Below are 72,089 nucleotides of genomic sequence, written 5' to 3' on the forward strand. Positions count from 1 at the left end.
GAAGCTAGGAACACACTACGCGGACGTCCGTCGTGAATCGACCGCGGACGGGAATCTGGACAATGACATTACACATAACCGTGCAAACTATCGGTCGACGGACGCGGACGTGGCCTTGAGCGCACGGACGTCCGATCGAAATCTGGCTCTCTGGATGTTTTGTTCCGTGCACACTGATAGGTCGCGGTCGCGGTCGTTTTACGACGGACGTCCGCGTAGTGTGTTCCTAGCTTGACATTACACATAACCGTGCAAACTATCGGTCGACGGACGCGGACGTGGCCTTGAGCGCACGGACGTCCGATCGAAATCTGGCTCTCTGGATGTTTTGTTCCGTGCACACTGATAGGTCGCGGTCGCGGTCGTTTTACGACGGACGTCCGCGTAGTATGTTCCTAGCTTTAAGCTAGGAACATACTACGCGGACGTCCGTCGTGAATCGACCGCGGACGGGAATCTGGACAATGACATTACACATAACCGTGCAAACTATCGGTCGACGGACGTGGACGTGGCCTTGAGCGCATGGACGTCCGATCGAAATCTGGCTCGCTGGATGTTTTGTTCCGTGCACACTGATCGGTCGCGGTCGCGGTCGATTTAAGCTAGGAACACACTACGCGGACGTCCGTCGTGAATCGACCGCGGACGGGAATCTGGACAATGGAAATACACATAACCGTGCAAACTATCGGTCGACGGACGTGGATGTGGGCGGCAATCCTTGATGATTGTTTATTTGCATGTTTTTAAATAATTCTAATAAATAATTAAATTAAGTAAAATAACTTTAGTATCATAGTCGACTGTTTAATTACAATTTATATGTATTTGTATTGTTATTTTTAGATAGTCTTAGAATTGTATTGATAAACCGCTTTATTGGGAATTGTATTGACAAACCAATAGCCAGGTGCTGTGGCGTGACGTGATTGACATCACCTGACCTGACCTGACGATCACCCAGGTGGCGCGATATCAGGTAGCTAACTGAAGGGGTAGGCCTGGAAAGGTTATTTAAGTGGTTGCACGCCTTTGTTTGATTCATTCTTATGCCAAGCCTGTACTGTGTAGGAGCTGTCATTATTTGTGAATAAAAGTGAGTTTTTAAAGTGAATCTTCTGTTTACTTCTACCGTGTCTCACCTCTTATCATAATGGATGGTGGTGAGGACGTGTTAACATCCGATGACCATGCGAATGGACATTCGCCGACATGGACGTGGCCTTGAGCGCATGGACGTCCGATCGAAATCTGGCTCGCTGGATGTTTTGTTCCGTGCACACTGATCGGTCGCGGTCGCGGTCGATTTACGATGTGAATAAAAGTGAGTTTTTAAAGTGAATCTTCTGTTTACTTCTACCGTGTCTCACCTCTTATCATAATGGATGGTGGTGAGGACGTGTTAACATCCGATGACCATGCGAATCGTGGACATTCGCCGACATGGACGTGGCCTTGAGCGCATGGACGTCCGATCGAAATCTGGCTCGCTGGATGTTTTGTTCCGTGCACACTGATCGGTCGCGGTCGCGGTCGATTTACGACGGACGTCCGCGTAGTATGTTCCTAGCTTTAGACGGGGTGCGAACTCGCATGCGATTTTAGATACATTTCTGAATGTTAAGGTCAAAACGTAGTGATTCAATGCTCTTTGGTTAAGGTTACAAACAACAAACAACCTCAGCGCACCAATCAAAATATGCGCAATGTAATGAAACTCGTATACGAGTTCTCGTACCGTCTAAATGGGCCCTTAGGGTGCGCCCCCACGGGCGACAAAGTTGCTCGGCGACTTACGTATTTGTATGAAAAGTTGCGTCGCTTAGGCTTCCCACAGACAGTCTTAAAAATTCATAATCTTAAAAAAAAATGTATGCAATCTGACAGTTCAAACTGACACTGACAAGACACTGACAGATCTGTCAGTGTCAATTTGCATACAAATTTTTTTAAGATTATGAATTTTTAAGACTGTCTGTGGGAAGCCTTAGTGAGCGCACTTTCATACTAGCCCATGGTCGCGACAAAAAAGTCGCTTCGAAAAGTCGCCCGTGGGAGCACCGTCTTAGGCACTCCACAGACAGTCTGAAAAATTCATAATCTGAATTTGGATTTGGTTGGTGGGTGGGCGCACCCTCTTAGCCATGTCTTAGGCTTCCCACAGACAGTCTTAAAAATTCATAATCTTAAAAAAAACTTGTATGCAATCTGACAGTTCAAATCTGTCAGTGTCTTGTCAGTGTCAGTTTGAACTGTCAGATTGCATACAAGTTTTTTTTTAAGATTATGAATTTTTAAGACTGTCTGTGGGAAGCCTTAGCTACGTTAGGCACGCCACAGACAGTCTGAAAAATTCATAATCTTAACCCATTAACGGCTGATTTTTTTTCATGTCGCCGATTTTGATAATTTTTAAATATATTACTATATTTCTTTCCAGGATCAGAGACCGAAAGTTAAAATTTAAATCGGACCAATAGTTTTGGAGAAAAATACTGATGCCGTATGGCACCTCTAGCCTTGTACCGTGTCAACAATTACAAGTTGTTATTTTTTAAATATTTATGTAACTTGTAAGTTTTACGTACATTAAGGATAAAGGCCTAAATCGTACTGGCAACTACGTTATCTGGATTGTTTTTTACACTATTATAAGACCCATCTAGGAGGTACACCCTCAGCGCACGGTACCAGAAAATGACTGATTGTTTAGGTAGATTCCAGACATAGCCAACTGCTTTATATTGATCTCACTAATTTTGTTGTAAACCGTTTGTGAAACAGTCTGAATATATCTGTATATTATTAGTAACCACTAAGTGACCAAAATCTTCATCACAATGTAGCATTGACACCCTAATTGTTCTATAATGGCTAAAAACGAGGTATATGAAGCTCCGGTGTAAGGTTATACTATATGAAGCTTTTAATTAAATTGATACCGGTATTGAGATTTCTTAGCTGTAAAAAGCATCATCCTACCACGCCATCATCCTATCTTAATCTCAACCAGTGTTGTTAGAAATTAATTTATAACCAAGTGGGTTGAACCTTGATATACTGTATGGGCAAGAGGACCAACATAGATGTTATAACTCAAAACCTTACTTTTCTTGAAGCAATTTCACTAGATATGTTGAAATAGGACAATAATAGTCTAAAACTGTAATCAAAACGCTAAAACATAAGAGGAATTAAAACATAGTACACGTAATATTATATCATTTGAAAAGACAACATACTCGGCTACTGATGCCGTACGGCATCGGCAAATTTTGCCGTGCTATATACGGAAAGTGAAATTAAAATTTAATAGTTTTTGAGTACCATCGGATCAATAATATATACCAAAATAGAATAAAATGCATTCAATTTATACTTTACTAGAAATAAAACCATTTTTGACCATTTTCCTCAGACCGAACATGAAGAATTTGCCCATTTTTAGATACTATATTTTTGGGTACTCGAAATTAGTAGATATAATCCAAATTGCTACAATATATGTGGTTATAGTGATAACTGGTACCCTTAGGTATCTAATTCATCAAAAATCTGTTTAGTTTTTCAATAATTGTAACCTTAGACAGCGAAATACTAAGCACAGGAAAAGCGATGCCGTATGGCACCGCTAGCCGTTAATGGGTTAAAAAAGTTTACATACAAATCTGTTTTCAGATTATGAATTTTTCAAACTGTCTGTGGCGTGCCTAAGTGTAAGGCCGGCAACAGACAGTCTTAATTTTCATAATCTTAAAAAATCATAATCTTATAAAATAAGATTGACTGCCTTGCCACACACATTCTTAAAATTCAAATTATTCGCAATCTGTCAGATCAATCTGAAAAAAATCATAATCTTAAAAAATAAGGCCGGCAACAGAAAGTCTTAAAAATTCATAATCTTAAAAAAAAGTGTATGCAAACTGACAGTTCAAACTGACACTGACAGATCTGTCAGTGTCAGTTTGCATACAATTTTTTTTTAAGATTATGAATTTTTAAGACTGTCTGTTGCCGGCCTGACTGTGTGTGGACAGTTGCGAAATTGTATGGGAATCCGTGCACTCGATCTGATTTCATAAGATTATGATTTTTTAAGATTATGAAATTTAAGACTGTCTGTTGCCGGCCTAACGCAGGGAGAATAGAGGTAGAACGCAGGTGTAATCTCCATAAAAGTAACTGTAAGGACGTACAAACCAAAGAATATCTCACTAGGAGGTATTGGGTTGGCACAAAAGTAATGAGACACTTGGTTTACGTTTTATATTGTATTTTTTATTATTATTACAATACAAAAAGATTAGTCGATGATGTAATCACCATTAGCATCTATGACTTCTTGCCAACGATCCGGCAAAGTTTGGATGCCTTTCGCCCAGAACTCTGATGGCTGTGCCTCGAAAAAGTTGTTCAACTCCACCTGTACATCATGGAAATCATTGAATTGTTTACCCCGCAAATGTCGTTTCAGGGCTCTAAACAAATGAAAGTCTGATGGTGCAAGGTCTGGAGAATAAGGTGGGTGGGGTATCGTCTCCCAGCCCAAGTTCTGCAGCTGTTGGCGAACGGTAGATGCGACATGAGGTCGAGCGTTATCATGTAGTAAAATTACAGTGGCTCGTCTTCGTCGTTTTTTCTTGATAGCAGAAGATAGTTCGGTGAGCTGTGTTGAATATTTGTTAGCGTTTACAGTTTCATTGTGTAATAGTTCATGAAACAGCATGCCTTGCGAGTCCCAGAAACAACAAAGCAAAACTTTTAAGCGGTTCTTTTGACTCAGCTTCGGTTGAGTTGGTGGCGTTTCTTCTCGAGGCAGCCAAAAAGCAGGACGTGTATCGTTCTCATAATAAATCCATGATTCATCTCCCGTAACCAGATCAGTCAAAAACTCTTTACGTCGGGGTCGCAGCAAAAGTGAATGACAGATGGCGACACGGACTGCACGACTGGCGTCGGTAAGGATGTGCGGTACCCATCGAGCCAAAACTTTTCGATACCCAAGCTCATGCAGATGGTATTCCACAGCGTGGTGACTGCAGTTAAGTGCTTCCGCTAATTCACGAGTAGTAGCATCAGGATTCGACTGTAGTTCGCGGCGTAAATCGTCATCATTGAATGCAGGTGGTCGCCCTGAGCGTGACTGACTTTCAAGGCTCCTGTCTCCTGATTTAAAACGGTCAAACCATCTGGACACCGTGGCATGGCTTGTACTTCCAGCGCCCAATGCAGTGTTGTGTCAGCCGCAGCCCGCGCACTGTGGCCTAACAAGTACTCGTATAAGTAAAGTGTTCGAACTTGTCGCTCGTCCATTTTATTTCAACCTAACTAAACCAATCACGAAGGCGGCTTTATATACCCTCACATTAGAAGTACCTAGAATGTTCTACAACATACTAGAATATTATCGAAAACAATTAACTTAAGAAAGGAAATGTATAGAGTTTTGTAGAGTGTGTCATTACTTTTGTGCCAACCCAATACATACGTAGTATCTTCTTAGGCCGGCAACAGACAGTCTGAAAAATTCATAATCTGAATTTGGATTTGTATGCAACCTGTCAGTTCAAACACTTCAAACTGACACATGTTACTACTTAGGCTTGCCACAGACAGTCTTAAAAATTAATAATCTTAAAAAAAAATTGGTTGTCTGTAAAGTCGGTTTACGGACGGTAGTTTATCGTGATAACGTCAAACATTACAGTAGTATAGACAGGGGCGGTCAGAGTATAGAGTGTGGCTAATGAAATATTGCCCCAACTTTTGGCGGGAAATTCAAAAAATACTAGGGCTGGTCACACTTGGTATAGTAGGAGCCCTAGATTTTTTGAATTTCCCGCCAAAAGTTGGGGCAATATTTCATTAGCCACACTTAGGGGCCCGATTCTGGGACTTTTTCACGTTTTTTTGTTTATTTATTTATTTATTAAAAATACACAAAAGTTAACAGTATTTCACCAAAGCACTTATGTGGTAATATAATTATGTACATGTTAAATTGACATAAATAAAAGCAAACACACTTAAAAGTTAAACTATGGTTATTACATTACTCACCTAAGGAGTGTAGAGTCTATGAACCTTAAGACCGTTTTCACATTATCCGATCCGATATCGGATGTCGGAAGGATTTCAATACAAAAAATCCAAGATGGCGCCTGTAATGTATGGGATATCGGTCCGACATCCGATATCGGATCGGATAATGTGAAAACGCACTAAGAGTTTTCTGTAAAACACACCAACACTATCAGCATATATGTCAATATCGTCTGTCTCCAACATGATGCGGTTAAGAGCAGCTCGGGCTCGAGCGTTGCGCCGGCCGCCGCGAACAGGCGCCGCCGCCGCCGCGCCGGCACCGCGCCCGGCATGCCAACCACCACATTCGCTCTTGGCACTTGCAGCCCCATTCTCTCAAGCACGGATGCGTCATCTACTCTATGGTGAAACAGTTGGCGGTAATGCATAATATGCAGCAGTTTCTGTCTGGTTTCTAGAGTTTGAAGACCAACCATTCCTGTTACGAATAGAGATGGATACATATATGGGTAATTGGGTAATATCCGTACAGTCGTTTGTAAATGTGCCTACAGAACTTCCTCTGCACTCTTTCTAGCATAGTGTTTTGTTCTTATTTGAAAGAATGCATTAAAATAAGCATCTTTTATAAATTAAAGTTTTTTTTAAAACCTACTAATTTAGGAGTTAGAGTGGTGCAAAGTTGCAAAATTTTCCCGTAGCATTACTAAGGCGCCAGAGACAGAAAGCGATATCGACGGAGCCCCGCTTATTACAGAAACTGCACAGAATAGGAGCCTTCGGCCGTTTGAAGATACCTAACGAACCTAACCTATACCTATATAAAAGTCGTCATTTTGTATCCTAGACCGTTTGCGAGACACGCGTTAATTTTATTAAAGTGCTAGTGCCATTTACTAATCTTAGAACCCTAATATCTCAGTAAATATTAATGGAAAAGAAAAAGTTTATATAACAAAACATCCTTATTTAAACGTGTTCTATATGATTTATCAATATTAACATAGGTTAGATTGGTAAAAAAATCATCGTAAATTTATTAAGTCTCTGGCGCCTTAGTAAATACTATGGGAAAATTCGCAACTTCGTACTGCTCTAACTCCTAAATAAGTAGGTTTTTCAAACAACTTCATTCTATAAAAGATGCTTATTTTAATGCAATCTTTCATGTTTTTAAATTACAAACACTCAAAAATAATAAATAAAAATTTTTGTTAAAAAATTTCTAAGTCCTAAAATGGTCCACTCACGTACACGTCAAAGAGCATTGAATCACTACGTTTAACCTTCACCTTTAGTGCGTTTTCACATTATCCGATCCGATAGCGATCTGTGCGGATGTCGGACCGATATCCCATACATTACAGGCGCCATCTTGGATTTTTTCTATTGAAATCCTTCCGACATCCGATATCGGATCGGATAATGTGAAAACGGTCTAACCTTAACCTTCTTAGGGCCACTTGCACCAACGAAAATGGTGGGTTAACCCTCCATTTTATATGAAATTTGACAGATGACAGCCCACTAACCCTGAGTTAAGTGGTTTGTGCAAGTGGGCCTTAATAACGTATTTTATTTAAAATGTAAAAGATTTTTTTTTTCAAACATTCCAGAAAAAGCTTAACATTGCCAGCCTTAAATAACAGTGCCTTGTAGGGTAAATACAATTAATATTTACGGAACATTATTTGAATGTACGAAATAAGCGGTCAACCAAAATCTAGTCACTATAAAATACAAACACAAACTATATCAATAGGGTCCCAAATCGTTTTCATACATAATAAATGAATTAATTAGTGTGAGAGACCCTTAAGAATAATATTCAAGTTAGTGTCAAGTGATTGACGGCACATGTCAAAACTCAAAACAAATAACACTGGGAAGTGGTAAATGCTGTCACACACGTGTTCAGTAATTATTTTTATTTTTTTAATAACTCGATAACCGTAAGAATTAAGACGCTAGTTTCTTAGAGAAATTAATTGTATTTAGTCTAAAGAACCATCCCTTAAAGTTAACGGAATTCAATAAAAACAGGGTTTATGTATCCAGTGGCTATTAATTTTAACGATATCATTGACTGTTATTATATTAATTAGATGGTGAAGTAAAATCCATGAGATCTCATGTATTGAATTCTATTCATGTTAATAATTAATATTTTTTAACTCCTGATTACCGACTAAATTTTACCGTGTAAACTAATGAAGTAGGTACTTAATCTATCGTTCGATGATTTGGTCAGTGTTTTATACAGTTCATTGGAATTTATTAGTAATAAAAATTATATAATTAGTACTAAAGTTACTATGTCAGAATCCAATATCAATCCATTGATTCTTATTTGTGGCTCATGGAATGTTAAGCATACTTGCACATATTAACGGCTACGTAAATATTCAAAATTAAGTTGATTATTATAATATTAACATTGATCAAGTAAACTGTTTTTACTTAAATTCCAAAGTTCCATGAAATTATTTTTTTTATTGCAATCATGTACAACATAATTATGTAATACAATTACAATTTATGTGAATCATGAACCCTGACAGGGTGTAGAAAATAATGAACATTTTAACATACATATCTATTATTGAACCCTTACATACTAAAATTATAAATTTTTAATACTTTGTTGCATATTTGTTCGCTAAGTGGTAAATTTAATTGTAAGCTGACAACCCTGCACGCATTACCCTTTTTGCTTGAGATACCGGAATGACGAAGACCTTTACCGCATCTTTGCTCCATGCGCTTTCTTTCGTCTATGTCTAATCGCGGTTTTTAAATATAAATAACTCGGTGTTTGGTCGTGGAAATGTATAGAACTAAAAAGGATATTGATGTCCACGTGGAGAATTTAATATCAAAATTACCATTGAAAGAGGTAAGCGCGATCTCATCAACCGACGGGATTAAGATGTTTCAAGTGAAGTGACGTGTATTTTACTAGGATTTTCTTATTTCAGTTCACTTCTCGGGGTTATTCGATTGGGCGGCTGTATTTTGAAGTGGGAGATTATGCTAACTGCTGCAGATATGTGGAACAATACCTACATGTACACAGCTCGAACGCAGCAGCACATGCCCTCTTGGGGCAAGCATTGCAGAAGTTAGGAAAGATGAAAAAGGCATTGGAGGAATTTAAAACATCATATGAACTATGTCCCACGCAGAACAGTTTAGTCTTGAACAGTAAGTACTGTAATTTGTGTTTGCTAATGTAAATTTTTTTTTCATTGCGCTCAAGAATGCCTGAATATTTATGGTACCTTAGGAGTTATACGTTTTGCATTACTTTTGTTCATTTATTATGTCATTTATAATCGGTATCAAGACTCACTTGATGAGCTGAGTCAAAACACATTGTATTCTCCATATATCATAACATTATACCATTGATACCATAAACCATCAAGTTGTACCTTAAACTTTTAAGCTACTTCTTATCTGAAGTATTTAGTAAGATATTATGTTTAACATGTTCACCACAGTAATATGTTGAAAGATCTTATAATTACTGTGGTTAATTTGAAGTTAAGAACATGTAAACAGGAAATTATTGATTTAATGACCAGCTTTTGTCATACCAGGTGCTGGGATTATGTTAAGTAATTTAATTTATAATAAGACAATTAATCCCGAAGTTTGTTAAAACTCACAACCAAAACCAACCAGCAAGTTAGTGGTGCTTACAATATGTTGTAGGTACCTTTGTTAGGTTTAATGAAACCCAATGGGATTGTTACATCAATGCATTATTCTGCAAACTTGATGATTACTAGATGTTAAATATTTGTTATAGAACCTGACCCTCTAGCACAACTTGCCTTGTCATGCGCGAGTCCATACTTGAAGTTGCACTTGATGTATGGACTTGCGCTACAAGGCAAGTATTGCTAAAGGGTCAGATATGTATTATATCAGATTATGAGGCAACCAACTCACCATTAGGTTAGTTTCCTAGTCAAATCAGCTTCTTTTTAAGACCGTCAAAACAATTTGCTAATATGGAGGTGCTAAAGGTGAGGAGTGACATTAGGGTTGCCAACCGTACTATATAATATAGTACTGTACTATATTTTGGCCCAGCGTACTATATTCTATATGAAGCATATATAGTACGCAAAAGTACTATATTTTTGGGGTCCATGCCAGTGGCGAATTTACACTAGGGTCAAACCACCAGGAGCGGCGTTTTGACAATGAAAAGAATTTCGCGCTCGCTCCGCTCGCGCTTTTATTCATGTTTAACCTTCTCTGTACATTTTATTACTTCGTTCTGACCTGCAAATATTGCAGTTACGTATAAAGCCACCGTTGTTTGAAAACATTTGTATTTTTTCCATGATATATTTAATAACGACATTTCTTAAGGGGATTCTCTACTCCGATGAGCTTCAATTTGAATCCATTGGTATTATGAATATTACGATAGTTTCTAAAGCATATCATATTAACAGTATCGTCTTTAAACAAACTAGCATCCCATAATTAGGTACCTACTTCACAGCTCATTGATTCTGTGATATTTAGCATCAAAGTTGAACTATTTTAGGACCGAAACTGGTTCTTTGGTCAAAATTTTTGCCTTAATTAGTTTAAAATTAAAATCGCTTTGCATTTTTATAAATGTCTAGATTTCATTGAAGTAAAAATGTTTTTAAAACAATGTCTAATTTCATAAAAAATATAAGTACTTATAATATGGGTATATTTTCTTTAAATATGGGTCTTGTAAAAAAAGTAAGTAGGTAACTATTGAAATTAAAAGAATATTAATAGGTACGTAAGTAAAAATTGCATACCTGTCAATAAATGTAGAAAGTGATAGAAGACTCAATATTGCATATTTTTCTAAATACGCCATATATATTGTTGGTGTTCAATAAAGCATTTGGTACAACTAGTTATATATTACGCTAAGTAAAACATTCGACAACATGAAAGTTTGCTTTTTAAAAAAGGCCAAATGTTAAGTTGGTAAATGTGAGCTTGGCAAATAAAATAATAAGTTGGGAAATGAACATTCGGCGGAATAAAATTGCGCGAAACGTGAGTTGGGAAGTGATATTCGGCCATACAACTTTCGACGATACTTAAATAAGAGAACCAATGCAACACAAAACTTGTCAAAAATCGATGAAAACCGAATGGAGCCCCTTAGAGTGGACAGAAAGAACGATCTCTACGACTTGGTTATCGATTATGTGTACCGTACTATATTTTATTTCGGTGTACTATATTTTTTAGATGGAATTTTCTAAAATACTATATTTCCCTAAAAAAAAGTTGGCAACCCTAAGTGACATCACTGTCAACTCATTTACTTTATATGTTCTTTGACTTATTAAATAGAAATTATGCTTAAAAATAACTACTGTCCATATTTTTCTTCTAATGATTTGATTTTTTATTTCATGCTCTGCATAAAATATTTTAAGTATAGGAAAGAAGCCTTTTCCAAGCTCTGCTTATAAACAGAAAAAAAAAAACAAGTTCGAATGTCTTGAGATTAACATTGAAAAATCACCAAGATCACATTAAGTAGGTTTGTTGCAGTTAGACTTGCAATATGCATAAAAAAAATAGGTTGGTCAGTGTTAATCTTGTATATTCCATTATTATTTTGTGATTTGAAATAATTATAAAATAATTTAGAATATTTTATTGGCTGTATTTTTATTATGTAGTTTGAAATCTACAAATTATTTGAAAAACCTGCTGCTTGAAAATACTTGTTTTATCAAAAAATTTACCATGTTATGTATGACCACTAACCCTTCAATCACATCAATTTGTCACTCCGTTTTGCAGTGAACTAGACAAACAAACAGACACACACACAATTAGTATGAATAGAGTTATCATCAGTTGAATATAATCAAACATACATGTCAATTCTTGAGATTTATTCGTGTAATAATATCCTCTTTGTTACTTAATAATATAAATGTTGAAGTTTGTTAGTGAGTTACTTCTTCCAACTTGTAACCACTGAACCAATGCAGATAAGTTTGGCATAGAAATAGTTTAGGCCTTGTAAAGGACTAAGGGAAATGTTTAAACACAATCATCATTGTATTTAGAGACAAAGTTGGGTGCTATTCATTCATAAAACTCTGAATGCCTATGCTATGCGAATGCAAATTGTAATGTTATGCTTATTAGTTATTTTGTGTTTGAGAACTTTCAAGGCTGATTAGGACTCTGATACTAGGTGAAATCCGGAGAAGTTTAACTTTAGTCTTCAAATATGTTATCAGGAATCTGTGTATTATACAGTTTCCTCATGAGCATATACATGTATACAGTAGCGGAAAGTAATCTAACCTTTTTTTCGGACACATTTGCATACTTATTTAAAAAAAAACTTAACTTAAATTTACAATACAGGTGCATATGCAAAAGACTATTAGGTCAACTTAATTTCATTTTTAAAACAATTTGTATGCCCAAGTTATGCTGGGCAGCCCTGTGGGCCTTAAATAGTAAAATAATGATGTGGTATATTTTCATAACCAGTGACTTCTGATATTTATAAATCCATCTATCTATCTATATTATATTGTTAGTAGGATTCGCTATTTTCTGTTTTTATAATTAGTCTTTACTTGATACAAAAGTCAATGTTAAGAATTTTTGACTTATTGTTTTCGATATTTAATCAGTATGATAGATTTTTTCCGCTACTGTATATACAACGTGTTTTTATTGATTTCCGTTAACTTTGAGGGAAGGTTCTTTAGGTCAATTACAATTAGAGAACCTGTGACATTTGTTTACGTCTTTAACCTCTAATTTGATCACCAATCTTAGGAGAAGTAACATGCAATAATAGCTGCAAGGATAACTTTTTGGGGATTGTTAACAAATATTAATGTGATCATTTGCCTGCATATATTCGCAATTATAATGCTTTTTTTTTGTAATAAGTTCAATGATTCAATTTGAGGAATAGTTTTTAGGCCAAGTCTAAGAACACAAATCATCCACCTTAGATGTACTTTATGGGGGCCTTCCGAAAGTTGTTTGCTGCTTATATAGGCTCTACGCATGCGATTTGAACACAGACCAACCCCTATAGACATGAATTATAAGACGACTCGCGGTTGCCAGCCTTCCTAGTATTTGCACTGATATAAGCGCGGGCGCTCGCCGTGCCCGTTCAGTTGCGACCAAGTAGCAGATCCGCAAAGAGCGCGTGTTTTTCGCAAAAAAAAAATTGAAAAAGGGCATTTGATGCTTAAAAATGTCCACCTGTAGTGTGAAATGGTGTGGAAAAACCACAAGAAAGTCAAATTTAAAAACAGACGGAATTACATTTCACAGGTAAGTCATATTTATAATTTATTCCGAGCCAGCATAGGTCAACTTACACTGGCCACTAGAAGTAGTTGACGCGACAGTCATACTCTGTCCCTTTTCATCAAATTAAAAATGCAATGTGCTATTCCTTTCTTACGAAGCACGTGTATCGTAGTGATGTGACAATGTTGATTTTGTTTATTACCGTGACCTCGTGTTTTGTTTTAACAACGTTTTACCGGATTTGTTTACGCAATAAGTAGAGATGAAAATAATAATTTCTACCAATATAATATTTTCCGATGTTTGTTAGAGTAGTCAGTACGTACTAAGTAGTAAGTAGTAATTTGTAGAATGTGTAGTTTTTTTTATTTAGGTAGTTGGTTTGTAGTTTATGGTTGGTTGGTTAGTAGGTAAACAAGTAGTTTAATTCTTAGTTTTTATTATAGTTTATTTCGTAAGTAGGTAGTAGTTTTGCTAAAGCTGAAACAATCAAGACTTGGAACCGGTTAAAAACGGTTTATTTCGATTTTACTCCGATCTTTCTAAAGAAGGCGAACGTTATGAGAACTTTATATTAACCGAAATAAACCGGTTTATTCGACGAGCGGCGAGACGCACCGGCACCGCGTAAATACTTACGTTCACACAGCGACTTTTTTGTTTGGTTTGAACAGTAATTACCTATCATGCTGTGGAATAAACCGGTTTATTTTGTTCTAAACCGGTTAATCGAACGATACCTTTATGAAAGCGTTCCCCTAAAACCGGTTTAAAAATAGCGGTTTTTCGAGCGGAAACGAAATTTTAACTAACGAAATTAGTTTTGCCGCAAGTACATGATAACGGTTTGAAAATTTTACCGGTATCCGAGCCCTGGAAACAATCATCAAAACATGGACAGTGTTTTTAAATGCAGGTTTTTTGACTCAGTGACGCCCATGCGAGTCCACTGGTGGGCCCGATGATGAACTCCAAGGCAGTATGAGAATCGATAAATGTTATGTTGGCTTTTTAGGATCATCTTAGTGAGCAGTTAGGTTCAATCTCATAAGATAGGCCTGATGATGAACTTGGAGGAAGTGCGAGGGAACTCGGAGTTGGCTTGAGGTAATGATATGATGTGTTGGCTTTATAGAATCCTCTTGGTGAGCAGTTGGGTGGAGAATCATAAGATAGGCCTGATGATGAAGTTCGAGGAAGTGCGAGGGAACTCAGAGTTGGCTTGACATAATGATATGTTGTGTTGGCTTTTTAGGATCCTCTTGGTGAGCAGTTGTGTTCAGTACTACAACATGGGCCTCATGATGAACTTGGAGGAAGTGCGAGGGAACTCGGAGTTGGCTTGAGATAAAGATATTTCGTGTTGGCTTTTTAGGATCCTTTTAGTGAGCAGTAGGGTTGAGTGTCATAAGATAGGCCTGATGATAAACTTTGAGGAAGTGCGAGGGAACTAAGAGTTGGTTTGACATAATGATATGTTGTGTTGGCTTTTTAGGATTCTCTTGGTGAGCAGTTGGATCCAGTACCACAAGATGGGCCTCATGATGAACTTGGAAGAAGTGCTAGGGAACTTGGTGTTGGCTTGACATAATTATATGATGTGTTGGCTTTTTAGGATCCTCTTGGCGAGCAGTTGGGTCCAGTACCACGAGATGGGCCTCATGATGAACTCGGAAGAAGTGCTAGGGAACTCGGTGTTGGCTTGACATAATGATATGTTGTGTTGGCTTTTTAGGATCCTCTTGGTGAGTAGTTGGGTCCAGTACCACAAGATGGGGGTCATGATGAACTCGTAAGAAGTGCTAGGGAACTCGGTGTTGGCTTGACACAATGAAACAGGGTGTCTGTATATATACTAGTGGATTTAATAGTACATTACGATACTAGTGCGTAAAAAAGGATGTTACGAACATGATGTCTGATTTCAGTATTAAAGCTCTCATTACTTTTATCTTTAAAAGATTTCATATGAAATACCAAGTAAAATGTATGTACCTTTTTATAGTATGCATTGTTATTAATAATAACTAACAATAATTTCTGGTAAAATAATTCAACCAAAACCGGTCAACATAAATTACGGTAACAAGCATGTCCCATCCTTATGCAACAGTGCTCCCGCCCACCGTCCTTGAAACGACCAATCGCAGCGCGCTAACATATCACCCCGCCCGAGCCTCGCGCTTCAAGTTTTGGCGATTTGTACCGGGAACAAAATTAGCCATACTGGCACTCTATAGGAGGTTCTCTGTGGATTTGAATGAAATGTTATTCTATTCTGTTCTGTGGGATATTTCAATACTCATCATATTCAAAACAAATTACGACGCTAATGCGAATAATTATTAATCTATTATATTTTTTTTTTCAAAACGCTGTTTGGTATGGAGTTACTGATTTGTTAGGCGTGAAATACACACAAAGCGACGTAAGGCATAAGGCGAGTAACGGATACGGTGCGGACGCGTGTGCGTGTGGATTGAGTGAGCACCTTCCGAAAATAAAAAAAAATATGCTAATCATTTAGTAAAAGTTCTAAAACAATTGTAAAACGAATCTCTAAATTTGTAAAAAGATAAATCAAAAGATACAGTCATTAACATGTGCTCACTCAGTTCTCACAAACTACCAACGAAAACAGTGAATGTATTCAATTAACATATAATATTTATATACTAACATTTAGTAAAAAATATGCCAACTTACCTCTATAAATTTTAGATCACCAAGTGACGTATTAAATTTTTTACAAATAGTTTCTTATGCTCACTCAATCCTCACACTTTTGAAAAGCCGAATTTTGATGAAAAACATAAGATTTAGACCGCTATTATATGTGTATAGTTTAGTAAAAGTGAAATGGGAATTTGTAAAATACAAAACGAACCACTAACGTGTCAGGTTTTTTTTTATAATAAATTGTTGTAAGTGCTCACTTAGTCCACACGTTTTGAGAAAGTTAAAAATGTAAATATCTTAAGATTTGTAGCACCACAGACACTCGAAAGTACTTCAACATTTAGTAAAAATTTTTACTAAATATCCACCATCTAATATTTTATATTCGTTGTCTGGTTTTAAAGATATTCAGACATAACTTTTCTCATACAAATGTATCATGTAGGGTGACCACACTATGTCGGCTCCTGATTTTCCCCGCCTTCCCATTGTCATATTGAGATTGGGGAGTTTCGTTCGTTCAATTTTGATAATATTAAACTAATACATATTAATTAATAATTATCCATCTGCAAACTGTTTTTAGGTTATGTTCTTGGCCTAGTGATGATGTATGTATTGTGTAATTTTTATCGACGTCAGGATAATAACCATATCGACATGCATGCATTAAAAAGGACATGAATGATAATTGGTAAGAAACAAAGAATATAATACTTCACTAGTAAGAAACCAGAACCTGGTAATCTAATCGCGCTAACAGATGAGCGTACCGGATTTGTAAGTGGGAGCGAGAAATAGTTATTCTTTTCTCGCTCCCACTTACAAATCCGGTAAACTATTATCAAAATTGAACGAAACTCCCCAATCTCAATATGACAATGGGAAGGTGGGGAAAATCAGGAGCCGACATAGTGTGGTCACCCTACTTGATACATTTGTATGAGAAAAGTTATGTCGGAATATCTTTAAAACCAGACAACGAATATAAAATATTAGATGGTGGATATTTAGTAAAAATTTTTACTAAATGTTGAAGTACTTTCGAGTGTCTTAGGTGCGACAAATCGTAAGATATTTACATTTTTAACTTTCTCAAAACGTTGGACTGAGTGAGCACTTACAAAAATTTATTATAAAAAAACCTGACACGTTAGTGGTTCGTTTTGTATTTTACAAATTCCCATTTCACTTTTACTAAACTATACACATATAATAGCGGTCTAAATCTTATGTTTTTCATCAAAATTCGGCTTTTCAAAAAGTGTGTGGATTGAGTGAGCATAAGAAACTATTTGCAAGGGAAAAAATTTAATACGTCACTAGGTGATCTAATATTTATAGAGGTAGGTTGGCCTATTTTTTACTAAATGTTAGTATATAAATATTATATGTTAAATGAATATATTCACTGTTTTCGTTGGTAGTTTGTGAGAACTGAGTGAGCACATGTTAATGGCTGTATCTTTTGATTTATCTTTTTACAAATTCAGAGATTTGTTTTACAATTGTTTTAGAACTTTTACTAAATGATCAGCATATTTTTTTTTATTTTCGGAAGGTGCTCACTCAATCCACACACACACAAGCGACACTGGTAATTTTGCGAATACCTAAACCACCAAACCGAATAGGAAGGGATGCTTGAGACCAGGAGGCCTCACTCAAATGAATATTTAGGATTGTCTCTAAACTAATTTTGATTAAATCATCTATGGGTGACAGACTGACAGTAAATTTTGATGTTTCCAGAAAGGACAGCAACGGAGCACATATGTAAATTTAGGGACAAAAAGACAGAATTTAAGAATTACGAGAGCATAATGAGGGCTAATTTCGAGTAACCGATCAGTGTGACTTTTGAATTTAGATATGGAATTAGAAACGTAACTGGGAAAAGATTCTTCAAATACGGGAGAACCCAGGAGGCTAAGGGAATACTTGTCTACTATTTTGATATTGGGGGCTAGAACGTCAAATTTTGGTTTAAAATCAGTGAACGTATAAGAAGGCTTTTGAATAAAAAGTTCACATTTGCTGAAATTCAGCTCTAGACCAATAAGTCCGAAACTGCTTTTTATGTAAGACAAATCAGAAAGTACAGTATTCACGTCGCCTCCTAGGGTACCGTCATCTAAATACCAAACATTGAATTTTGATTTTTTAAGTTTTTAATTATTGGATTTATCGCCAAACTGAAAATAGCTGGGCCGAGAGGGTCACCTTGCTGACAGCCAACTTCAGATGAAATTTCGTGTGTCTTATACATTAATTTGGATGACTCTGAATAGCAATAGATGGTGGATAGCAATAGCAATATAAAATATTAGATGGTGGATATTTAGTAAAAATTTTTACTAAATGTTGAAGTACTTTCGAGTGTCTGTGGTGCTACAAATCTTAAGATATTTACATTTTTAACTTTCTCAAAACGTGTGGACTGAGTGAGCACTTACAAAAATTTATTATAAAAAACCTGACACGTTAGTGGTTCGTTTTGTATTTTACAAATTCCCATTTCACTTTTACTAAACTATACACATATAATAGGGGTCTAAATCTTATGTTTTTCATCAAAATTCGGCTTTTCAAAAGTGTGAGGATTGAGTGAGCATAAGAAACTATTTGTAAAAAATTAAATACGTCACTAGGTGATCTAAAATTTATAGAGGTAAGTTGGCATATTTTTTACTAAATGTTAGTATATAAATATTATATGTTAAATGAATACATTCACTGTTTTCGTTGGTAGTTTGTGAGAACTGGGTGAGCACATGTTAATAACTGTATCTTTTGATTTATCTTTTTACAAATTCAGAGATTCGTTTTACAATTGTTTTAGAACTTTTACTAAATGATCAGCATATTTATTTTTATTTTCGGAAGGTGCTCACTCAATCCACACGCACACGCGGACGCGATCTAAATCTAGATTACATAGAAGAGGCGAAGAGACGGCACGATGCAACATTATATAGGCTGAGTTCGTTGCGATAACATGTCCTTCTCTTCAGATGACGAAGATGCACTTGGTGTGGTGCAACACATTAATCAACCAAGTGTGGAAATTATCAGAAGAGCATAGATATTTTAATATAATGGAAAAATTACATGAATATCCTAATTTATTATGTACATACATACATACATATAATCACGCCTGTATCCCATAAAGGGGTAGGCAGAGCACATGAACTACTAAGTTTCAGTGCCACTTTTGCCAAAAAGGGGTTAAAAGAAATCCAAATAGTGACAATGCAGTGACAGGTTGCCAGCCTCTCGCCTACGCCACAATTTAACCCATATCCAACAGTCGACTTCTACGACACCCACGGGAAGAAAGGGGGTGGTGAAATTCTTCACCCGCCGCCACACGGGACGGGGGGATTTATTTTGTACATTTATATTAATATTTTTCGGCATGCTAAAGTAAAGAGCGGGGTATTGTTCCATTCCATAATTATATTTAATACCATATCATCACACATTTTTTGTTGCTGATAAATAATATCGTATATGGCAAGCAACGTGCCGCCTGCGCGATGCTAGAGTTGTCTCTGCAAGCGGCGCATCGCCAGCGGGCCAGCCTGCTAGGGCCGCGCCAGGCCACTTGAGTGTAATCTAAGATACGTCTCCTTAGTACATTTTGTATAGAAACGTTTTGAAACGGCATCGTGCCTTACGTCGCTTGTGCGTATTTCAGGCCTTAGATTTTTTTTTCATACAATTTGGTATATACACAGAACACCCCACTAGAAGCCTAATGCAAGCGATATTGTTCGAGACGCAAATCACCAATCCTTGCGGGGTGAGGGGGGAGCGCACGGTGCTGCCATTGGTCGTTTCAAATAATGGCGCGCCTTTACGATTATCCGTAGGGATGGGAATGGGACATGTCTATTATAGACAATGGTACCGGTACCAGTACTGTAGTGAATTTGTTATGCAACAAATTATAATATTATAGCAGTTTTTCTAACTTATTTATATTTCTTTAGTTATAAAGTATTATTTCTACAAGTAATGGTAAGAAATGCGCAAGTTAGGCGTTTTTGCAAGCTTTTATTTAACTTGCAATGTTAGTATATTCGGGTGAAATCATGCTACTTTTAAAGCAGATATTTTTAACCGATTGAGCTGAAATTTTGCACACATAATGGTATCATGGAGCTGATCTGCTGATGGACCAGAAACGTGGCCATAGATTAAATTTCATATCTGATTATGATGTTGAGTTGTTGACCTCAATTCCAATAAGGCCTAGTTACCCTTCGGGTTGGAAGGTCAGATGGCAGTCGCTTTCATAAAACTAGTGCCAACTCTTGGGATTAGTTTCCAAAGCGGACCCCAGGCTCCCATGAGCCATGGCGAATGCCGATGCCGGGATAACGCAAGGAGGATGATGATTGTGATAGCACCTCAATAAAAATCATTCTAGTAACTAATAACTAAACTGTGCATTTTTACTTACGTTTACTAAGTTAAATTACCAACTAAATATTCTAAACTAATCAATCAACTAAATAACACTACAGACTCTACAGATTCTAGATAATTATACTCAATTACAAATCTGCTTTCTTTTATATTTCATAAAATGGTAGCACATGGTACGAACGGTAGTAAGAAGTTCCCGCAACAGATAAACTAACATGGCCCCATCCCTAGTCGTTTACGTGAAAGGGATAGCATATCGCATTGTTAACTAGGCAAAAAGGGATGGACGCGCCTCGGTGCCGCTCAGTACAACCATATTGACCAGTATAAATGAACTCCGCGGATAATAAACAATATTCAACAAAATAATTATTTTGACTTAACTGTGGAATGTTATTCCATCTTTTTTATATGTGGAAGTGTTAGAAGACTTGCCACACCACTTTGTGCTGCAAGAGACCATTGTTTGCAACCAAAGAGCGTAGCCGTGTTTGCATAGAAAATCGGCCCTTTCGCCAAATGTTCACTGTAATTTTTTTTAAAGAGCTCTCGTGACAAATATTATTTACTGTAAGTTTGAGGTTTCTATCTTTTTTATTTTCTGAGATATGATTTTTTTATTAATTTACATAATATCCATTTTTTTCAACATTGGCTAATGCGATTCACTTGAACTTTTGGGACAATAATATACATGTAATGACTCACATGTTCTAGCAATAATATTTAATAGTGCCGAAAAAAATCTTGGCTTAAAGTAAGAAACAAATCTTCAGTATTTTTTTTCTCGCTTTTTAGAAAAGCGACACCTATAGTTCTTTGTCAAGTAATTGCTTATATAAAGGCCCGCAATATATATTTTTTTCAAAATAATCCAGGAGGTACTTCATACTAGAAAATGGAATAATAAAGGATACTACCCATACCGCAAACGAGCTACACAGTAAATAGGTGAATTTTAGTCGCAAACCTCTTTATTATTAACAATATTGGTACTGGAAGATTGCATTCATAAAGGTATTACGACTAAAATTCACCTATTTACTGTGTAGCTCGTTTGCGGTATGGGTAGTATCCTTTATTATTCCATTTTCTAGTATGAAGTACCTACTGGATTATTTTGAAAAAAAATATATGTTGCAGGCCTTTATATAAGCAATTACTTGACAAAGAACTGTAGGTGTCGCTTTTCTAAAAAGCGAGAAAAAAAAATACTGAAGTTTTGTTTCCTACTTTAAGCAAAGTTTTTTTTCGGCACTATTAAATATTATTGCTAGAACATGTGAGTCATTACATGTATATTATTGTCCCAAAAGTTCAAGTGAATCGCATTAGCCAATGTTGAAAAAAATGGATATTATGTAAATTAATAAAAAAATCATATCTCAGAAAATAAAAAAGATAGAAACCTCAAACTTACAGTAAATAATATTTGTCATGAGAGCTCTTTAAAAAAAAATTACAGTGAACATTTGGCGAAAGGGCCGATTTTCTATGCAAACACGGCTACGCTCTTTAATTATTTAAGATTTTTTACCGAGCGGACACGAACACTGTTAGCGGGTCGTATACTTGGGCGCTACTGATCGGTGTCGAACGCGTTCAAACTTTTATACACCTGATTTGTCGTATGCTTGGTGACCGCGAGTCGCCCTGTAAGGGCCGTCTTGTTGTATTGGTCTGTGGGTATATAACATCCTTGAGTCCCCTTCCCTTGGGATTGATCAATTATTTCCTTCTGCTATTTCCATGCATGAGTTAATAGATGTAAGGTCAGTGCGGGCAAGACCGGCATACTTTAATGGAAATAAAGTTTGAGTGGATAAAACTCTATAAATAATGTAGTCTGGCGTAATGCGCATGGTCCCATGGGATAGCAAATATTATATTTTACAAAGCATTTATAATATTTTGGTGAAATAAGGTACTTTTAAGTGATAAAAATCAAATTTTTTAAGGCTCGGCGGGTTGACCGTCCTCCCGCGATGAGTACGGAAAGACCGTCTAGTGCCTGTTGTCGCGTAATTTCATATGAGACTAGGTTCCAAAATCATGATCATTGTTATTTTACGTAATAACAGGGCATGATGTGCTAGATAATTAATAAAATAACATTGAAATTTTGAACATATAAGCATTTTTCTATTTATAAGGCAAGACCGGCGGCATATGCCCCGTAGATGGGGTTCATAACCTTTTCTTTTCAGGTTCAGATATTGCATAATACTGTTTTTCCTACGAACAACTGCGAATCCAATTTAGTCACGATATTTCAGGCTCATATAAATCCAACTACTTATCTGTTTTTGAAACTTTGTTATTAAGAAAAGGTAACAGGATATTGAGATACGTGAATTATTTTGGTAACATTTCTTAGCAATGCTTGGTTTTGCTATAGTCACTAGTGTCACTACCAGAGTTGGACAAAAAGTAATCGACTAACGAGTAACGATTAAAATAAGACGATTAATCATGGGTCATGGGTGTCGTCAAATAAGTTTTCGGGGGTGCTGATTTCAAAATTAATAAACAATCTGGAATCTGACATTGCTGACTGTCACTTTGACGCAAAAGTCGTAATATGTGTCGTCAGTAGGTTTTCGGGGGTGCTGATTCCAAAATTAATGACTAATTGAAATCTGACATTGCTGACTGTCACTTTGACACAAAAGTCGTCTGGTGTGTCGTCGAATAAGTTTTCGGGGGGGGGGGGGGGGGGGGGGGGGGGCTGATTTAAAAATTAAACACCGCTTTGGAATCTGACATTGCTGACTGTCACTTTGACACAAAGTCGTCATGGGTGTCGGCAAATAGGTTTTCAGGGGTGCTGATTTCAAAATTAATGACCAAATGGAAACCAACCACTTTGACTTACAAGTTGTCATAGGTGGCATCAAACAGTTTTTTGGCTGTATTGGTTATTGAAATCAGCACCCCCGAGAACCTATTTGACCACACCCATGGCCACTTTTTTGTCAAAGTGACAGTCAGCAATGTCAGATTCCAAAGTAGTATTTAATTTTTAAATCAGCACCCCCGAAAACATATTGATGACACCCATGGCGAATTTTGTGTCAAAGTAACAGTCAGCCAAGTCAAATTCCAAATTGGTCATTAGTTTTGGTATCAGCACCCCCGAGAATCTATTTGACGACACCCATGATGACCGTTGTGTGAAAGTGACAGTCAGCAACATCAGATTCCAAATTGGTCATTAATTATGAAATCAGCATCACTGAAAACATATTTGACGATACCCATGACGACTTTAGTGTCAAAGTGACAGTCAGCAATGTCAATTAACGGTCGGGTATCCGTAAAATAGTCGGTCAAAACCGTTTTAAAGGGTACCCCTAAGGTCCGTGTTGGGTAATGCTGATCATAAAAATAATGACCAACATGAAACCCTACTCTCTTTTGAAATATTTATCGCCGCATGTTGCACAATCTACATATACTTAAACGGAAATAATAAAAAACGGGTAAAACTTACGATAATTCAACCAACTTAAATATGATGATGAACAAGAATAATGCAGTGTACGCTTACTTCTGTTCACCTCTTATCATTCTTCACAACCATGTCACATATATTTTATTTTTACTTAATACTTTCGAATGATTTTAGTAACACCATACGAACCATTTTCAAAACTGTATTTCGAAGTTAAAATCAAAAACGGTACAACTATCATAAGCCAAAAACGTACCTATATATTGATATTGTTTACACTCAACTTATTTCCAATAAAGCCTAAAAAAGGTTGGCAACTCCTAGTGTATCATATGCCGGTCTTGCCTTTCTCTTTTATGCCGGACTTTCTGAGTAGGCACAATTTCTAAGTTACATATTTCAGAACATAAAACTCGAAATTGAGCGCGTTTTGAGATTAATAGTACTAGTCAGAAAGAACGGTTATTAAATGACTACGTTACATACACAATATACAAATATTCCGACTGCTTCTATTTTATTTTAATTTTTTGCGGAACCATGTTGAACTCGATGTTCGAGTTCGAAACACGAATCAAGTTTATTGTTAACTAGTGTTCGTCCTAGGGATATACATTGAAGACCAATGGATTAAGGATGAAAAACTGCTATACCTCCGGAGGTGTGAGAGGCGTAGATATATAAACACAAAAGTTATAGTCAATAGACGGTCTTTTCGGGTAGACGGTCTTCCCCACACTGACCTTAGGGTGTTATTTGATGTAATTATTTATAAACACCAGGCGGTCTAGCACAACTAGCACTCTCGCCCGCGAGTCCATACTTGAAGTCGCGCTTGATGTATGGACTCGCGCTCGACAACGCAATTTGTGCTAAACCGCCTGATATTCATGGTTTTAGTTTAGGACATGTCACTATTTTATTTATGTAATCAAGGGCACTTATATACGTAAATAAACAGTAAAGATTCTCAATTAGCACCACCTATAAATACATTAACTCGCAATGAAAAAATCACGTTAATTCACAGTCACAGGTAACTTGGAATATGGTATGGCTAACTTGGAATAATCTATATTAGTTTTAGGGAGCGGCCAATTAGTTGTTTATAACAACTTAAAAGACAAAGAAATCATTAAAAAATACATACGTTTAGATCCACAGCGCAGGCTTCGTCATATAACAGAGTGTTTTCAGAGTGTCAAAGACAAAGTGTTTTGCCCTAAAAAGCAAGTGAGTTGAGTGGGGCAAGTTAGTCAAAATAGGTCAAAACGATACAGCTGTGTCAAGGACCTGGCTAGTTTGTTCTGCCCAGTCTACTCATTCTCTTTTTAATTTCCCGTTTGTGGTCTGAATCAAACTACTAAAGCAAATCATTTGTAGCCTTCTCTGGACATACAGTGAGGCTATGGAACCCTACACATGAAATGGGTGTTTATTCTTACTTTTTAACTGTTGCATTCTTATTGTTTTAGTTTGTGAAATTTTGGCTGATGATGAAGAAAGCACTGATCCAGGTCGCGCTAAGTACTGGTGTGACAAGGCGGAGAAAATGTTTCCAAAGCATCCAGTTACCTTTCAACTACGTGAAAAGTTGTTGTCTATGGCTATTCCAGACCCACAAGCACTCGTTGGTCTATTGTTAGAAGAATTGGCTGTGAGGCCTAAGGATGTTCTGCTACACATTAGATTACTGAAATTTTATTTGAAGAATAATAACATTGAAGAAGCATTTACCCATAGTTGCAATGTCGAGTTTGGGGAGAACAACTTTCTTAATAATTATGATTGGTATGAGACAGTTGCACAAATTCTTAAATGTAATCCCCGAAACAACAACGACTGGCTTTTTCAGCTGCTTTGGTTGACAGTTGCAGAGCGAATGTGCGTTTTGAGTATTACCCAAACTTTAGGTCACAAAGATAGGAGCATTTTTGATTCAACAGAGCTTCTTCACATTTACGATCAAGCTATAGAGAGAGTTGCTAAAGCTGGAATCAATTCCGGTCATGGCGAATTTCATACTGGTCTTCTAAAACACCATCGTAGCCAATTTTCCTTCATTGCTGCAACATTATTGCTCAAGCGTGGAGCCACACACAGCTGGCGAGATGCGGCTAGAGATGCTGAACCTTTGATGTTAATGGCATGGCATTCATCAGTTCCAGATGTCTCAGCTAGCTGGGTTATTTCTGCTCCAGATATGCAACAGAAAGCGGTGCGGCGCTGGTATTCTGAGGGGTCATACAGGTGTTCACAAACTGGACATTATTTGCTGTCTAATTTTAACGATAAAAGGCAATCTTCCCTGGATCGCGTTTCACAAAATTGCTCTGGCACACATTGGAGAGACAAATTATATGGAAAGATTTTCTCGAGCAGATATCATTTAGAAAAAATCAATACATCACATTTGGTTTCAACTTCCTTTGACGCGCCTGTCCTGATTTTACCTAAAAGGAGTGAAGTCGAAATCCATGATGAAGAAGCTCAAAGATCATATGGGAACTCACTTCATCATTTTGTGTGGCTTTTGTCTAAATACAAAGAATTTTCACAGTTTAAATTAACAGTTTTTGATATGCTTCCACTGGCAGTACAAAATGATGCAAATTGTGGCCCAGAAAGTTTATGTCAGTTGGATGTGTATGCGTTTCTTTACTGTGCTACTTTGACGTCACGCCAACAGCGAGATTCTGGTGTTCCAGCAGATAAGCCAAAAACGCTACCGGCTAATATTACAGATTTACTATGTAATTTGTCCCATATGAAGTGGTGGGACTGTGCGTACAAGTTCAGTCAAAATGAATTAGGAGCAGAAATGACAGATATTCGCGCAACACTTAGTCGTGGCATAGAAATAGTGCGATGTGTGGACAATCACGGCATGGAGCCAGAACTTTTATGTGATCTAGGTCGCACATTCAGTACCCGGGCTAAACTTTTTACAGACATTGATGACAAAAAAAATTGGGAGTTGAGAGCGGTCCTATACTATACATCAGCAATAAATCTATTGGAGAAAAAGAGCACTGATGCAGTTAGTAAATCCGAAAAACGTATGTTTGAAAAGTTGAGTCTGGTGCCAAAAGATACTAACTCTTTACTTGAAGAATCTAAATTGTATGTGGCACTCTACGAGTTAAATAACGACGACTATGAAAAGGCAATCGAGCTATTGTCAACATTGAAAAGCGCACGAGGTCTGTATCATCTCAGTGTTGCTTACAAAAAAATGGCATTGAATGAAGACAATTATTCACAAACTAATTCTAATGATGAATCTAATGCAAAGTATCAGTCATTATTATCAAAGGCCCAAAAATACGCTTACGAAGCCCATTATAAACTAAAAGATCCTGAAAATAAAGCAGACCACATGCTACTCATCGAAACTGAAGAGTTAATAAATGAATTAGACCTGAATTTAAATGAATGTGCACCTGGAGCAACTGATAGACAGGTTAAGAATTCTTCTGATGAGTATTTTTCTTTCCGTGGGAATGAGGATGCCCCTCTTATAAATCAATCACTATATTCGCGGAATTTTAGCTCGACTCCAAAACGATTACCACACTTGAGCATGGGCCCTACATCAATTCCTAACGCTAACTGTGATCAACCGTTTTTAGAACCCAATGATAAAATGAAATCCAGTTTGCTAAAACGGGACACTGCAGCAATCAATGATTTCATTGACCTTGCAAAAAGTGTTTTTGAAGAAAATCGAATCTTGGGAAATCAAATTATAAGCACTATCAATTCAAATATGCAAAACACCACCGATCAATTTGCTTTGCTGAAAATTTCTGTAGATCAAGTCAAAGAACAAGTTAATGAGTGCAGAAAAGAGTGTAAAGAGGTCACAGAGTTGAAAAAACAAATAGCCGAGCTAAAGAAGGACATAAACAAAATTAAGAAAGCTTCTGAGCAGACGGTCAATGAAAACGAATTGTTTAACCTTGATGAGGGATATGCTGCAAATGAAGCCGCGTCTACTTTTGCAGCTCAATTGCCCTTCACTGCTCAACAAGTTATGCCTCCATTTAACCAGCGTTTAATACCGCCATTCACTGTACCACCAAATCCCTTCCAGCTTTATGGTCAGAATTTATTCAATTTATATTCTCAATTTTCTCAACCATCATCAGTTCCTGGAGCGCCTCCAATATTTGATCCCGCCAGACCGCAAGTTAATTATCCAGGCGTTTTCACTAACCCTGATCAAATGTATTTAGATGTAGCGCATCTTGCTCAACAGACAGCTGTACCAGTGATTCCTGTACCGGCTTCAGTTACAACCACAGCTACAGCCTCAACTTTGCCAGTACCTCATTCGACGGTCCCAGTCACGGCACCGATTATGACGCAAAATGCCAAGGATAGTCCACGTGCATTACCAGCAAATGTTGTAATAACATCTTCAGATCCATTACCACCGTCTTCAACCCCAGCGCCAGTACTTAGTGTAACAGTACCACCAAAGCACATCAAAGGTATTCCTCATAATTATCAAATACAAATGCCTGCTACGGAACCTACTCCAGCTTTTGGTTTTCCATCACTTGGAAATAAAACAAGTTCCATCACGGAATCTTCCAACTGGACTCAAAACACGGTATTCAAAGATGCCACCCCAACCACCAACTCTCCTTCTGCGGCAGCTTTATCTTTTTCGCCTAAAATAGGCAATACTAGCTTGAATGAAGAAGTTTCTATAGGTGCAGCTAATGAAAGTTATAACAAATCTAGAACATTGTCTGAAAAAAGTAACACGTCGGTTGACAATTACGATCCATGTCCAGATTTCAAGCCTATCATACCTCTACCAGCAGAAGTAAAAGTTACAACTGGAGAAGAAGACGAATCTGTTATTTTTTCAGCCAGGGCGAAACTTTATCGGTTCGTCGATAATCAGTGGAAAGAAAGAGGACTTGGCGACATGAAATTGCTTAAACATAAAACCACTGGAAAAGTTCGAGTGCTCATGAGACGAGAACAAATTCACAAAATTTGCGCTAATCATGCTATAACATCCTACATGGAAATAAAACCCATGAAGAATGAAACAAAAGCTTACTTTTGGGTAGCAAACGACTATGCGGATGAAACCCTTGTGCTAGAAAAGTTCTGTGTCAGATTCAAAACAGCTGACATAGCGCGTCAATTTTACGAAACATTCGAAAAAGCAAGATCAGAGGCTACTATGTCCGAGTCATCTAGTGCAGGGCCAGAAGCCCCGGTAAACCTGACTTCAAGCAAGTTTGATAAAACAGGTGTAAAAACGGATGTTGCTAAAACAATAGATATGAAATCAAATCTAACCAACAATTCACAACCTGCTAAGTCAGTATTTGGTGGGTTCACTTTTAGTAGTACACCAGCGTTTAAAACAATTGAAGACACAAAGCCCTCTGGAAAAAATTTTGAAGTTACACCAACAAATAAAGTTAATGTGTTTAGTGGCTTGAATTTCAAAACAGGACCTGCTTCATCACCTTTTAGCAATTTATTCAATACTTCGAGTTCGCAAACGAACACTTCTAATACATCAGTTCAAAATGTTGAGGTAACTAATAAATTAAGTGCTTCAGATACGGTAGAAGAATACGAGCCAACAGGTGAGTTCACACCCGTTGTGCCCTTGCCAGCATTAGTAGACACAAAGACTGGCGAAGAAGATGAAATTGTTTTATTTGAACACAGAGCCAAGTTGTTACGCTTCGTTGCTAAGGAATGGAAGGAACGTGGCCTCGGTAATATAAAAATCCTCGTAAACAAAGAAAATCCGCAAAAATTGCGCATTTTGATGAGAAGAGAGCAGGTAATGAAAGTTTGCTGCAACCATGCTGTTACAAAAGCAATGACATTCCAGAAAATGCCTAATGTTGACAAAGCGGTCACTTGGTGTGCTCAAGACTTTTCCGAGGGTGAACTCACACCTGAAACGTTCTGTCTCCGTTTTAAAACAGTACAAGCTTGCAATGAATTTATAGAAGTAGTAAAAACTGCCCAATCTAAATTGAGAGATGATACCAAGGCAGCGAAAGAAGAACTTAATGCGGCGAAACAAAATTCACAAACTGGAATTACTATTGCAAGCAAACCGGCAAATTCTAATTGGGGCGATAAATTCAAACCAAAGCAAGGTTCGTGGGAATGTAAAGAATGTTTAGTTCGGAATGAAGCCAATGTCGAAATTTGTCCCGCGTGTAATAGCCCAAAGAAACCTGTCAGTGCTACAGCAAACATAAAGACAACAGAGATTAAAAAACCTAACAATGAAGCTAAATTTAAATTTGGTATTCCCCAACAATCTAATCCTGTGGTCGCAGAACAAAAAGTACCCAGTGCGCCAGTTAAATCTTCATGGGGAGACATGTTCAAACCTGCAGCTGGAACATGGGAATGCAAACAATGTTTGATTAGGAATGAAGGTGCTGTTGATACATGCTGTGCGTGCAATAGCCCAAAAGATCCAAATGCGAGTAAGCCCATTACTGCCAGCACTCCATTTTCAACTCCCAAATTTAACTTCGGAATTCCACACACAAGCAATAGCAATGAACAAAAGGCTAATACTACTTCTATTTTCGATGGTACTGGTGCTCATAAATTCAATTTTGGCATTCCTTCAAATCTTCAAGTAAAATCTGACAATTTACCCAAGAATGATACCAGCCCTATAAGTAATGTATTAACACTGGAGTCCGGAAAAACTGGTGATGCTGAACAGACCCCAACGCCTAAAGAAAAACCAGCTTTATTGCCAACTCCCCAAAAACCGAATGAAACAGCAACTTTCGACTTTGTGTTTAAGCCAAAGACTCTAATTAAAGCTAAGAGCCCCATTAAGTCTCCTAAAAAAGATAACGGAGAAGAGAGTGACGGCAACGAGTATGCCTCTGAAGATGAAGGACACCACATACAAATAACTCCAATTATTCCTTTGCCTGATAAAGTAAGTCGTAATTTATTTATTACTTAGTTTTGTAAATTATATTTAACTAACTATTACATACTTAGTTTTGTAAATTATATGTAACTTACTTATTATTTTTTTGATATCATGGATTGGTTCATTTGATTGTCCACATTATCATCCCGATGTCGGAGAATATTTAATAAACTATAAATGCAAACTGCAAAGAAATCGAGAACAAGGAGTACATAAAATAATTTTGTCTTTAATACTTAGCTGCTTGTTCACACATAATAATATAAAAAATAATACACCTTGATCAGTGTTTAGGAAGAGTTATTTATTTATTGTTTTTTTTTGTACAGGTAAAAGTTGTAACAGGTGAAGAAGATGAAGATGAGCTTTTTGCACACAGAGCAAAATTGTTGATATTTGTTTCTGGTGAATGGAAAGAAAGAGGTCTAGGTGTAGTAAGAATCTTAAAGCACAAGCATACATCTAAATTGAGGTAATATTATGTTTTATGTATAATAGGCTACTAGACTCATATCGAATTTGTCACAATAAATGAGTGTCTTCTGTAGTATTTGACATAAAAGATCAATATTTATAGATTTTGGGTATTAAAAGTGTATGCTGACTACGTATTTTCGTTTAAAAATGTGTAATTTTTTATTTATTTTGGCCACTGAAAACGTTGTCAGCGATTTAGTGACGTCATCGAATTCGATCCTTACTGCATGTCAAAAAAATCATTCATATTGAACTTTATGTCTGCATACTTAAAAAGTCAGAAAATGTTGTTTTCGACTAGAATGACCTGATGGACAGATAATCTATAGATTAACATGACTGTGTTGTTTTCGCCTGCGTACGTAAAAGTATACTTTAAAAATATTTATCATATTAAAATATGGTAATATTTTACTTCGGTTAATTGGACAGTACTTAATCATATAAGACAGACTTTAAAAAAGGGTCAAGTAGCCTATATTCATCAATAATTAATGTTCTGTCAGTAATCACTAGAAAATGAATCATATAATAACAAAAAGCGTTTTTCAGAGTCGTTATGAGGCGTGAGCAAGTCTTCAAAATATGTTTAAACCATGCACTGACTCCAGATATAACTTACAACCTTAAAGACGAAAAAAATTGGATATTCGCTGCTAATGATTTCAGCGAAGGAGAATTAACTGTACAACGTTTTTGCTTGAAGTTTAAAACGAAAGAAATTGCCATGCAGTTTAAGGACGCTGTGGACAAAGCGAGGGACGGGAAGAGTAATGAAATAAAACAAAATCAAAATATTCCTGTTAAAACTGATAATGAGACTGATGATGTAGAATTTATTAATGAAACACAGTCTAACTCTGAGGAAAAGAAAAAAGCATTGGAACTAATGCTACCAGAAAATTTCTTCTTATATAAAAATAAGGAACCTTGCCGTGGTTGCCGTGGTTGCGAAGATAGCAAAGGTTCTACCCAAGTCCCAAAGAGCAATACGCTAAGTGCCTTCACTGCCCCGGCGACATTTTCTAGCCCGCTTAAGGTGCCTACGGAAAAGAATTCTGTCTTTGCTCATGCAGATAAAGCTAATACAGTGAAAACTGGAAACACCGAACAGTCTGGCTTTATGCAATCAACCAACTCTACTAATGAAATTATTCAGAAACCGAAATTCGTTTCTGCAGACAACTCCAGTTCAATATTCAGGGCTCCAATGCTCAACTCATCTATTTTCCCTGGGTCACAAACGAGCATTACTAGTGGAACGCAATCAGACCCGAAATCAATATTTGCTACTGCTAATTCTAACTTTTCATCAAACAGTTCAACATTGTTTGGCTTTAAACCCAACAATAACGGCAATACTGAGTCGAAGTCCGTATTCGGAGCAGCCCTTAACAGCACCCCGAATGACGGCCAAAAGTCAGATGGAAAATCCATTTTTGGCTTTTCGAGCGCTTTGACGAATCAGAAACCATTTAATCTGTTTAATCAAAATGATGGCAAAATATTTGGTAAGGCAAACGATGCGGTTAAATCTGATCAAACATCAGCATTCGCTTATGTAGAGGCGCCTAATTCTTTTGGAAACGGCAAGAGTACTTGGAGTTTAGATCCTAAAACCGATTCTAAAGCGCCAGGAGAAAGTAAGAGCGAGCTTGTCAAACTATTGAACACACCAAAAGAGGAAAAAAATACGACTAATCCTACCACGAAAGTATTAGGCTCAGATAGTTTATTGTCTTTTGGTGCTTTTAAAAGCCAACCTGAATTAAAGTTCCAACGTAAGTATCAACTGTTAAAATATAAGTAATTTGCAATTCGTATCACCTGTTTGATTCTTGTTCTTTACTGACATACATAGAACCTTTTATTTTATATTTATTTATACCTATATCAATTAGTATGTCTGTCAAAGTCAACAAATCAAATATTATTTAAAACTAAGTATAATGAAAGATAAGCTCAATCGCTTTTTTCAAACAACACAGATTTTACGTTCGTATTCGCTTTCCGTAGAGAGCAACTAGAAGTTTTTAGTCTCATTCAGAAATTGTTATGTCTCCATTCATTATACGACGATATCGTTTTAGAAAACCCTGACTTCAAATGGGAAGGTGCCGGTCAGCAGTTGTTCGCACAGGCGCCAAAATCAAAGACTACCAGCGACAACGAGTACAAAGACAACGAGGTCGATACCGGAAACGGAGCGGAGGAAGAGTACGATCCGCATTACGAACCCATCGTCCCGCTGCCCGACAAAATAACTGTGACCACGGGCGAGGAGGACGAGGTATGCATTAAAACATGCCCTTTTGTACCCTTACGAAAAGTACAAGTTATATATTCATCCTATATATTCGAGGCATTTAATAGATCCGAGCATAATAAGCGTGGCCCGCAGTTGTGTCAGTTTTTAATGATTGTATGACAGATTTTTATCTTTAAGGTACAGCGGGTCAAATCTCGACTGGGGGGCAATTGTAACTAATCCATTTTTTTTATTATTACACTATGATGTTGAGTTCTACATGTATCCACTGAACACGCCTACCATATATAACCGGGTAATTTCATGGCAGAGAGCGAAAAAAATCAATTTTTTGAGGTCAGAATTTTTAAAATCTAGTTATGGGGTAATGTTCTTTGGCTCTAGACCTTACTTGAACCGATTTTTTTTTTAATAAACTGAGTTTAACTAAATATGCCAATTTTTTAAAAGTTTAAAATGCGTGCTTTTTAAGATACGTGCGTAAACTGAACTAATTAAGACTCAAATTATATTCAAGGGATTATTCTAATTATAAAAAGTAGCTGACATTTTTAGAAAAATACTAAAATAACATAATATTCAAAAAATCCAAAAAAATATTAAAAACTGAATATCTTTTTTGGGGGAAATAATATAACCTTCCCTCATATCCCTAAAAATCAAGGAATCCTGTATTTTTTTACTTCTGTAACTTTTACTTCATATTTCGATCACTAACTATAAAAAAATACGTTTCATTCGGACGTAACAAAAGTTACTGATTTCTTGAAACGCAAGTTACCAATGTTTTGCATGGTTATTTTCATAATTGAAAAATATTAAGATTCCTTTTTGCTACATAAACATACCTGTACTCTTGACAGACACGATTTAAGTTACAAGAAAATTCGTAAACCAATATGGAAATAAAAAAAATCGTATTTAAATGATGCTTTAAAAACCCATGTCCAATTTCTGTAACGAAAGTTACCACCTCATTTTAGTGTACTGAGGCCAGAAAATGGTTATGTTTCAAATAATTTCCACTTTAGTTTAATGAGATTTAACTGTATTAAATGGTGCACCAGCAAAAAAAGATATTTAAGTATGAATCAAGCCACAAATAACCTTTGTTTGACAACTTTGCGTTCTAAATGTAACGCAAGTTATTATGGAATTACCCAACCGGTGGACACTATAAATATAATAATAATTAAATAATTATGCAAACATTGTAAAACATGGAAAAAACAGAACAGTTACGTTTGTCCCCCAGTCGGGATTTGCCCCGCTGTACCTTATTTTCTTTAGATTTTAATAATTTCGTTATTTACAATAAATTACTTAAATTTAAATTTTACAACCATGAGAAGTAAAAAGTAATGTATATAATATCTATACTTTTTTTTACAAGATACATACCTATTATTATATTTTTCTACTCAGCAAATGCGATGACCTGTATAATTACTGTACTGTTTGTCATTAAATATTTCTTTTTACGACTGGTCTGGCGTAGTTAGTAGTGACCCTGCCTGCTAAGCCGCGGTCCTGGGTTCGAATCCCGGTAAGGACTATTTGTGTGATGACTTGATGAGCACAGATATTTGTTCCTGAGTCATGGATGTTTTCTATGTATATAAGTATGTATTTATCTATTTAAGTATGTATATCATTGCTTCGCACCCATTGTAGCATAGTATCTAGCTTTGCTTAGTTTGGGGCTAAGTTGATCTGTGTAAGGTGTCCCCAATATTTATTTATTAATATGATTCATTGCCTTAGTTATAACAATTATAATCTACTTATATCTATGTATTTTGTTCAACCAGGAAAAGTTGTTTGGAAGGCGGTGTAAGTTGTTTAGATACAACGACGCTACCCGCGAATGGAAGGAACGAGGGGTTGGAGAGCTAAAAATATTGTATCACCCTGAGAAGAAAACTTACCGACTACTGTTTAGACGGGAACAGGTATGAGTACCAAAACAATGAGATGTCCTTATTTTCGTTTCTATGCCAATATTTTATACTAGCTGTACTGTATATTACATGTACAATCTTACTTATTATATGTACAATCTAAATTTAATTATACATACAAAATTATATGTATATTTTGGTGGACAGGTACATAAGGCTGTTCTGAACATGCTTATATTCATGGACTTGGAGTTGCTGCCGATGAGCAAAAGCGACCGCGCATGGACGTGGGCCGGCCGCAACTACGCGGAGAACCCCGTCGGGGACCAGGAGACGCTTGCAGTACGATTCAAGACTCTGCAGTTGGCCACTGAATTTTTCGATAAAGTCAAGGAATGCGTACGGGTACGGAGATTTATTTTTCTAATTCAGTTTTGATAATATTGATGGCTTTGGAAATGTGTACTTTATGTGTGGCGTTGTTTTTTTAGAAATTACAAGCTGCGGCAGCTCAGGCGGTAAGAGAGGACAAGGCGGAGGAAGAGAAGCCGAAAGGCATGGCCCTATTGAGGTTACCTAAACATCTACAAGACAGCGCACGTGCCGATATTGCTATGGCTATGAAAACCGACAGACAAACTGTTGAGGCCACCGAACAGACTAAAACGGAGTCCGTCGAACGGGAAGTTACGAAACGTGTTCTCTTCCACGATGTCGAGCAATCACAAGAGGCTAACGATGAAGAAGCGGAAGACTATGAGCACGAGCATTACCAAGGCGACGACTACGATGATGCGTATTATAATGAGGTAACTGTATTTAATGAAAGAAGGCACATATTATTTGTTATCGTAGTTTGTGTTTAATGTTCGAAATGCTGTATTTGAATAGGGAACTTGACTGTAAAAATAAAATATTTTATACCATGCACGAAATAAAGCATCAGATAATTATAAGAAAAACATGGACAGAAGTTATTTTTAAATCCAATTTGTATTTAATAAGTAGAAATATATAAAGTAACTGAGTTGACCGTGGAGCAGAGCTGTAGCCTATTTGTTTTTATTATTGTGATAATTTCGTGTACTTATAGGCTACTTTCCTCCTGGTCAAATCAGCTTCTTTTTAAGAACTGTCAAAACGATTTTGAACGACTTCCTAATATGGAATTAATATAAAGTCAAATTGAGTGACGTCACGGTCAACTGATTTCCTTTTTATATATTTCTATCTGATTTATAAAATATAAAGAGTTAAAAATAACATCTGTCCCTGTTTTTCTTATAGTTATCTGATGCTTTATTTCGTGCACGGTATAAAATATTTTATTTTAAGTACAGTCAAGTTGGCTATTGTTGACGTAGTATTGTGGGGTTAAAAAGAGGCTTGTGTGACAGGATGAGGAATCCGGCACGTACTTCTCATGCGACTGCGAGGCGGAGGTGGCGCAGGGCAGCGCGGTGACGTCGTGCGCGCAGGCGCACGTGCAGGTGCTGCTGGACCGCGTCATGTACGCGCCCAAGATACAACTCATCAACATGGCCACGGGCGAGCTGCTGGCCGACATGCTCATACACGACGAGACTGAATTTCAGGTACCTACACTACTCATAGTCGAATAGAAATCATACAGTTCAACATCAACAATTGCCCTTTAGTACAGGTCGATTCACGAAAGCTGGCACGAATGAAATGAACGAAACTTTGATTGTGTGAGTGACACCTGTATTGGTATACAGTCGTAACTGTCAAGAACCACCATTTTATTGGTTAATCTGTCACACACATGCATATTTTCATTCAAACATTCGTTCCATTCGTGCCAGCTCTTGTGAATTGACCTGTACCGTTTGGTAGCCAACATTTCGTAACCGGCTACAAACCGGGAATCTTGAGTTAACAAAAATTAACTCGATATCCGTTTTGTGACGACAATTAAGAATATAATTTGTATAAAACTTTTTTCACGTTCTAATTATGTAGATTATTGCTTATAGTTTATGTAATTAACACAAAAGAAAAATATTTATTGAAATTTCTTGCTTAATTGTCGTCACAAAACTGACATCGAGTTATTTTTTAACAACTTTCACTAACTTTGGGTCCCAATTTTTGAAAATGCCCATATTCTGCTTTGTGGATCATGTGGTAGTTGAGGTTCGCACCGTACAATTTTTTTTCGCAGTGGTATTGTCTTGTATGCAATTTGTGAATTTTCTAGTAGCGTTTGTCCGAAATCGTAATTGGTACTCGGGAGGATTATTGTCCCAGATTTGTAAGAACCTCTTTTTGACACATGACAGCGTCCACAATACTCGCGCAACCTAATGAAATTTTAAATAAAATCCTGTAATAACATTTAAAAAAATCAAGTACTTAAAAACAATATTTCGCTTATGTTAAACATAATCTAGCACATGTTACATTTTTGCGGATCTTCGTTAGTGAGTATTTTACGATATTAATTTATCACGCAGGATTTACTAATTATGTCATTTATCATTCATGTTTATTTTTAAACTAGTGCTGTGGCAGTCGGTCATTTCGATTCAAATGACATTTCAGTAAGTTGATAGAAATCGTATATATGTTTAAGCGCCTCCTTGTACATAGGGCCTAATCGATTCAACCAATTCGAAATTAATCGTTAGATTTGGCAAACGATACATCTTAGCCACATCGCAACATACTTCAAAACAAATGTGTCAGAAATGTGAACTTACAAATCCGGGACAGTAAGTCAACCATATCCTTTACGCAGAGTTTCTAGGACAAAATGCGTACATGACTTATTAAGCCCATGCGTACTTATGGGACTTATTAAGCCCATGTCTTGTTATAAGAAAAAAAAATATAATAGCAAATAAATACGGCTACTCAAAGTTGTCTTCATACTTAACGATACAGTCTTAACTAAGTTTTGTGACTGGCTACAAACAGAACGGGAATACAAAATCCCCTGATTGTTGCTGGTTACGTATTGGGCCCGAGTTACTGATTGGAGTTTCTGCCAAATCGAAACTAGGACGGTGTACATACGGACAGACCGACAAAGCGAAACTATAAGGCTTCCTAGTCAACCTAGCTGCCTACGGAACCCTAAAAAATTACTCAATGTCAGCATTATTCGAATAAATTCATATTTAATCATGTATTCCTGACGGCAAAAAAAACATTTTGTAACCACCAAACGGTACTAAAGGAAATGAAAGGGAAACTGCAACTGTAAATGTCAAGTGGGTTTATCGTTAGAAAGGAGTTTGAAAGAGCTCCAAATGTACCCATCAAATCAATTTTTTATATTTTTTTGTTGCGGAAAAAAATTTTTTTTGAAGGAAAATGTGAAAAAAAATACCGCTCCCGTCTCTCCCCCTTATCTCCGAAGTTTACCAACGAAAATTCATGATTTTTTTATTAACCGCCGCCTCAAATCTCTCAAAGGAAGGTGGTTCTCTATTCGTCTGTATTTTTTTTAATGTTTGTTCCTCGATATCTCCGTCGTTACTGGACCGATTTTGATTTTTTTTTATTGAATGTATATGCATGTCGCAGTAAGATAGATAAAGCCGTTATATAGTTATAACCCTAGGGATATAATTATATGTCGTAACATAGTTAAACGAAAGCGATTAGTTGCTATCTTACTAGGAATATAACTATAATACGTTACTAGTTTAGTCAAATAATTATATGACTGGATTCAGTTTAGTGAAATGATTGTAGACAGGAGTGTGGCGGTGCGGCGGAGGTATAGTTATAACCCTAGTGATATAATTATATGCGTTAAACAAACAAACCACAGTGAAGAATTGTTTAGGGCAAGAATTTGTTAACTATTTCCAATTCAATGTGCTTATTCTCTCTAAACACACAGACGGATGGACAGAGTCGCGACATAAGGGTTCCTTTTGATTTTTTTGGTATAGAACTATAAAGAACCGGGACTTCCGGTTCCAGTCCCACTTAGACACGTATTATAATTATATCCCTAGATTAAGTTTAATCCAGTGATATAATTATATAACTAAACTAGTACCTACCGTATTATAATTATATTCCTAGTAAGATGGTTATGAATCGCTTTTGTTTAGCTATGTTACGGCATATAATTATATCCCTAGGGTTATAACTATACCTCTGCCGCACCGTCGCACTCCTACCTACAATCATTTCACTAGACTGAATCCAGTCATATGACTATATGACTAAACTAGTAACGTATTATAGTTATATTCCTAGTAAGATAGCAATTAATCGCTTTCGTTTAACTATGTTACGACGTATAATTATATTCCTAGGGTTATAACTATATAACGGTTTTATCTATCTTACTGCGACATGCATACAGATTGGTCCCATTTTTCTCAGAACCCAGTTCTGATGATGGGATCCTGGAGAAATCGAGGGAACTCCTCAAATCTGAAAGGCATACATATGGTGATTTTTGTGTTTTTAAAGGAACAGCATGCATTTACGTACGGAACAGTGACATTTGGTGCAGTGGAATTGCTGATGATGGTCAGAACGGAACTCCTCAAATCTGAACGGCACGCTTATAGTGACTTTGCTATTTTTATAAGAACAGCATGCCCTTACGTCCAGAACAGTGACATTTGGTGGAGTGGAACTGCTGATGATGGTCAGAACGGAACTCCTCAAATCTGAACGGCACGCTTATAGTGACTTTGCTATTTTTATAAGAACAGCATGCCGTTACGTCCAGAACAGTGACATTTGGTGCAGTGGAACTCCTGATGGTGGTCAGAACGGAACTCCTCAAATCTGAACGGCACGCTTATAGTGACTATGGTACTTTTATAAGAACAGCATGCACTTACGTCCAGAACAGTGACATTTATTTAGTTATGTTTTTTAAGAATATTGAGTTTTCAAGTCAAATTTTGTCAAGCTTCGATTTCTTATAATCGGATTCATGAGGGATTGAGGAAACTCCTCAAACCTTAACGGTATGCGTATATTTATTTGTGTCTAATAATTAAAGCATTAAAAGCAGTTTAAAAAAAATACCTACACATTTCTACATAATCCAATATTCGCAAGTAGCTTTCACCAGAACATTAAAAATTATTTTTTATCAAACATGGCTATTACATATAAAAAATATTACAAGAAAAATTAAATCGTACACGTATCTTCAAAACTTTTTTTTTTGGAAAACCTTTCCTTCAGATTTACATTTTCAATTTAACCACCCTTGCGGGTGTTTATTCTAAAAGCCTGACAAGTTTTTAGTGTCGCTACAAATCGTTTTCATATGGTAATAATGTGCAGCGTCATGTATAATGGGGACAGCGTGTACTAGTTTCGCGTTAATATTTGTAGAAAATTAAAACATGGGTTTAGAGAATCAAAATTTAATAAGCTGGGTTTTAAGACTTGCTACTTCTTTCCGCACAGCCTAAAATCCATGAATCTTGTACCTTTATCGATGTCGTCGATGTTTGTTTTCTTTTTACGTGGGACCTTGTTTTGTACTGGTGGCAATGATGGAACGGCCTCCTTATTTCTTTAAATATTTTTCACGGCAGAGCTACAGACACCATCAATAAGAACAAAAAATATATTAAGCTAAATCGAAACCAACTAATCAATGCAGGATAACCGCACTATAAACCGTCTGAACCGGACATATCAACAACCGCATTGCACCGCAACAACAACAACATTGTTATCGAAATGCTGTGAAATCCTTATTCCTTTTTTCTACTCCCGTACTGTTATTCGTGAGTTACAAGGTCGTGCATAGAACTTTAAAACCCTACATAAAAGATGTCAGGACAAGTCTATCTAGTCTATACCCTGAAAACATTTAGTAGCAGTCGCACGATATAGCTGTTTTACAGTTCAGTAAATACATTGCTACCAACTTAACAAACCAATTCGCAGAGTCGAGACTCCTTCGTTTTCTGCTGCGTTCATTGGCGACGCGTCGAATCGCATTCAAATGTATAGAACTCGATTCAACTCGGCTCGATTCGTCTTAGTGGCCAGGCTTCAAAGAACCATACCATAGACAGTTTTATTTTCATGTTTGCACTCAAACTGCATATTCAAAATGGTAGGCGGTCCACCTAGATAACTAAGATGACTGAAAGTAGGTATTTGTTGAATTTATAATTTTCTTTCAAAATAAGTGCTTGGTCGTAGAAAAAGTATTGTATGCAACGGTGTTTAACTGAGTCAAAAAATGCTCGTGGCGTCTTTATTAACAATTTTCGGCTTCGCCTCAAATTGTTACCCACGCCACTCACCTTTTTTGACCTCTTTTAACCACCAGTTGCATAAAATACTATTTTGTTGTACGTAATTTATCACGTTCCGTATAATTATTTTCACTTTTTTAAATATTATTTTGGCCATATTTGCGATGAAACCGTTAGAAATTTTAAAATATTTACTTCTATATTCTGTCAAATAAGTCTGTTAGTAAATAAGAACTAAGAAAACTATAGGTATCTTTTTCTCTAGCACCGTAAAGAAAAGGATGCATATAGTTTTCTTTGTTCTTATTTACTGACAAACTTGGTTGACAGAGTATAGTTTACATCACTGACATTCGATGACTTTCGATGACGGGTGTCAAAAAATCCTTGCCAGTAAAAGAAATTAGTTCAGCTGAAAATCCGCAACGCGGCGAGGGTCAAATAAAAACTTGTCAGGCTATACCTGTAATATCTACAGAATAATAATGAAAATACGCGATTTTCACGAAATAATAATAGGCTAGAGTCTGGCTAATGAAAGTTGAACCCAGTATTTTTTTAAAACAGCAACTCTGGATGTCATATCATCGATTGTCATCTGTCAGTGTGACTGTCACTTTAACGAATTTCGGTAAAAGTTAACAGCGAAATCTATAAATAATAATGAATAACACCATAAAAATTAGTAAAGTAAGTGCTTAAAACCGAAATAATTTACACATATGAAAGAAAAAGTGACCAAGGCCTCCAGTGCCTGAGGCTGATTTTCGACCTCAGCAGCTGTGACCTGGGTGGCCGAGCGGAAATAGGCATCTGCCGCGATTGCAGGGTACGCTGGTTCGTTTCCAGCCTCAGGCACTGGAGGCCTTGGTCACTTTTTCTTTCATATGTGTAATTTATTTCGGTTTTAATTTATATATATAGTGGTGTGACTACTTTAAGATAGCACAAGTTGAAATATTTTCAATAGAATATAATTTGGCTTGCGTTAATTAGAATGGAAAGTAAGTGCTGTAAATAAATTAGAAATAATAAAAAAGAAACCATGTTATCAATGGGTTGCCAGCTCCAATTTTTTTGAAAATGCCACGTTTTTTCGGGATCAACTTTCATTAGCCACTCTAGTTTCCTACTAGTCAAATCAGCTTTTTTTTTAAGAACTGTCAAAACGATTTGCTAATACGGAATTACTATGAAATTTGAGGAGTGACGTCATGGTCAATTCATTTACTTTATATCTTTCTCTTTGACTTATTAAATAGAAATTATGTTTAAACATAACAACTGACCATATTTTTCTTCTAATTATGTGGTGCTCTATTTTGTGCAGTGCATAAAATATTTTATTTTAAGTATAGGAAACGCTAGTTATAGCTATAATAGGCTACTATTATCCCATAAAAATCATCTTCCATGCTTTAAGCTCACGCACATTAGTTTACTTAAGCTGTCGATAGATGTCGCTATACGATGAACGCTCCTTTCCTACATCGCGTTTTTAAGATTTATAAGGTCGGGTCATGTCATTAACTATTGAAGTGGAATTGTCTTAATTTTCTTTGGACGTTGTCTAATAAACTGTAATAATAAAATTGTATATTAAATAGTAATTGTATAGTCAATCTGTGTCAGAATGTCCTATAATATTTATTTAATATTAATATTTACTTGTCATGAGGAAAATTGAGTTTTGAGGGATCTAGTCAAGTCTGTAGAGTTATATTGACGATTCAACTGATGAACGTTTGTACGGAACTCTCGGTGGGCGAATCCGACACGCACTTGGCAGTTTTTTTTATTAAACTAAACTTAACCCTACTTATTTTATCAGATGCAAACCTCAATTAAACTACTTAACGATTTCTTTTTCTGCCAACCAAAAATATTGCTGATCAAATAATTATTTTGCAGCTCATCGATTTATTATTACGCAGATAACTTAACAGAATTGCACATCAATATTGGTTATTCACATTGACCGTTTATGAATTATTTGCTGAACATGAGTCGTAGCTCGATTTTTGTTTAGATGACTACATTTTTAGGGTTCCGTACCTCAAAAAGGAAAACCGGAACCCTTATAGGATCGATCACTCGTGCATCTGTCTGTCCGTCTGTCACAGCCAATTTTCTCCAAAACTACTAAACCGATAAACTTGAAATTTGGCACACATATGTTAAATAAACTGTGACCCAAAGACGGACATGAAATTTAAATTAAAAAAAAAAAATTTATAGGGGCCACGGCCACTTTAGGGGGTAAAAGTGAAAATTAAAAATCAAAGTTTTTCGAACTATATTATGTTACATATCAAATGAAATGAAAGATCTTTTTATAAGTATTTCAAAAATATATTTATAAATAAGTTTTAGTCAAATAATTTAAGAAAATAGGAAAAACTTACCTCCCCTCTTTCTCCGAAACTACTAAGCGTGGGCGACGGTCGCGCGACCGTCGCCCACGCAAAACACGGCGTTAGTAACGAAATGCGTGTATGTCGGCAGCTGTCCGACGCCACGTGCAGCTGGACCGGCATCGACTACACCAGCAATGACCCGCTCGACGTCACCGTCACGCTCGCCTTCCCCGACAGTGAAACCGCCATGCAGTTCTACGACAGTTGCGAGGTGAGCTATTTACTTACACATGTTATTTTAAGTGCAGCTTGGTAAACCAAATCAAAATGAAGGTATGATATTGAGCTGTATAAAGCACGAATAGGTATACCTTTGACGTATTAAAAAATAAATAGAAGTATAAACTCCTCGGAGCTACTGTTTTCCCTTCTTCCCCTCACTTTCCCTATTTTTAATATCATTATGGATGTCAGTTCTTTACGTCATTTAGAAAAACTTTAGTATGAACTTAATTTGATTCTCTTTGTATTATTTTTCAGTCAAGCAAAGAACACAATTCCGCTGAAGATGCAGACACAGAAGCGTAAAGTAGTATCTTGATAATTCTCAATTTCTCACGTAAGACACATAGTATTATTGTATAGGCAATTTGTGTCTACATTGATTTGCCAATAGAGTTCCTTTTCGGAGCAGAGTTTCTTAGTTTTATAAAGTAATTAGATTATAAGCGTTTTTCAATCATTGTATTTCAATTAGATTTTCGATGAAAGTGATAGTCACATTAAATCTTTGTTGTTCACTATCCTACATTTCCTGCGATATACAATAGGCTACTAGACTCATATCAAATATGGCACAATAAATGATTGTTTTGTATAGAATTTGACTTAAGAAACCAATATTTATAGGTTTGAGGTATTATAAGATGACTACGTATTTTAGACTAAAAATTATTGTTTTTTTTTTTGACACCGATAACGGCGATAACGCTGTCGGCGATGTAGTGACGTCATAGGACTCATAGGCTTCCAACCTATGTCGAATCATAAGTGACATTTGTGCCAAATATTTAAATGTCAAAAAATGTTGTTTTCCAGTAGAAGACGACAAGCACAGATAATCTGGCAAATGTTTTTGCCAGATTAAATAAAAGTATAACTAAAAATATTTTTTGCGGTTTTCAAATCATAATAAAATTAGTATTTTTTTTTTCAGTTCATTGAACAGTTATTAATAATATAAGAGAGACTTTAAAGAAGGGTCAAGTAGCCTATAATATGTGCATTAACTAACTGATGTGTGTTAAATTTTATTTGTGTGTAGGAACTAGTATATTGAAACCTAATGTTAATACGAAAAAACTTGTATATTCTTCTGTCATAGAACATAGAATTACTTTGATGTTAATTTGTTTTTATACATACATCTTCTTAGTTGAATACGATGTGATCTATAATGTGTTTTAAAAATGATAATCAAGAAATTTAATAGCAATCGTAAAATTGTTAAAAGAGGAGACATATTCCAAACATCGTTTCTTTCTTGCTAGTTTAACAAACGTGTTTATAATTGGTCAGAAATTATCGACTTTAATTTATTTTTTTAATGTTTATCAAAATTGCAAGTTACTGTTACAATTTTTATTTAATAGGAAATCATTTTTCAACTAATATAATAACTCATCTTTCTAATTATGTTTCCTGTTAGCTTCAGTAAAATAACAGAAAGTGATTTGCCATAACTAACATATCCTTGACATGGAGTTAGCCACCAAGATTGCAGGAACGACTGTACCGATTCTCTAAATGCGGCAAGGTAAGGTTTTTTTGCACATCCACATCATTCCATACATTTTCCAAAATTCCTAGATTTCAAAACGCAGTGCTGTCAGGATGCCTATTCTGACTAGTTACCGTATTTCCACTATACTTGGTGCCATACTACCCAAGTCTTAAAATACCTGAATTATTTTGATATTATCGTGTTTATTTGTTTGGAAATTCGGCATTTCATGAAATTCATGAAAAATTCCTTTTTGACATTTAGATATTTGGATAATGGGACGATATTATGAATAAAAGTCAATATGATACTGGGTTAATTTAAGAAGAAAAGAAATTGATTATTCATTTTGGGACTATTCTGTTTTGATACTTAGGAAAAATAAAAACGATTGTGTTATGATATTTAGGTGCAACGAAACCAAACCAATACGAGTATAATATTATATCCTACACTTTGACATTATCAATAGCGAAGACCCAGGAAAATGAACGTTTACGTACTGCGTCGTGTAGGTGTGACCAATGCGTCGGAAACGATTAGAAATCGTTTTAAAATCAATATCACTTGTATAAAGAATTATACAGTATTGTGATATTTTTACGATAAATTATAACATGCCACAAAGGTTCCTTCCCGTCTTTCCATACATTATCAGTTTAAATAGGATGTGTATTTTATAAGATGCTTATTGTTTTGTGGACTGGTTTTCCGTTAAAATATACTGTGAAATTAAGCTCAGATTGTTCGCTACATTCATGTTATTTAAATGGGCAGTATATCGGAGTTACCTTAGAATCTACTCATCCAAAAGGATGTATATTTTACTTACTATAACAATGATAAAACAAAAATCTACTTGCTGGGTTGTTCAGAGGCTTATAATATATTTTTCATTATTGTTTTTAAAATGTTGAGTTTCTTGTCATCGACATGTACTTACAGAGATATGACGGTAAATTATGTATACGGCTTATACCACATTTTCCAACAACTTTTAAAATTCGCCTTATAATTTTATTTTACTGATACTTATTACTTAAATCTTTTATGATCACTATTAATGGTAAAATCTATTAGTGTATAACGTTAAGTGTATCGTTGTCTTCTTTCCCTATATTGGTGTTATAATGGTGTCAAACATTTGTAAAAAAAAACAGTAAACTATGTAAGTAATGTTGAATTTTTTTTTTAAATCTTAAAAGGAAAATAAACGTTTTCTGATTGAAAGTGTATTGACTCTTAATGATTTTGTCGCATATGGTCCCGTTCGCATTTTGTCCCGATTCGATGACGTCATGCACAAACAATATATAGATTGACATGCCTATTGTCCCGGATTTGTAAGAACCTCTTTTTGACACATGACATCGTCCACAAAACGTAAACTCGCGCCACCTAATGAAATTTTAAATAAAATCCTGTAATAGTATTTAAAAAAATCAAGTACTTAAAAACAATATTTCGCTTACTTTAAACATAATCTAAGGCTTGCCACAGACAGTCTTAAAAATTCATAATCTTAAAAAAAATTGTATGCAAACTGACAGTTCAAACTGACACTGACAGGTCTGTCAGTGTCAGTTTGCATACAAATCTTTTTTTAAGATTATGAAAATTAAGACTGTCTGTTGCCGGCCTAACACATGTTATATTTTTGCGGATCTTCGTTGGTGAGTATTTTACGATATTAATTTATCACACAGCATTTACTTATCATGTCATTTATCGTTCATTTTTATTTTTAAACTAGTGCTGTAGCAGAGTCTATCACTTCGATTCAAATGACATTTCCGTCAGTTGATAGAAATCGATTATTTTATTATAATACAGTATGTAAACTAACGAAAACCATTTACTGTAACCCGTAAATGTCCAGGTGATACTGAGAAACTTTTACTATGGGATCAACCCCGAAATCACGAAAATATCTTCTGACAGTTTCATAGGTAGTTTTATTTTATAGTAAGTATTTCCTATGGGAGAGTAAATTTTTATTTCGCGTTTTGGGTGTTGGTCCCATAGTAAAAGTTGCTCTGTGTAACTTAAATATTAACAGGCTTCAGTAAATGGTTTTCGTTGGTTTACATACTGTATACGATACTTTAAAGAAGTAAAAATTACAATAAAATTAAATAAGATGAAAACAGGTTTATTACTAATACTAACGAACAAATCGTTTATCGTATCAAAGAAAATTTGAATTTTGCGGCTTATTTCAGTGACAAGATTTTAATCGGTGCTTTGTTAAGTTTAGTTTTAATAATCGTTTCTAGTTTACAATTTCAATTATATTTTCAATTACATCACATCATACAATCGATTCAAACAATTCGTAAATAATCGCTAGATTTTGCAAACGATTCGTCTTAGCCACATTTCTACAAATTTCAATGGAAATGTGTCAAAAAGAGGTTCTAAAAAATCCGGGACAATAATGTTGTTTTTGCCTGTGATTATTGAAAGCATACTTTAATAGTATTTTTTCTACTCCCGAACTGTTATTCGTCATTTACAGGGTCGTGCACAGATCTTTAAAACCCTACATAAAGGTCTATTCCCCAAAGCCAGCGTCCGCCGGATTTCCGCGCATGCGCGCAGTATCGAAAAAACTGAAAACGCATTGTTTGGCTCTGTAACCATGGCAACGCCTTATAACGACACTGCGGGCGTGCGCGAGAAGGCTTTGGGCAGCCGAGCTGACAGTGCAAACCTTTGAGTCAAAATAGAGGAAACAGTGTGAATTTCACGAAAGTTATTCAAGAAAACTATTAAAAACTAGTGCATAGTCGTAGAAAAAGTATTGTATGCAACGGTGTTTAACTGAGTCAAAAAATACTCGTGGCGTCTCAATAACAATTTTCGGTTTCGCCTCAAATTGTTACCCAACGCCACTCGTCTTTTTTGACCTCCTTTAAACGCCTGTTGCATAAAATACTATTATCACTTTTAGTTAACTGTAATTTGACTGTAATGAAATATTATAGTTGACTATGGCCGGCAACAGACGAGTCTTAATTTTCATAATCTTAAAAAAAAATTGTATGCAAACTGACACTGACAGATCTGTCAGTGTCAGTTTGAACTGTCAATTTGCATACAATTTTTTTTAAGATTATGAATTTTTAAGACTGTCTGTTGCCGGCCTAAGGCTTCCCACAGACAGTCTTAAATATTCATAATCTTAAAAAAAATTGTATGCAATCTGACAGTTCAAACTGACACTGACAAGACACTGACAGATCTGTCAGTGTCAATTTGCATACAATTTTTTTTTAAGATTATGAATTTTTAAGACTGTCTGTGGGAAGCCTAAGTGTCAAAGACTATCTAAGGCCCCCCACAGACGGGAGACAAAACTGTTTTGTCGCCGTCGCTCGGTCTATGGGCTAGTATGAAGGTGCGCACACGAGGCGACGCAACTTTTCATACAAATACGAAAGTCGCCGAGCAACTTTGTCGCCCGTGTGCGCGCAGCCTAACACTGAAAAGTCAGCACTTATAGTCATAGATTTATATATTATTAAGCTAGATTGAGTTGTTAGGCCAAAAAGTGTGTCCACCAAAGACCTTTACAGGGGACAGCTCAATCACATTTTTTGCCATACTAAATTGAACCTTATCACCGAGAGAGAAAGTTGATCGTATCAGACTAGCGAAAACGGTCCACATGAGAGGGCATTGTTTGGGCTGGTGTCCCTCTCGCACGTGTGACCAGTGTTAATGAGGTTACCATAGTAGTAGTATTTTTATCTGTATATTACCTGACTTTAAAACTTCTTATTTTATTTTAGTGTTATATTCAAAGTAGGGTTTCGATATATTTTAAAGAATTAGAAAATAATTATAATGTAATTATTTTAATGCCCATAAATCAAAGATTTGTATAATTAAAAAATACCTTTAATTGGGTATTAGTAGATTTAGTAGTGACTTTGAAAATTAACTGGTATCCCCAACGTATGACAGTGATGACGTCACTGAATAATGTTGACATTGTCAGTAAGTGCGAGAGGGACACCAGCCCAAACAATGACCTCTCATGTGGACACACTTTTTGACCTAACTACACAATCTAGTTTAATAATTCTAAATCTATGGTGTCCACATGAGAGGGTAATGTTGGGGCTGGTGTCCCTCTCGCACTTATTGCCACTGTCAAAATTATTTGAATGACGTCATCAATGTCATTATTTGGGGATACCAGTCAATATTCAAAGTTAGTACCAAATCTACTAATACCGAATTAAGGTTTTTTTTTTAATTGCGCAAATCTTTGGTTTTATGGCTTCATAATAATGACTTACCAATTCGTTACAAGGTATTAATATCCTTGCCTCGATATAATACAAAAATAATTTAAGAAGTTTATAAACTTCGTTATCGTACAGGTAAAAATACTACTACTATAGTAATCTCTTTAACACTGGTCACACGTGCGAGAGGGACACCAGCCCCAACTTTGATCCTCTCATGTGGACACACTTTTACTTGTCTGATAAGAACGCCTTTCTGCACCTGTGATAAAGTTCAATTTAGTATGGCAAAAAAAGTGTGAGCTCAGTCCCTATTGAAAGTCCATGCTTAGGCTCCCCACAGACAGTCTTAAAAATTCATAATCTTAAAAAAAATTTGTATGCAAATTGACAGTTCAAACTGTCAGTCAATCTGTCAGTGTCAGTTTGAACTGTCAATTTGCATACAATTTTTTTTTAAGATTATGAATTTTTAAGACTGTCTTTGGGGAGCCTTATAGTTTAGTCTGTGGTGTCCTAATTGACAGATTAGGCTCCGCGCACACGGGCGACAAAACTGTTTTGTCTCCGTCGCTCGGTCTATGGGCTAGTATGAAGGTGCGCACACCAGGCGACGCAACTTTTCATACAAATACGATGGAGACAAAACAGTTTTGTCTCCCGTCTGTGGGGGGCCTTAGACGAATCGAGCCGCGTCGAATCGAGTTCTCATAAATTTGAATGCGATTCGACCATAGACCTATACCTATACAGTCTTAAAAAACTTAAAAAAAAATATGCAAATTGACAGTTCAAACTGACACTGACAGTGACAGTTTGACTGTCAATTTGACGCGTCGCCACAAACTACTAAGAAGATACTACGTATCGCGTCGCCAATGAACGCAGCAGAAAACGAACGAAACTCGACTCTGCGAATGCCAGGCTTTATCTGACATTCTAAGGTTGGGAACAATGTATTTCATACAATATTTTAATTTTCTACGATGAAGTGAGTGGTTTGTTAAGTTGGTAGCAATGTATTACAGAACTTTAACAGCTAAATCGTGCTACTGCTAGAAAATATTTTCAGGGTATAGACTAGATAGACTTGTCTTGACATCTTTTATGTAGGGTTTTAAAGTTCTATGCACGACCTTGTACGGGAGTAGAAAAAAATGTTTTTTGCGGTTTTCAAGTCTTAATAAAATAGGGTAATATTTTTTTTTCGGGTAATTGGATAGTAATTAATATTATAAGATAGACAAAGGGTCAAGTAACCTATTGATCAACCCCGGGGGGATCCAAGCATGTTATACAACTATTTGGATACCAAATCCTATAAATTATAGAAAAAAAAAAACGTTTTTTTCTAAGAAGGTAGAAATTCCATATAAAACAACTTTTGGTAAAGAAAATAGTATTTTATACAATCGTGATATAATACAAAGCTTTTCAGTCGAGTACCATGTTTAGGCCACGAAGCTTGCTGAGTGGCCTAATAGTAAGGTACGAGAGTATGTATATAAGATTCTTGGGAGATAGTTGACGGGATGGAGAGTGACATATGCTACTTTTTGTCTCTTTCTAACGCGAGCGAAGCCGCGGGCAAAAGCTAGTAGACATTATAAACACCAAATTTTGTTATCCTTTAAAGATACTTTAAATCAAAAACGTGCCGAAAACATTCGAGACGTGACGTGACGTTGGCACATTGGCAGCAAAGAGAATATAATCACTACGTTTTATTTTAAGAAGAAATTATTGTAATTAAATTATTATACGTCACAATATTATGAAGTGGGACATTAATAAAATATTAAATAAGTTTAAAATGTTTTGTGGCTGTTTAAAATATGGTAATATACATTTTAAAAATACTTTTTCAGTACAGATGGTCTTTTTTTTACGCACTAGTGCGAGAAGTGGTTCATTATATGTCAGGTCGAAACTTCGGAGGTCCATCTGTACTGAAAAACGTCGTTCGATACACGTGCGAAAAGGAAATTCGTAACTCGTGTCGATTTAAAACACTCCCTTCGGTCGTGTTTTAATTTATCGCCACTCGTTTCGAATTTCCTCTTTTTCGCACTTGTATCGAAATGTACTATTTCAGTACAGATGGTGTTTTTTTCACGCACTAGTGCGAGAAGTCGTACCTACATTATATGCCAGGTTGAAACTTCGGAGGCTCATCTGTACTGAAAATCGTCGTACGATACACGTGCGAAAAGGAAATTCGTAATTCGCGCTACCAATATGCCAATCTTTCAATTAGTCCATTTGTTTTGCAGGTTTGACTTTATCTCTCCTATGTGTAGTTACAAGTAAAAACTTAAAGAATATAATGGAAAGTGTACAACCAGAGGACTCTTCTGTTAAAGTAACGGCAGTTTTTATCAACTGTGAAATAGATGTAAGTAAATTAATTTGTTAATTTACGCGAAAATAGATTTTTGTTGGCTAAATTTTGTGTATAAAATGTATAGTTTAAGTAGTTGTTAAATCTAGTCTTTTGCTTAATTTATAGGATATACAGAAAGAATCCAATGAAGAAGTTAATCGGTTTGAGCGAGAAGAATTATTCAAACATAACGCTTTGCGTAATTGCGACAAGAAATTGGCGCTTACTGTCAAGCTTAGCAGTAAATCCGCGGTGAGTGTTTATTATTAATAGTTTTAACACGCACAATGTTAAACTTGTAGAACTATTTACACGAAAATCTGGATCGACTTCAGTGTCAGTAATAACTAGTGGTGACCATTCACTGCAGCGGTTAAAAAAAACTACTAGGTACCTACGCAAACGAGTCATCTCGGCTACTGCTGTGGACACTAGCAAAGAACCTTGGGCAGTTGTATAATATATTTTTCACCACACCAACTGGTAAAGGCTTTTTTTGCTATTCGAAAACAGATAGCAAAATTGCATTTTATCCACAAGGGAGCAAAGTAATTTCATACAAATTTTAACTCGATGTCTTAATCTGGCTGCTAACATCTAGTTACCTATAAATGATGATTTTGAATCATACATATTGAATAAATTGATGGTTTTGATTTATTTTGATGTTTTATAGTCAGTATTTTGTTCGTGTTGGTGTGGTGAAAAATGTTGTGTTTCACTCGGTGGCAAAGTTTGTTTAACCTTCGTGCCTTAATACCCTCTCAACGCTCAAGATTCCACTTTTTGAACCACTCGTTACGCTCGCGGTTCAATATTGGAATCTTTCGCTTGCTCAGGTATCAATATTGGCACGTGCGGTTAAACAACTACTTTGCCCCCTTGTAAAACAAATAACTATACCACCATAGTTTAGACTATACTGAGGTTTAGATTTAAACTTTATTTGACAATTTGACAGAATTGAAATTTGACTAAAACCTAAAATTCTTCTGCTCAATACTTCGTCTGCGTATTTTAGAATGATAATGGTGAATGATTAAAAAAAAACATGGGTGATAACAAAAAAAATAGAATACATTTGACAGACTGGTTTATCTCTGCGATCCAAGCTTTTTGCTATCCACGCCATCTTTGAGCAACAAAATAACTTATTGAAAAACAATTTTCAATGTTGACTAGTATTCATTCTAGAGCTGCATAAAATTATTCTCATTTTTTTAGTATCACCCGTTATATTGTTGGATAGTTAAAAATGAATAGGGGTTTACGAAAATCATTTTTTGGTATTGTTAATATTTTCGGAAATAATCTCTCCAATAGTAAAAAAAACCGGCCAAGTGCGAGTCGGACTCTCCCACCGAGGGTTCCGTATCCGTACAAACTTTCAATAGTTAAAATAATCATTTTTCTCATGTAACTTTAAAGACTTGACTAGAAGTATAGATACCTAGCGCCATCTCCGTGAATTCGCTAAATAATTTGCGCGACCTGTATAGTATGTTGGTTTTTCAGGGATAATTCTTTATGATGTAAACCGATTTAGACTGTTTGTACTTTATTTTATTACCATAACTAACCATCGGTTAGCCTTTATGTCCTTGTGAAAAGGATTACAAATGTACACCTAACAGTGTTGCTGATGGTAGGATATAAATCCGCAAGAGTGATTAAAGTGTAAAAAAAATCCAAATTCGAGTTCAGTGAAAAGACAAAATATTGTAATAAATGTGAAAATAATTTAAAATGAAACATTTTTAGCTTTGTTTCTTCACTTATTCAATTTTTTATTTATTTATAGAAAAACAAAAACGGATTCAATTTTACTATTTCACTAATCTAGATAAGGATTCAATCAAATCAAGTGACAAAGGCAAGAGTCTAATAAATCTAATTGGATATATTAGATTCTTGGCTTTGTCATTTCACGAAACCAGTTCAGACATTTGATCAAATCACCAGTTGAGACTTTATCATTTCCCTAAATTTGTTTAGGGAAATGTTAAAACTAGTTGACTTTTTGAGTTCGTTTCGTCAACTCACTGTCGTGGTTCAGGGATTTTATCAAATCCCTAAGCAAATCTAGTGAAATGACAAAACGTGGCGTGTCTATTGGCCGATTTTGTGATCTCACTAAACAGAGTCAGGGATTTAGTCAAATGACTGAAATTTTCTAGAGAAATGATGAAATGGATTCGCTATTTTGACATCCTGCGTGATTTGATCAAATCCCTTAGAGATTTGATCAAATCTCTGTTTTGGTCATTTCCCTGCGACATATACAGTATGTAAACCAACGAAAACCATTTACTGAAGCCTGTTAATATTTAAGTTACACAGAGCAACTTTTACTATGGGACCAACACCCAAAACGCGAAATAAAAATTTACTCTCCCATAGGAAATACTATAAAATAAAACTACCTATGAAACTGTCAGAAGATATTTTCGTGATTTCGGGGTTGATCCCATAGTAAAAGTTTCTCAGTATCACCTGGACATTTACGGGTTACAGTAAATGGTTTTCGTTAGTTTACATACTGTATAAATATTGGCATGAACCTTTGAACCTGTAAAAACTCATGAAAGCGCGAACGAAGAACCAAAAATGACATTCAAAATGTGAATTTACTCGAAAATTATGTTTTGGCCGACTAGCCGGCCGACTAATCGGCCACCCAAGCGCCGACTAGTCGATGGTCGGCCTAGTTGACCAAATCAATAGTCGGTACATCCCTAAAAATAGTTTTTCACCTCACTAGCTCAGAAAGGACTTTTTTATTCTTTAAAAACAGATGGCAAAATCGCATTTTATCCACAAGAGTGCAAAGAATATTTGAAATCCGAACATGTCATTAGTTACTTTTTTAAATATAATTTCTTGTAAAGGCATGTCCCAGTAGGCCTAGCACATGATGGCCGCGGGAGTATGTCGCCGCGAGATAGACTACCCGTCCTTATGTCATTAATACAGTTAGAAGAAGACGTGGCATCTATCTCGCGGCGACATACTCCCGCGGCCATCATGTGCTAGGCCTACTGGGACTGGTAGTAATTATTATGTACATAATATAGGAAACAAAATGGAGTACCTAGTCTATCAGAGCAGAGTAGTTATGTGCATGTTGCGGAATGATTCCAAAAAAATCTTAAATTTCATGAAAAATTCACGAAACTTTCACGAAAAATAAAGGGAATTTAAATGTATGAAATCAATAATAGTAAACGCGAGCGAAGCGAGCGCGAAATTTTTTCTTTGTTGTCAGCGTCGGGATGCCCATTTCTTTAGGTGTTTTGCCACTACATGATGCCTTTAGGTTTCCAAGTGTTTGAAGTTCTCTCATCGTCACGCTTATTATCCTCCTATGCTCCTTTGACTCATACAAATTGCGCCTCTATGTGACGTTTTGCGCCATTAGCTTTATGAGGAACTCCGCTTTGAATTGTCAGATAGATACTTGGACAGCGACGTAACTTTGTCTTTGTCGTTTTCACATCGCCCTAACAGAAGCACCTGACTTATGAATGTTGTACATGGTGACATTGTGGTGCAACTTTCTAGTTAATCTGAGTCACAATAACTGAATTTATTCCCGACCCCCTTCGCCATTTTGGAATATGTGGGTAGGGCACGCAATGTAAAAAAAATGTGGACTTTTCCACATCTACGATTTTGGGCCGGATAAATTAAGGTCAGCTAGAGCATGAAGATATATATCTCGTTAGCAATCACTGGGATGGAGGCCAGGTACTATACTTGTCATGAGAAGTCTAAAGAGACAATTTTAAGTGGCCTTAAAATCACTACCGGGAATCCATCGTTGCTGTCATGGATATGGCCAACTCAAGAAATCATATTATTTTTTCAATACTTTTTGATTTTTTTTCTTGGTGCCAAGTTTTTCCCTGACCTCCAAATAATTTCCCTGACTTTCCATGACCACTATGAGCTTCCTTGACTTTTCCCTGACTTTCCCTGACTTTCCAGAAAGTGGACACCCTGATTAATTAATTTAAAAAAATAATACCTTCAATTCGTAGAGGTTAACAATGTTCATACCTATTCCAAATTTCATACCGATAGTATATGTAGTTCTCTACATATGTATTTAGTAATGTGACAGACGGACAGACAGACAGACATACGGACAGAGCGGCGTCATAAGGGTTCCTTTTGTACCTTTTTGGTACGGAACCCTAAAAAAAGGTCCCCCCTCCCTCTAACTTTTGAACCATATTAAGTTTAAAAAATATGAAAAAAATCACTAAAGTAGAACTTTATAAAGACTTTTGGACTTGATAGGTTGGACAGTTAAAAAAAAAACCGACACGCTCTTGGCCGTTTTTTTATTACTTCACATGGTACTCTATTATTAAATTTATAATAATCTATTTTGAACAGAATTCAGCAGACGAGTATGTGCCTATTGACCACGTCGTGGATGGTCGCAGCAAGAGGCGCGTGCGGCTGTTAAATCCTTACGTGCTGCGCCTGCGCCGCGACGCGCCCCTCGAGGCGTACAGGTTGAAGTTTGTTGAAGTAAATACCAGCTTATTGATATTACGTTTGTTACTCTAAATCCTGGCGTCCAGTAAGGCGGAAACGAGCCACGTCGAATCGAGTCCTCATACATTTTAATGCGATTCGACGCGTCGCTAATGGAAATAATGGACGCATTCTCATAAGAAATGCAGACAGCGAATTACTTATCGAGGTTCGACTCGGCGAGCCTAGTGGACGCCGTGCTTTATGGGATCTAAGCCATAGACTCGATTAATAGAACACGCAAAAGCAATGTTCACCTCTTAGGCCGGCAACAGACAGTCTTAATTTTCATAATCTTAAAAAAACATTGTATGCAAACTGACACTAACAGATCTGTCAGTGTCAGTTTGAACTGTCAGTTTGCATACAATTTTTTTATAAGTTTAGAACTTTTAATCCGCAAAGACTGTCATGGATTTCCGCAAAGTAACGCCTGATTCCATCGATTTTTTTATAAGTTTATGAATTTTTAAGACTGTCTGTGGCAAGACTTAGGCCGGCATCAGACAGTCTTAAAAATTCTTAATCTTAAAAAAAAATTGTATGCAAATTGACAGTTCAAACTGACACTGACAGATTGCATACAATTTTTTTTAAGATTATTAAAATTAAGACTCTTCTGTTGTAGGCCATAGGGCCAGTTGCATCAACCATAGTTTTACAGACACATCAACTTCTCGCAGCAGAGATCTATGGAGCTTTCCATACGAGTATAATACAATTAATTTGGCGAACGCTTTAACGGGAACAGACGGTTTGGTACAACGGATACATCTTTTACTTACAGATTGTAAGCGGATTTTTGGCGACCTCTAAATATCAGGATCATAAATATGTAAACGAACAGTTGAGACGGGTAACTTTATTAAATTTGGCTTTTTGATGTAGGTACAGTCAAGTGCAAAAATACGTATCGATTTTATCCGCTCAAAAATATGTACCGAGACCTTATTCCGCCGTCATAAAGTGCTATGGGACATATTTTTGATAAGTTGTACGCACCCATATTTTTACACTTGACTGTACCTATTTCCATTCTTCCTTACGTAAGTTCTTAGAATTGGTCTGAGTCTGTGATCTAACCACATCATGACAAATTTTTATTGACCGCTATTTGATAAAATAAATTAGCTTTTACTGGAATTTATTCAGTACTTTTTTTTATAATTATCAAATATCAGAGAAACTAAACCACCAGAACAGACAAGTACCAAAATACCAGTAAAATTAGTACTCGTTTTGGTGACTGTTAACAACGATGGGGTCAAAATCCTGCTAGGGTTGTTACGAAAATTGGTTCTGAAATAGTTATTTGTTATACAAGGGGGCAAAGTTGTATTTGCTTTGTAACGCCGAGTGTGGAATTGAAAAACGAGCAAGTGAAAGGATTCTATAGTTGAACCACGAGCGAAGTGAGTGGTTCGAGAATAGAATCCTGAACTTGCGAGTTTTTTAACACACGAGAAGTAAAATACATTTGCACCCGAGTGTAACACAAAACTTTTCCCCTCACTATAGCGAGGAAACTATAACGCAAAAAATGCATTTATCACTGTTTCCAGTAGTTCCACAGGTGGTAAATCATCTTTATTACTAGATTCACCTACTTTTATCAATTTTAAAGCAGTTAATTTGACTTTATTCAAGGTCAAATTACTTTACCCACTAGTGGATAAAATGCGTTTTTACCCGCTGGTATTAAAGGACAAAACACGTGTTTCCGAGCTAGTGAGGGGAAAATAAAATAAACATTCACTGATGTTGTCTAGAGTGAAAAATTACATTTATATTCTAGTTGATAATTATTGGTCTTCAAATATTTTACACTACCAGTACTACATGCACAGGACATTTGCAAACAGCAGGCCCAGTAGTTTCTCAAATAAAGTTTCAACAAAAAAAAGATTAGTTTTGATACAAGTATTTTTCACGGCTCGTAGGTATTACCAAGGACTTAGGATTTTAAGCTGTAATTGGTAAATCACCTATATTGTCATCAAGGTTAACCCCCTTATTCTTAAATGTACACTAAACTCATCAAGCCGATAAAGTTCGTTTGTCCCTTTCCGACGCATTAGTGTGATAGAAAGGGACAAAGGAACTTTATCGGCTTGAAAACGTTTAAACATCTTTCCTTATATACAATAATATAATTATTCTGTATTGTAATTGTGCATGTTTGAGATATAATGTAGATATTGACGATGCAAAAGCGGTCTATTTGATCCTACTTGAATAAATGAACTTTTTATCTTTATCTTTTATCTTTATCTTTTATGAATAAGTGCGTTTTCACATTATCCGATCCGATATCGGATGTCAGAAGGATTTCAAAGGCAAAAATCATAGATAGCGGCTTAAATATGTATGGGATATCGGCCCTACATCCGATATTGGATCGGATAATGTGAAAACGCACTAAGGCGGTATGTTTTTAACGATAAATGGATACAAATTTTTGGTTTAAATTCCGTAACATTTTTTTTAAATATTGGCGTTGAAGCGAATAAAATAAAATAGGGCAAACACGACCACCTAATTTTTTTTTAATAGACCAAAGTGAAAAAATTACACCATCTAATATTATGCTCAGAAAGTCAGGAAGAGTGCTCGAAACAATAAAATAATTATTATATCCCGATATCTTTAGTCATTCACAGTAATTCTAAAAACTTTTGGATTCACCCTCGTACGGTCAGCTACATGAATATATTTACACCTGTATTCAATTTTGAACCTTCTTCCCCACTAATAAGTTTCAATATGTAATACTTGTACTTATATAAGGTTGGCGAAAATAGAACCGTTACAATAGACGTGACTGTAGTACATGAGATGGGGACAGATGGGAATGAATCATATGAAGAAACCTAATAAAAAGAGTTAATAGATAAGTATTTACATATGTGCCGCGTAACAAGAGATACTTAACCCTTCGAGTCCCAGCGACATCATATGATATCAGTGTTACAGAAGATAATGATGTCAGTGTCACAGAAGATAAGATTCTGAGGTTCAAATGCTTGGGACTCGAAGGGTTTATCTCTCCACAAAAACATTTTCATGTAAAATGTTGCCGAAACAAAACAAGCTAGCACTGATAAAAATTTTACCCTTCAAATTAACGACCTTAAAAACACATAAGTAGTTATTATTTTATTATTAGGTATATTTCGCTTATTAATTGTTCAAGATTTTTCACTTGCACATACTTGCCACAAACAGACTCGTCGAGACACTAATGGAGGTCTAAATATTATGGATGGTTGGCGTTCAGAGCAGAATATGGCTGAGCCTAGACACATTTTTCCCGCGAGAGCGAGCTACGCGGTTCGGCTTGCGGGAGCGGCGGCGGCGTTCTCCGCCGGATCGATCTTTGCATCTCCTCAGGCGCGAAGCGATGAAGGTAAATGTATGTCTACCTACACCCACTGTCTAAAATAAACTTCACGAGAAAGACGTATTCATCACTTATCTTTATCGGTAAAACAAAGTCAAATATATAAGTGCACGAAAGTTTGTCCACCTATCCTTACAGCGAGCCCGGAATTCAGTTCACACAAAATATGTCGCGACGCCTCTCGTTCGTTACGATCCTAAGTGCAAAGATGTAGGTAGGTACATAAAAGAATCCACGTATTTTTCCTAAAGTGTTTCAATAATCATCTGTGATTACTTCACATTTAATCTTATTGTCTCTTGGAATATCTTCGCAGCTTTGGTCGGGCGATCCCGTCTGACGAGACGACAGCTGTTCCTCCGCGTCTATTATTACTGCAAATATATTCTTCTTCACTTGGGTTTGCATCCATGGCGGCATTTCTCTTGTACTTTTGAGAATACAGTTGAAAAAGGATTCTAAAGCATCGGGGTCTTTTCTGGTACTGGGTGCGGGATCTGAGTCGGCGGCGCGGTCGGGGCACCGCCGCTTGGCTGGCGGCGCTGCCGTGCTGGACTCGGTACTAAATGAAGGCGCGCTCACATCTCGCTGTCGTTTTGATCCACTGTCACCTAAAGGTTCCATATCAATATGCTCAGTAATACGATATTTCATGTGCGGTTCAAGAAATTGCATATGTTTAGCGTACTTCCAAGTAGTTATCTGTGCTGGAAGTAATTTATTTTTTCCTAGTTTGGCCCGTTTTAAGGCGTCTCGGTGGTTATCACGTAGTTTCTTCCATTCTGATTTTGCAATTTGTACTGAAACAAATCATAAAATCAGTCTACGTTTATGAACCATAGCACTAAATGATGACAACAAATATATAGGTAACAACAAATTTAACATAATTCCATAGTATGTACAGTCAGCAATATTATAATGCATAATTAGAAACTTCCAAGCACAAGTGCCACAAGTGAACTGTGCAACGTTTTTTACCCAACGGTAAGATATATATACCTACCAACACCGAGTCACCGACAGTCAGTTGCATTAATACGGGTAAGGCCCACTTGCAGCATCTTTTATAAAATGTACTTGTGTTGTGTACCATCAACACTACAGTGACATTATTTTTAAAACGCAACCGCATACATTCACCGGCAATAAGTAATCGCATAAAAAGAAGACCACAAAAATATCTGCTAGAGTCATAAGATTGTGTCAGATATTATTGCAGCCTTCTTTTGTGCGATCTTATGGCCGGTGACTGTAACTAGACATTAACGGTTTTAAGCTTAGGTAGGTACTCATTTTATTAACTTACTGTTAGGGATGGAAGGATCATTGTTTTGATCTACGACGCATTGCCAGGCGTCGTCCTTTACATGCATTTCTCTGTAGTCAGGGTGCAGGGGGTTCCAGAGGCAGGGTTGAGCACGAACATGTTCTATAAAGGCTTCCATGTCTGTCGATTGCGCGGTGATCGCCTGAAATATGCACGTGGCTAACGAGGCGCTAGCGGGCCGAGACTGGCTCGGCCGGACGCACGCTGCCGGCGGCGCGGCCTCGCGCCGCCTCGCGCGGGACCGTTCCCCGCCCCGCCGACCAGTTCTCACCTCCCAGGTTCTTTGAATTTTATTTTACTTGGTTGAGCGTAATCCGGTTTCTATACAATCAACTTCAAACTGGTTATGGCTCCGTAGCTCAGTAGCACATTTAAATTTTCTTGTTTAATTTCTTTATTAAACAAATACATATGTACGTACAATACAATCTTAAGGATGTATTTTTGATATTACCTCATATTTAAAGGTTTATTAAATATATTTGTATACGTTCTACCAAAGACATATGTAACTCCGTATAGACGGATAAAGTCTAAGAAAAAAACGTACCTCAAAGCCCTAGAGAAAAAGGTAGACTGGCCTAGATGGCGTTACACCTTTGGGGAACGCTCGGCTAGATGGCGCTAATATTAATAATTGACATTTTAACACATATCAAGATAACAATTGACAACATTTCATAATTTCGACTACTACTTTTTATTGTTTGGTTCGAAAGAACTGAATATTTAAAGATACACGTATGTTTTATTTTTCCCAAAAACTGCTATTTTAATGCGAAATCCCCTTTTTATTACTACTTCGAACAGAAAGAGCGTAAGTTACAAACGTCAAGAAGACACAGCTTCGTGACGTCACATGTGTTGTTTCATACACCCAAGAAAACAACAAAATCATTCCTAAAAAAAAGTTTTAACAGTCAGCTTAAACAGTCCGAGATGTCCGACTGTCAAGTGTCACTGTCAATGTAGAAGTACACTAGAAGTATGAGGAGAGAAATCTGTCAAAGTAGAACAGTCGAAAATGACGTGTCATACCCTTATGTATCTGCAATTGCAGCGCCACCAGTTTATATCTGCACTTCTGAAACTTAAAGTTTTCACTTCTTACCTCTAATATAATCTCCATACTACGAGCGGTGATAAGTTTCACAGTCAAACTCAAGTGACATCCCAACCGGAAGATTTTTTTGGCTACTAGTGGCAGCTCTGAATAGTCTGAATTGACTATGTGACGTCACTTCCCCTTTAAACTATTTTTAAGAATATTTTACGAAAAAAAATATTAAAAAATATATTTCTGTGATCTACAGGCGTATATCTCGAAATGGTTTTCGATTTAAGGACATTGAAAATTTTGAAACGTTGTCAATACGGGCCAAGTTGTCAAAACTGAGGTTCAAAAGTTTTTGTGATGATGACACTGTGATGACACATTTTACTTTGACAGTAACTCTCTATAATACCCGATCCTCTTTGGTTCTACGGAAATATGTTCATGTGTATTTTCATATGTTTAATTGAAAAATACATACAATCTACAGGATGTATTTTTCATATTACTTACCTCGAACTTTAACCGGCCTAAGGTTTTAGTGCTAAAAACCCATACAACAAGTAATTAAAAGTTTGTGTATATTTCATGGTTCTATCATAAGTACACAGTGTGTTACTACCATATGATGATAATAATATAATCCATTAGCATTCGTTTGCGTATATCAACAAATCATACTTATTTATTAAAATTGACACCGCATTTTTTTTAAATTAGAAGTACTCGAAGTAAATTGAATTACTTCTTTCGTAAATTCCATTCAGATAAATCGTAATAATACTTATAATACATTGATAAAGGAATTAAACTAATACAAATAAAACTATACTATAAACTAATAAATTTAAGTATTACTAAACTAAATCTACCTATAAAATAAAACCCTATAAATAAAAAATCGAACCTAAGTCAGAGCCGGCCGGTAGTGCCCAGAAGGCTGGCGGCATTGCCGCGCTGAACAGCAATGCCGATGCGCTGGGCAAGATATGCTCCAGCCTTCCGGTCACCCGACGCGTCTATTAGGCGTTTGGCCAGCTCTGTGAGACTTGCGTGGCGCGCCGAGCGACCGGCACTCTTGGGGCAAGAGAGGCCATGGGTACCAAGCTTCGTCACTTGAGCGCCGCAGTGACAACGGTGTGGGGTCACGCATGCCGCCCCCAAGCGCAGCGATACCGCGAGCCTAAAAGTACTGCTGGTGAGCAGGGTACCAAGATTGCTCAAAGGGAGTGCCTGCAGCCATGCGCCGGATTCCCATTTCGCACCAGCAAGGAGGCGAGCTCGCTCTGCAGGGCTAGTGGCCGTTTCATATAGATTATCACGTACTAGCAAGCAGAGCGGCTCGTCCCATTGATGCTGCGAATGGCGCAATTCGGGCGGGTCTTTGTTTGGGCAGGCAACCTTCCAGCAATCTACGGCTTCTGTCAAGAAAGGTAGAGCGAAATGGTCAGGGTTAGTTTTTAAAATGTATACTTCTTGTACTTAGTAGATACTTCGTAACTGTCATTACTCACATCGCTTATCCTGATGAGCTATCGATGCACTTACTTGATAATTTCCTGTACTTACATTGCTTTATTTAATTACATTTTTGTTAGAAAGTTAATGAAGTAATTTTTATATATATTGGCATGATGTGAATAGAACATAATATGTACACATTGGAGTGTTTGGTTTTGGCAGAGAATGAGAAGATAAGCGTGTATCCTGCCAGTAGAGTAAAGCGACACGAGAAGAATGTCATCATTGAACAAGATGATAGCTTAGATACTAGCACACAAATTACTGAGGTTTTTGATGATCCCCATTTATCACAGGTAGGTTAGGTACCTTTCTTAAGTAGGTATATATTATTGAATATATTCAGTCATTCAATGAATAATATATAATTTGTTTCATCAAATCATCACCCCAGCATGGCTTTGGCACGGCCGTTTCCATTACTAGGAAATTGCGGCAGGTTCTATTTAGACATCTGTTTTCTATTTTAAAACAATATTACATTTTTAAGGCGACCGCTGATATTAGAAAATGTGACATCAGCAGCAAGGAAGCTGACAATACTGTTTTGAATGACATTAAAGCAAGCTGGGACTGTAAACCTCAACCGCAATGCAGATATAAACATGATGATTACGTTGGTAATTTGGAGAAAGACTTCGCTTTGTATAAAATAGAAAAACCTTCTTTGTGGTTTTACGTCCATGTTCATCTATTTGAGAAATTAAGCAACCTTAATGGAAACACTCTTTGGAACGACATAACAAAAGGCGTGCCTGTCAGGTATTTGAAATAGATTTTTATGAGTTTTTTTTTACGATGCAGAGTTGCAGACAAATGCAGAGAGAGGTTAAGTCCCTCCTATGTGCGTAGCCGAATGCACAAATGCTTCACGAAACGCTCACGAAATTCGTGAGCGAATCGTGTAGCATTTGGCGTTTGGGCTGTATAGAAATTGGGGTGGGGTCACCTTCACCAGGTCTTTCTGCATCTGACTGTACTTACATACGATCCTACTTTGCCGCACGAGTGATAAAATAAGCATTTTATGTGCATAATGTCACACGAACATACAATATACATAAAGAAGCTACAGCGGGGCAAATCCCGACAGGGGCAATTGTAACTGATCCATTTTTTTCCATTACTACACTAATAAGTTGAGTTCCACATGTATCCACTGAAGACGCGTGCCATATAGAACCAGTGGACACTTTAATTAATAATGCAAACACTGTAAAACATGGAAAAAAATAGATCAGTTGCATTTGCCCCCGTCGAAATTGCCCTGCTGTACCTTATAAGTACATATCGTCACTACTTTTAAAAAAACTTGTATCTTCGTCTGTCAATGAAAAGAAAATTATAGTAAGTATGTATGGAATGCATATAGACTTAATACGTTTTAACTTTGAGGAGCAGCGTGAGATACGAGATTTTTTCAAAGTAGTGACGATATGTTGTAGGTATTACCTACTTAAAAACGTTGTACAAATTGTACAATTCACGTGTAATAAGATATTTCATAACTCGCGTCTGAGTCCGTTTTCACATTATCCAATCCGATATCGGATATCGGAAGGATTTCATTGGAAAAAATCCAAGATGGCGCCTGTTATGTATGGGATATCGGTCCTACATCCGATATCGGATCGGATAATGTGAAAACGCACTCATAGTCGTGATTTAATTTATCGCCAATCATTTTGAATTTCCTACGCAGAATAAAGGGTCTAATTCCGATCCAGGGTGGCTAGCCGAATGGCACAATCGCTCACGAAACGCTCACGAAACGAAGCGCTAGTAGATATCTATCTCTATCGCGCTTGCGTATTGGCGCGACAGAGCCAGCGGCGTATCGCTTTCGTTTGGCGTCGGAGAAATGCCATTCGGCTACGGGGCCTGGTGCTGTAGCCGAATGGCATTTCTGCGACGCGAAACGAAAACGAAACGCCGCGAATGGGTAGTCTGGCTCTGACGCGCCAATACGCACGAGCGATAGAGATAGATATCTACGAGCGTTTCGTTTCGTGAGCGTTTGTGCAATTCGGCTACGTACCCTGTTTTTTTTTTAAATACCTCGTTTCAGTCTTAGTTCGATATCATCGGTGTGGCGCAGCTCAGACATGAACGTGCAATACAAGTCAGTCGATCGTGTATCGAGAGAAGATTTCGTTTTACCTAAGAGTAGTTTAAGTTTATTAGTGCCTCTATTAGAAGAAAGTGTGAATGCGATATCAAACAACAAGGAGGCACTTGGTATGATTACGAACTTTGTATGACTCTATTCTTTATATGGGTGAATTCATTTTTATTTAATTTAATTAGACGTTTACAACTTTACACTAAAGACATAGATAGCCTAGAGAAACAGGCGGCTGAGTAGGTATTTTCCCTGTATACGTTTCATCAAACTTTATGATAATGTACTTACCTTTTACTTAATTTCCCTTGGTATTACTGCTAGTGTGCAGAACATCCGATTTATTTACAAGTAGTTTATGAATAAATTATGTACATACACTTTACATTTAGAGTGTACATTTCAGTACAGACGACGCCAACTATTTACTAGTACCAACGGAAGATGTTTTAGATGTGAATGGAAACGACAAATCATCAACGACTCTAGCGAACGTTTCTTCTATTGGTAAAAATGAGGTGTGATGTTTACTTAAAAATGAGGTGTGATCTTTACTTAACCCTTAAATGCATGATGTTGCCAGATTAGCTGGACTTCTTTATTTATTTTTCCTAGATCCTACCCTACATCAAAACAACTAAATCAGCAATTCCCGTCAACTTTGTACAATGCCACGTCAGCAAATTTTAATTGATCCTATTTTGTTAGCAACATTTAGTAATATAATTCGACTTTTGTAAGATATATACAGGATAATTGTTATAATTAAGAAAATATAGATACTAGAGAACCTTAATCCATACTAATATTATAAATGCGAAAGTAACTCTGTCTGTCTGTCTGTCTGTCTGTCTGTCTGTTACGCTTTCCCGCTTAAACCACGCAACCGATTTTGATGAAATTTGGAACAGACAATCTTTAGACCCTGAGACAGAACATAGGCTACTTTTTATTTCGAAAAAAAGGGATGAAGGGGTTGAAAAAGAGGTTGAAAGTTTGTATGGGATTTCTTAATTTTAAATGATAAAACCATGAAACTTTATATTTTAGCACTTGATAAGAAATCATTAAACATATATTTAAAGTCACATACAGGTCGAACGCGATTAATTAACATTATTTTTACCTTTAAAATAAACATAGTGGGAAATAAACATTAACTAAAAGCGGGTAGATTATATTTATTTGTCTACCCCGAACATTTATATAAATGAATATCGGGTAGTTTTGTGTTGTTTACATCTCCGGTGACATTTTGCTGGGACGTCAGTCTTCCGCGACCACGGCCAGTGCAACCTGACCGAAACGTTGGGAAAAAAGGTAAAAATAATGTTAATTAATCGCGTTCGACCTGTATGTGACTTTAAATATGTGTACAAAGCGCGAGAACTTAAAGTGTTATATCATTAAACATCTTGATAAGGGATAGGGATAGGGATAGCGATAGGGAAAGCGATAGGGATAGCGATAGGGATAGCGATAGCGATAGCGATAGCGTTAGCGATAGCGTTACGGATACGGATACGGATACGGATACGGATATGGATACGGATACGGATAATATGGGTATCGTTAGAGGGATACGGATAATCGGTCGGCGGTCTCTTACAATCAATGTGCTCTAAGACGATCGTTGTTTGCTTGCTTGAAGATTACGTTTGCGATAAGTATAAGCAAAATGTAAAAAATTGTAAGGGATAATAGAAAAAAGTACTTTTTACCCACCGATCATAGTGTCGAAATACGGGCTATGTGGGATGTTTATAAAGGTTTCCCCAGCGTATATAGAATTACCTACGCTGTGGTCGATGTGTAATATTTCTACAATCATTGCAAGCAAAAGTATTATGTGCAATCGAAATAATCGCAGATAAATATACCTACAGAGAAACCTACGGTCCCTACGGATCCAAATGAAAATCTTAATGAATACTTTTATTACGCGGGCGAAGCCGCGGGTAAAAGCTAGTGACGAAATAAAACTTAATAAAATCTCAATTCATCAACAAAATCTTGGTAACAAAATAGGAATTAATAAAAACAAATTTAACTTTTCCCTTAATTTTTGTACAAAGTTGACGGGAATTGCTGAAATAATACCGAGGGTTCCGTACAAACTTTCTTTCAAACTACCTAGTTAAAATCATCTCATGTTGCTCATACAATTATAATGACTTGACTAGAAAACTAGAAGCTAGAAGTATAGGTACTAATGAGCATTAATGTGTATAGCGCTATCTCTCGGTGAATTCGCGCGACCTCTGTATAGTATGTCGGTTTTTCGGGGATAATACTTTATAAGTTAACCGATTTTGACAGTTTTTAGGGTTCCGTAGTCTAGGAACCCTTATAGTTTCGCCATGTCTGTCTGTCCGTCCGTCCGTCCGTCCGTCCGTCCGCGGATAATCTCAGTGACCGTTAGCACTAGAAAGCTAAGATTTGGCGCCAATATGTATATCAATCACGCCGAAAAAGTGCAAAAATAAAAAGTAGAAAAATAGTTATTTGTTTTACAAGGGGGCAAAGTAGTTGTTTAACCGCACGTGCCAATATTGATACCCGAGCAAGCGAAAGATTCCAATATTGAACCGCGAGCGTAGCGAGTGGTTCAAAAAGGAATCTTGAGCGTTGCGAGGGTTTCAAGGCACGAAGATTAAACAAACTTTGCCGCCGAGTGAAACACAAAATTTTTCACCACACCAACACGAACAAAATACTAACTATAAAACATCAAATTAAATCAAATCCATCAATTTATTCAATATTTATGATGCAACATCATCTTTATAAGTAAATTCTACCAGCCAGCTGAAGACATCAAGTTAAAATTTGTATGAAATTACTTTGCACTCTTGTGGATAAAATGCAATTTTGCTATCCGTTTTCGAATAGCAAAGTAAGCCTTTAACAGTTGGTGTGGTGAAAAATGTTTTATTAGGGTACCCCCCCTACACGTAAAGTTGGAAGTAATTTTTTTTTTTCATTTCAACCCTAACGTGTGATATTTTTTGATAGGTATTAAAAAATGAATAGGGGTTTACTAAAATCATTTTTTGATATTGTTAATATTTTCGGAAATAATCGCTCTAAAAGTAAAAAAAAATTGCGTCCCCCCCTCTAAATTTTGAACCATAAGTTTAAAAAATATGGAAAAATCACAAAGGTAGAACTTTATAAAGACTAACTAGGAAAATTATTTTGAACTTGATAGGGTGAACAGTTTTTGAAAAAAATACGGAAAACTACGGAACCCTACACTGAGCGTGGCCCGACACGCTCTTGGCCGGTTTTTTTTTCCTTTATTTAAAAGAAGATGGTTTACGTAACACCTCGTACTAATTTGATCTACATCTACAAGAGGGAGGTAAAATTGAAAGTAAAAATCTGAAGAGTTTTTTGTGAATTAAAAAAGTTTCCAAGATGCAGAGACGATTTTATTTTTCCTGTAACATGTAGCATAAAACCAACGTTTCGTGAAATTTTCATAATTTTTCATTAGTAAACTTCGGAGATAAAGGGAGGAACAGATTTTTACATTTTCCGTGATTTTCCTTCATAATTCTTTTTTTCCACAACAAAAAAATATAATAATCTTTAAGAAAAAAAAACTGCCGCCTTTGGGGTTCTGGTGAAAGCTACTTGCCGATGTTGGATTATGTAGAAATGTGTAGGTTTAAAGCTGCCTTTGATGCTTTAATTATTTGATGGCAACACAAATGAATATACGTAATTACGTATACCATTAAGGTTTGAGGAGTTTCCTCAATTTCTCATGAATCCGATTATAAGAAATCGAAGCTTGACAAAATTTGACTTGAAAATTCAATAAGCTTAACAAACATAACAAATCTATAACAAATTTAAATGTCACTGTTCTGCACTTAAATGTATGCTGTTCTTATAAAAATTCCAAAGTCACTATAAGTGTGCCGTTCAGATTTAAGGAGTTCCGTTCTGATCTTCATCAGCAGTTCCACTGCACCAAATGTCACTGTTCTTTTTTTTTTTTTTTATATTACGTCGGTGGCAAACAAGCGTACGGCCCGCCTGATGGAAAGCGGTCACCGTAACCTATGAACGCCTGCAACTCAAAGAGACATGCGCGTTGCCACCCCACTAGAAACTTGTACATTCCCCTTTGCTGTGTTAAATACACAGTAAAAAGGAGTGCACAAGTTCCAAGGAGGGTTCGGGTTGCCGACGACTCAAAGGACAATAGACGGAATAAGTCAGTTCCGTAAGTCCTCCCGTCATCAGCACACCGCACCCTCGTTGAGCTCTGGTAGCCTTACTCACCGACAGGAACACAACACTATGAGTAGGGTCTAGTCTAGTGTTATTTGGCTGCGGTCTTCTGTAAGGTGGAGGTACTACCCCAGTTGGGCTCTGCTCTAGATTCGAGCGAGATGATTCAGATGATATCCGCTGTGCTGTGCCCTACTACACAAAGCGGAATATCATTCGCTATGCCCTACCTCCTACACTCTGGACGTAAGTGCATGCTGTTCTTATAAAAATACCAAAGTCACTATAAGTGTGCCGTTCAGATTTGAGGAGTTCGGTTCTGACCATCATCAGCAGTTCCACTGCACCAAATGTCACTGTTCTGAACGTAAACGCAAGCTGTTCTTATAAAAATACCAAAGTCATTATAAGCGTGCCGTTCAGATTTTAAGGAGTTCCGTTCTGATCTTCATCAGCAGTTCCACTGCACCAAATGTCACTGTTCTGGACGTAAGTGCATGCTATTCTTATAAAAATACCAAAGTCACTATAAGTGTGCCGTTCAGATTTGAGGAGTTCCGTTCTGATCTTCATCGGCAGTTCCACTGCACCAAATGTCACTGTTATGGACGTAAGTGCATGCTGTTCTTATAAAAATGCCAAAGTCACTATAAGTGTGCCGTTCAGATTTTTGAGGAGTTCCGTTCTGACCATTATCAGCAGTTCCACTGCACCAAATGTCACTGGTCCGTACGTAAATGCATGCTGTTCCTTTAAAAACACAAAAATCACCATATGTATGCCTTTCAGATTTGAGAAGTTCCCTCGATTTCTGCAGGATCCCATCATCAGAACTGGGTTCTGATAAAAATGGGACCAATCTGTATGCATATACATTCAATAAAAAAAAATCAAAATCGGTCCAGTAACGTGGAACAAACATTAAAAAAAAACATACAGACGAATTGAAAACCACCTTCCTTGAGAGATTTGAGGCGGCGGTTAAAAAATAGTTTTCATATATATGTACAATTTCAGCTCTTTCTAACGACACCCCACTTGACCTAACTTGACATTTACAATTTGCCCCCTTTTCATTTTGACCATTTTCCATAATTAATATTAATAACTTTTTAAAAATAATACTTTCAATTTGTAGAGGTTGAAAATGTTTTCTCGAGATATTTAGAAATGTGACAGCCACGGCGGACAGAGCGGCGCCATAAGGGTTCATTTGGTACCTTTTTAGTACGGAACCCTAAAAATCATGCATTTAAGGGTTAACCTAGGATTCAAATTAGTCTTTACAATAGTTTGAAATGACGGGCCCGCAAGGACAACGCT

The 72,089-nt window shown here is 36.6% G+C and overlaps 2 protein-coding genes across 2 annotated transcripts; one reads left to right on the top strand and one right to left on the bottom strand.

The window, feature by feature from the left end:
- The first annotated feature begins 8,782 nt into the window (after nt 1–8,782).
- LOC125240589 (E3 SUMO-protein ligase RanBP2-like) lies at nt 8,783–47,134 on the top strand. The gene is made up of 12 exons (XM_048148540.1): nt 8,783–8,947; nt 9,030–9,255; nt 25,417–30,902; nt 31,229–31,371; nt 31,929–33,157; nt 33,467–33,666; nt 35,457–35,597; nt 35,754–35,951; nt 36,038–36,355; nt 36,944–37,141; nt 44,276–44,398; nt 44,668–47,134. Exons 1-12 carry the CDS (start codon nt 8,879–8,881, stop codon nt 44,713–44,715), a joined length of 8,379 nt encoding a protein of 2,792 aa, XP_048004497.1. The 5' UTR covers nt 8,783–8,878; the 3' UTR covers nt 44,716–47,134.
- Nucleotides 47,135–59,316: 12,182 nt separating this feature from the next.
- Nucleotides 59,317–62,084, bottom strand: LOC125241294. Its single transcript, XM_048149695.1, has 2 exons — nt 61,804–62,084; nt 59,317–61,294 (listed from the first exon to the last, which is right to left on the bottom strand). The coding sequence occupies exons 1-2, from the start codon at nt 61,940–61,942 to the stop codon at nt 60,750–60,752; spliced, it is 684 nt and encodes a 227-aa protein (XP_048005652.1). The 5' UTR covers nt 61,943–62,084; the 3' UTR covers nt 59,317–60,749.
- Between the last annotated feature and the right edge of the window lie 10,005 nt (nt 62,085–72,089).

The sequence above is a fragment of the Leguminivora glycinivorella genome, chromosome Z, assembly GCF_023078275.1.
Source record: "Leguminivora glycinivorella isolate SPB_JAAS2020 chromosome Z, LegGlyc_1.1, whole genome shotgun sequence".
In the NCBI taxonomy this organism is placed as follows: domain Eukaryota; kingdom Metazoa; phylum Arthropoda; class Insecta; order Lepidoptera; family Tortricidae; genus Leguminivora; species Leguminivora glycinivorella.

Bases quoted from the DNA above. Each gene is read 5' to 3' on its own strand.
- LOC125240589 (XM_048148540.1), top strand. From the start codon at position 8,879: ATGTATAGAACTAAAAAGGATATTGATGTCCACGTGGAGAATTTAATA. The intron at 31,372-31,928 runs GTAATATTATGT...AGCGTTTTTCAG, and splicing joins AAGCATACATCTAAATTGAG to AGTCGTTATGAGGCGTGAGC. The intron at 35,952-36,037 runs GTACGGAGATTT...TTGTTTTTTTAG, and splicing joins AAGTCAAGGAATGCGTACGG to AAATTACAAGCTGCGGCAGC.
- LOC125241294 (XM_048149695.1), bottom strand. From the start codon at position 61,942: ATGGAAGCCTTTATAGAACATGTTCGTGCTCAACCCTGCCTCTGGAAC. The intron at 61,295-61,803 runs GTAAGTTAATAA...GATTTGTTTCAG, and splicing joins TGATCCTTCCATCCCTAACA to TACAAATTGCAAAATCAGAA.